Genomic DNA, 72,089 nt, shown 5'->3' on the forward strand with positions numbered 1-72,089 from the left:
GGGCTCCCTATTGGGCGCCACGGCCTCCGTGCATCTCCGGCAGCCAGATTTCCGGCGCCGTCAGCTCCGTGTCGAATAAATTATGTTAATGATCATTTGATTGTTATCAGTGGGTCTGGAATTTAAGTCTTCAGGCCCGCTAGTGTCTCCACTCCCCCCCGCCCACAACCCCCCGCCAGGAGTGGTTCACTCCAGCGGGGGTTTAATATAGCTCCTGACTTGCAGGGGCCCGGTGGCCCGACCCTGCTGGAGTGAAGGGGGGGCTATCGAGGCCCCCCAATGGGTTGGGCACCAGGAGGGGATTGCCAGTGCCAGCCTGGCTGAACTTTGTGCCCAAGGGGAAAAGTGCAAATGCCCAGGGGGCATCTTGGCACTGCCTACCAAGCATAGGACAATGCCAAGGGGGTGGGGCCTAATGGGCGCAGGGCCTGATCGGGGGGTGGGGCCTCTGGGGGTAATCGGTGGGGGTGGGGTCATAGAAACATAGAAACAAGAAGCAGGAGTAGGCTATTCTGCCCTTCAAGCCTGCTCCACCATTCATTTTGATCATGGCTGATCATCAAATTCAATATCCTGATCCCCCCTTCCTCCCATTCCCCTGATCGCTTTGGCTCCAAGAGCTATATCTAACTTCTTCTTGAAATCAGACAACTTTCGGGCTTCAACTACATTCTGTGGTAGTGAATTCCACACATTCACCACCCTCTGGGTGAAGAAACTTCTCCTCATCTCAATTCTAAAGGGTTTACCCATTATCCTCAAACTATGACCCTTAGTTCTGGATTCCCCCACCATTGGGAATATTCTTGCGGAATCTACCCTGACTAACCCTGTTACAATTTTATAAGTTTCTATGAGATCCCCTCTCACTCTTCTAAACTCCAGTGAATATAATCCTAACCGATTTAGTCTCTCCTCATATGACAAACCTGCCATTCCAGGAATCAGCCTGATAAACCTTTGCTGTACTCCCTCTATAGCAAGGACATTCTTCCTCAGATAAGGACACCAAAACCACACACAATACTCCAGCTGTGGCCTCACCAACACCCTATACAATTGCAGCAAAACATCCCTATTCATATACTCAAATCCTCTCGCTATGAAGGCCAACATACCGTTTGCCTTCTTTACTGCCTGCTGTACCTGCACGCTTACTTTCAGCGACGGAAGCAAGAGGACTCCAAGATCTCGTTGAGTATCCACCTCTCTCAATGTACACCCATTCAAGTAATAATCTGTCTTCCTATTATTGCTACCAAAGTGGATAACCTCACATTTATCCACATTATAGTGCATCTGCCATGCACATGCCCACACACTCAGCTGAGTATCTCTGCATCCTCCTCACAGCTCACCCTCCCACCCAACTTTGTATCATCTTCAATTATTAATGAATCTATTTAATTAACCTATTATTAACTAACTAACCTATTATCATTAATTGTTTTATTTAATTATCAAAGGTTTATTTATTTAAAAATCAGCTTCTATTGCATCCAGGGTCGAATTGAGGTAATTTTTAAAATTAATTATTTCAAGTAAGATATAAAATACAAAAGATGACAGAAAGGACAGAGTAAAACAACATATTGACCATTAGAGTAGGGCTTTTACATTATCAGGGTACAAAGTTTAACAGTCATCAGTGTTTGTTCATTGTGTGGATGAGTTATGGACTATTCTTGTCGTTTTATATCTTATTTCAGTTAATTGTTTTGAATTCCTTAATTATTAGCCACTGTGGGTAACAAGAAGTCAGGTTTGTGGTTCAGCAACAATCTCATGAAAGGAGGACAGAGTTGATTCCATCTGTTCTCAAGTGTCTCCAGACTGCAATCATGTAACATGTCTGAGTAACTGTGGTAATTAGGGCCAACAATGACTTTGAAAGCCCTTTTCTGAACACAATCAACGGCTTTACATTGCTGCCTTGTGATTGTGCTCAACCACACAAGTATCCCATATTCCAGTTGGGCCTTGGTAGGGCTGGGGGTGTGAGTGAGTGAGGCAGGGATAAAGAGAAGGGCCTGGTGGAGGGAGTGGAGGAATGTGTCTCCAAGGGGATGGGGGTGGGTCTCAGGGGGGTTAGTTGGAGTACCCTGGGGTCAAAGGTGTGGGGGAGTTCTGTGGGGGAGCGTAGTTAGGTTCTGGGGGTGTCCCCTGGTTGATTGGGGAGTGTGGAGGGGATCCTGTCGGGGGTTGGTGTGGGTCTATACAATACATAACCAGAAGTAAGAAGTGGTTTTAATTCTTCTAACTTTCTCTGGGTAACTATTGATGCAAGATTGTAAGAATCATCTGAAGTTGCCTCGTCACTCTCCTCCTTAAAAAAAAACACCCTTTAAAAAAAACACCCTGTCTTTGAAAACTACTTCCCAATCTCCAATGACTCTATTATTTCCAAAATCCATAAAATTCCTCTTCACTTCCAAACCCATGCCCATCTTTCCTGCATCTCCATATTTGAACCCTTCTGATCATATTTCTGTACCTGTGGCAGCATCAAATTGATCCTTATTTAAGTCACAAATGGCATACTGGAAAATTCCAATGTGGAGGAAGAGGGGGCTAACCCAAAGTTGCACTGGGGAACCGCCACCCACCACCCCTCCCCCATTTCTCCCCCTGCCTCCCCCCCTCCGCTCCCCACACCGCCACGATCCCCCTTCCTCCACGCTAGAATTTTCCAGGTGAGGTTTACAAGGCAAGTGCCCAGAAGTCCGAACTTCCCCTGACCATTTACCCTACACTGGCACCATCAGAAAAATGTGATTTTAATCGCAAACTTCAGATGGATAATGGGATATTATATGAGAAAAAGGAACAATTACTCTATATGAGCCAGGAAGGGAAGTTGTATCATCAGCAGTTTGGTGGGAGTAAGGTTGAGGGAGCAGGAGTTGAGTCTTCTGCACAATATGGGTGGAAGTTTACCACCGCATTATGCCCATTTTCGGGCGTGAAAAAGTGGTAAAGTCGGGCATGAGGTGATTAGTGCGATCTGCGCCCCTTTTCGTGCCAGTTCCCTCTTTATGAAGGGAAAAAAATCGGCATGATCAGGAGCCCGCCCAAAACAAGCGCAACGTCAATTTAAATATTTTTGCATTCATTTTAATGTAATTAGCGAACTGCACGCCCCAGTTTATGAGCCCACCTGCCTTTACTTCGCCTGATCCGGATCTGTCTGGGAAACACTTCCTCTTTAAAAGTTGGTTTCTGGCACTCTTACAGTGAGGGTTAGTGAGGAGATAAGTGCCTACTGTCGGACGGTTCCGTGCTGCTCATAGGAGGTTGTTTCGTGGCGGCCATGTTGCGTTTGGGGGCAGGGGGGAGAGAGGAAAATGTCAGACAGCCATCAGAGCCGGGGGAGAAGGGGTCCATGTGCAGTTGGGTCCGGGGTGGGGAGGGTGGGGGGGGAGGGGCGCTGCCATTCTGTCTGCAATTGGCGGGGGGGGGCGGGAGTGCAATCGGTCTGGGCAACGGGGCCGCGATCGGTCTGGATGGTGGGGGGGGGGGGGGGGGGGGGGGGTGGTTTGGGGGGATAAAGGGGTAATTAATGTTGGGGTGAGGCATTATCCAGCCTGGGAGGGATTTGGCAGGGGAGCTGCTTTAATTTAATTTTTTGCTGTGCAGACACAGTTGGAGGCACCGATCGGAGCTGCAGGAATTTGGGCGTGTTTAGCCCCGTCCACAGACTCTTGCAGCGAGTGACGGACTCGCTCAAAACTTTGCAGCCAGAGTGCGGGTGCGGAGGCCTGAAAACGCACCCACAAAACGGATCTGGAACTCTCCCAGTTTCCACGCCCGCCCGGCACTTAGACAAAATGTGGTAAAATACTTCCCTATGTGTTCAATGAGGGGAGATAGGCGAGGAACCAGAGAATGTTGTGGGTTCAGGGCTTGGGGTGGAGGGAACCTTACAAGACTACTGACAGTACACAGTAATTGCTTCAAAAATTGTAGGTGAAAGATGTCAATGAATGATATAATGGTGGTAGCTATTTTGCTGTCAAAAAATAAGTAATTTTAGTAGCATAAGCATGTAAAAGACAAGAAAAATCTCTAATGTTAACAATATATTTTTTGTTCTTGATTTGCCTATGAGTGGAAATGGTCTCTGCATCTATCCCATCAAATCCCTTTATCATTTTAAGCACTTCAATGATATCACCCCCTCAGCTTTCTAAACTAGGCAATACAATCTAGTTTACAAAAGATACGAAGAACAGTGACATCCTAGGACAAGAAGGACCTAATCTGCATATCGTTCACTTCAAGGTTATTGGCATTTGCCTCTTCTGATGATCATTTACATGAAAATGTGTGAGGGATTTTCTTAAAGTCCACATTAGGCAACTCTGCCAACAACAAACGTGATTTCTCCTGCCAGTACAGAATTTAAAATACTCGAGAAACTTAACCTGATAAACATTGAGCTTCCAAATGTGACAACAGACATAGCTGCAATTCAGGTCTGGGCTGGGGATGGTCTCAAACCTCTCATCATCCAAACTTGACATCTCAGCTGATAATATCTTTGGGAGAGTGACAGGAATTGTAATTCTGCAAAATGCCTGGAGTAAAGCAAGGTACAAGTTGCGTGATGCTTTTCTTTTTCCACTGTCATGTAGATAAAACAAGTTTTCACCATCTGGGTTTTCGAATACTGAGCGATTCCTTATGCATATGAAAATATAATAAATTCTTATTCAGCATTTTGTGCTCTAATTGGTGTAATTGCTCTTGGCTCCCTGCACTTGATAGAAGAGTTAATAATGCGTTTGGCTTTTGCAAATTAAAGTAATTATGTAACTCAGAATTGGAAAAAAAGTGAAGTAATTTCCTCAAAGAAGCAACACCCATCATTAGACCACCCTGCACAGAGTGCGTTTTCACTTTTCTTGTTTTATATGATCCATTTGTCGTTTTAGCCACTCAGACATATTTACTAATGCCAGTATGTCTGTGGTGGTATTTCTGCAAGAGAGTATATTACCTGAAGAGGAGTGCAAAGGCAAACAATGAGAATGACTTTGTATAAATTCAGGACTCCAAATGTTGCTTTATACATGGGAGAACACTAATGTCAATCAAATGGAGTTGCAGTTGACTGAAATGTTTGTTTAAATATCTTAATATTCACTAGAACTGAAATACAAAGAGATGCAATAGAGATTGTTAAGTAGTGCAACCCAACAACAGTTTTAAAAAAAAATTGATTTGATTTATTATTGTCACATGTATTAGTATACAATGGAAAAGTATTGTTTCTTGTGTGCTAGATAGCCAAAGCATACCATTCATAGAGAAGGAAAGGAGAAGATGCAGAATGTAGTGCTACAGGGGTGGCACGGTGGCATAGCGGTTAGCATTGTTGCCTTACAGTGCCAGGGATCCGGGTTCAGTTCCCAGTTCGGGTCACTGTCTGTATGGAGTTTGCATGTTCTTCCCTTGTCAGCGTGGGCTTCCTCCGGGCACTCTGGTTTCCTCCCACAATCCAAAGATGTGCAGGTTAGGTGAATTGGCCATGCTAAATTCTCCGTCAGTGGACCCGAACAGGTGCCGGAGTGTAGCAACTAGGGGATTTTCACAGTAACTTCATCGCAGTGTTAATGTAAGCCTACTTGTGATTAATAAATAAACTTTAAACTTTATAGTCATAGCTAGGGTGTAGAGAAAGATCAACCGAATGTGAGGTAGGTCCTTTCAAATGTCTGATGGCAGCAGGAAAGAAGCTGTTCTTGAGTCGGTTGGTGCTTGTCCTCAGACTTCTGTAGCTTTTTCCCGATGGGAGAAGGTGGAAGTAACTCCTGACTTCTGTGGATTTTTCCTGCGCCATCTCTGACAGAGTAAGACCCACTGATGCACTCATGCTGGTGTACAGCCTGAAACAAATGACTCCTCCAAAACAAATTGACATTCTCTGTGTTGAACCTCAGCTGACTCTCTCTGCTGTATCATCGGCACCTCTTATGTAGATCCTGTTAGCATGAAATTTTACAATTTGGCACCCCAGGTGCAAACTTGTTTGATCTTCATTAGTTGCAAGTTAAAAAAAACAAAAGAAGCTTCAATGCTTTTTTACAGTTGTTACAGTTGATTACTTTAATTACTGCACATTGACATACAATTAATGTGTGTCCCTCAACAACATGAGGAACATCATCTCCATGGTGAGCAGTCAGTACTTTGTACTGGAATGGATGGGTATGTGCAGTGTTGCGGTTGTAGGAGTTCATCGAGTCTCCTGAAATGTCTCATCTGTCAGTGAAAGTTTTTCTCACACGTACTCTCTGCTTTTGTTCAGATTCATTTCCAAAACATAAGGTTTGTCTGAGCCGGTTTAGAGTGTTTTGGTATTGAGACAAAAAAATCCAGAAAATTGTCGTGTTTCAGCCTGTTGGTAAATGCACTGAATATCATTGTTCCGAACAACAGGAAAGATCCCAGATTTTATCCCTGGACTGCGCTGAGTTAGCTGGAATGTAACATCGGCTTAGTGCCCCTACATTAAGGCAAGGAAAAGCTTTTTAAGATCAGGTTCATTGACAGGCTTAAATCTCCAGCCAATTATCCTTTGGTGCTACAACAATAATAGCAGTGTGTATTTATAAAACAGCTTTAACTTAGTAAAATTTCCCAAGGCAGCTCAGGGGAACACTTTCAATCAAAATTTGCCACCAAGTTAAGGAGATGACTAAATGCTTGATCAAAGGGATAGACTGGATAGGTTTTAAGGAGCATCTTCAATGAGGATTGGGACAGCATGGTGGCAGAGTGGTTAGCACTGCAGCCTCACAGCCCCAGGGACTCAGGTTCAATTCTGGTCTTGGGTGACTATCTGTTTGGAGTTTGCATGTTCTCCTTGTGTCTGCGTGGGTTTCTTCCAGGTGTTCTGCTTTCCTCCCACAGTCCAAAGATGTGCAGGTTGGTTGGATTGACCATGCTAGATTATCCCTTAATGCTTCAAGATGTATAGGTTAGATGGATTAGCCATGGTAAATGTGTGGGATTACAGGGATGGGGGGGGGGGGGGAAGAGCCTGGGTAAGATCCTCTGTCAGAGAGTTGGTGCAGACTTGATGGGCCAAATGGTCTCTTCTGCACTGTAGGGATTCTATTCTATTCTAGAGGGTCGAGAGATGCAGAGGTTTATGGCAGGAATTCCAGAGTAATTTGGTATCTGAAGGCATAGAACATAGAACATAGAACATAGAACATTACAGCGCAGAACAGGCCCTTCGGCCCACGATGTTGCACCGACCAGTTAAAAAAAAAACTGTGACCCTCCAACCTAAACCAATTTCTTTTCGTCCATGAACCTATCTACGGATCTCTTAAACGCCCCCAAACTAGGCGCATTTACTACTGATGCTGGCAGGGCATTCCAATCCCTCACCACCCTCTGGGTAAAGAACCTACCCCTGACATCGGTTCTATAACTACCCCCCCTCAATTTAAAGCCATGCCCCCTCGTGCTGGATTTCTCCATCAGAGGAAAAAGGCTATCACTATCCACCCTATCTAAACCTCTAATCATCTTATATGTTTCAATAAGATCCCCTCTTAGCCGCCGCCTTTCCAGCGAAAACAATCCCAAATCCCTCAGCCTCTCCTCATAGGATCTCCCCTCCATACCAGGCAACATCCTGGTAAACCTCCTCTGCACCCTCTCCAAAGCCTCCACATCCTTCCTGTAATGTGGGGACCAGAACTGCACACAGTACTCCAAGTGCGGCCGCACCAGAGTTGTGTACAGTTGCAACATAACGCTACGACTCCTAAATTCAATCCCCCTACCAATAAACGCCAAGACACCATATGCCTTCTTAACAACCTTATCTACCTGATTCCCAACTTTCAGGGATCTATGCACACATACACCTAGATCCCTCTGCTCCTCCACACTATTCAAAGTCCTCCCGTTAGCCCTATACTCAACACATCTGTTATTCCTACCAAAGTGAATTACCTCACACTTCTCCGCATTAAACTCCATCCGCCACCTCTCGGCCCAACTTTGCAACCTGTCTAAGTCTTCCTGCAAACTACGACACCCTTCCTCACTGTCTACCACACCACCGACTTTGGTGTCATCAGCAAATTTGCTAATCCACCCAACTATACCCTCATCCAGATCATTAATAAATATTACAAACAGCAGTGGCCCCAAAACAGATCCTTGAGGTACACCACTTGTAACCGCACTCCATGATGAATATTTACTATCAACCACCACCCTCTGTTTCCTATCCGCTAGCCAATTCCTGATCCAATTTCCTAGATCACCCCCAATCCCATACATCTGCATTTTCTGCAGAAGCCTACCATGGTGAACCTTATCAAACGCCTTACTAAAATCCATATATACCACGTCCACTGCCTTGCCCCCATCCACCTCCTTGGTCACTTTCTCAAAAACTCAATAAGGTTAGTAAGGCACGACCTACCTGCCACAAAACCATGCTGACTATCACCTATCAATTCATTACTCTCCAAATAACTATAAATCCTATCCCTTATAATTTTTTCCAACATCTTGCCGACAACAGAAGTGAGACTCACCGGTCTATAATTCCCGGGGAAGTCTCTGTTCCCCTTCTTAAACAATGGGACAACATTCGCTAACCTCCAATCTTCTGGTACTATACCAGAGGCCAACGACGACCTGAAGATCAGAGCCAGAGGCTCTGCAATCACTTCTCTTGCCTCCCAGAGAATCCTTGGATAAATCCCATCCGGACCAGGGGATTTATCTATTTTCAGACCCTCCAGAATATCCTGCACATCCTCCTTATCAACTGTAATACTGTCTATTCTACTCCCTTGCAACCCAGTGTCCTCCTCAGCTATATTCATGTCCCCTTGCGTGAACACCGAAGAGAAATATTGGTTCAATGCTTCACCAATCTCCTCCGGTTCCACACATAACTTCCCTCTGCCATCTATAACTGGCCCTAAACTTGCCCTAACCAACCTTCTGTTCTTGACATACCTATAGAACGCCTTAGGATTCTCTTTAACCCTATCCGCCAAAGTCTTCTCATGTCCCCTTTTAGCCCTTCTAAGCTCGCTCTTCAACTCCCTCTTAGCCAATCTAAAGCTTTCTAGTGCACTACCCGAGTGCTCACGTCTCATCCGAACATAAGCCTCCTTTTTCTTTTTAACCAACAAAGAAACTTTTTTGGTGCACCACGGTTCCCTAGCCCTACCAATTCCTCCTTGCCTGACAGGGACATACCTATCACAGACTCGCAGTAGCTGCTCCTTGAAAAAACTCCACATGTCGGACGTTCCCAGTCCCTGTAATCTCCTAGTCCAACCTATGTTTCCTAATTCTCTCCTAATAGCCTCATAATTACCCTTCCCCCAGCTAAAACCACTGGCCCGAGGTTCATGCCTATCCCTTTCCATCACTAAGGTGAACGTAACCGAATTGTGGTCACTATCACCAAAATGCACACCAACTTCCAAGTCTAGCACCTGGTCTGGCTCATTTCCCAGCACCAGATCCAATATAGCCTCACCTCTAGTTGGCCTGTCTACATACTGAGTCAAAAAACCTTCCTGCACGCTTTGAACAAAAACTGACCCCTCTAACGAGCTAGAGCTATAACAATTCCAGTCAATATTAGTCAAGTTAAAATCCCCCATAACAATTGCCCTATTACTTTCACTCCTAAGCAGGATTGACTCCGCAATCCTTTCCTCAACCTCTCTAGAACTTTTAGGAGGTCTATAAAAGACTCCCAACAGGGTGACCTCTCCTCTCCTATTTCTAATCTCCGCCCATACTACCTCAACAGATAAGTCCTCATCAAACCTCCTCTCTGACACTGTGATACAATCTCTGACCAATAATGCTACCCCTCCCCCTCTTCTACCTCCTTCCCTACTTCGACTAAAACATTTGAACCCCGGGACCTGCAGCATCCATTCCTGCCCCTGCTCTATCCATGTCTCTGAAATAGCCACAACATCGAAGTCCCAGGTACTGATCCACGCTGCAAGTTCACCCACTTTATTGCGAATACTCCTGGCATTGAAGTATACACATTTCAAACCCTGCTCCACCCCACCTCTGCAATGCCGTGCATTGCAGTCCCCATCCATGCATCCCTCACTTTCAGCCCCACTACTCAGGATCCCTCCCCCCCCCCGAATCAGTTTAAACCTCCCTGCATGGCCTTAGCAAATTTACCCCCCAGGATATTGGTCCCCTTCTGATTAAGGTGTAGACCATCCTTCTCATAGAGGTCACACCTTCCCCAGTACGAGCCCCAATTGCTTAAGTACCTGAACCCCTCCCTCCTGCACCATCCCCTCAGCCATGAATTCAAACCTTCCCTCTCCCTATTCCTCTCTAAACTATCCCGTGGTACAGGCAAGAGTCCAGAGATAACCACTCTGTCAGTCTTGGCCTTTAGTTTCCACCCCAACTCCATAAATCCCTGCCTAATATCCCCTTCCCCTATCCTCCCTATGTCGTGTGTCCCCACATGTACAATAACTTGTGGTTTATCTCCCTCCCCCCTAAGAGTCCTGAATACCCTGTCAGACACATCCCGGACCCCAGCCCCTGGTAGGCAACACACCAACCCTGAGTCCCTACCTTTAGTTCCGACCCTCCTATCTGTCCCCTTAATTGTGGAGTCCCCAATCACAAGGCCCAGTCTTTTACAGCCCCTAACCACCTGCGCTTTCTCACTCGGCTCACCCCCAGAGATCTGCTCTCTATGCTCAGTTGATTCCTCCTCAACTGTAGCCTCCAGCACCGAAAACCTATTATGGAGGGGAACCGCCCCAGGGGATTGTCTTCCCGATTGCTTCTTACCCCTCCTCCTGGCATTGACCCAAGCCTCATTTCTAGGAGTTACTATTTCTCTATAACTCCTATCAACTTCCACCTCCGCCTCCCGAATTATGCGGAGTTCCTCTACCTCCCCCTCCAGCTCCTTTACACGCTCCTCCAGAAGCTGCAATCTAATGCACTTCTTACAACTAAAATCTCCTGAAACACTACTGGATTTCCTCACCACATACATCCCACAGGAGATGCAGCATACTGCCTGAACTGCCATCCCTGAAGCCATTACCAGCAAGAAAAAAAGAAAACAAAAAACTTCCCCACACTTATAATTAGGTTAGAGGAGGATGGAAGGGTGGGATCCTCTGCACCAATTTATAGGGCTAGGGGCCCGAGAGAAAAAAAAAACTACTACTGAGGGGGAACCTCCCAGGTAACTGACTTTTAAAGTTAAAATAAAAACCCTTCCCAGACTCCTTTGCTGCCCACTTCTAGTTTTCACTTTAAACTTGAAAAACTGCTGTTAAAGTAAAGGCCAAAAAAATACACACACTAGCTGACTAATTAAATAAATAAACAATTCAATTAATCCAATTAATCTCTTACCAGCACTGCTGCTTTTCAATCACCCCTCTCAGCTTGCTCCAGTGGATCAATGAGGGGGAACCTCCCAGGTAACTGACTTTTAAAGTTAAAATAAAAACCCTTCCCAGACTCCTTTGCTGCCCACTTCTAGTTTTCACTTTAAACTTGAAAAACTGCTGTTAAAGTAAAGGCCAAAAAAATACACACACTAGCTGACTAATTAAATAAATAAACAATTCAATTAATCCAATTAATCTCTTACCAGCACTGCTGCTTTTCAATCACCCCTCTCAGCTTGCTCCAGTGGATCAATGAGGGGGAACCTCCCAGGTAACTGACTTTTAAAGTTAAAATAAAAACCCTTCCCAGACTCCTTTGCTGCCCACTTCTAGTTTTCACTTTAAACTTGAAAAACTGCTGTTAAAGTAAAGGCCAAAAAAATACACACACTAGCTGACTAATTAAATAAATAAACAATTCAATTAATCCAATTAATCTCTTACCAGCACTGCTGCTTTTCAATCACCCCTCTCAGCTTGCTCCAGTGGATCATGGCTGCTGATAGTGGAACAATCAATCAGGAACGGTGACTGGTAATGTTACTGGACCAGTAATTCAGAACACTGAACTAATGCTCAGATCCTGAGTTTAAAATCCACCATAGAAGCTGGGAGAGAATTTAAATTCAATTAATTAAATAAATCTGGAATAATAAATTACTATCAGTAATAGTAACAATGTTTTGCTGGATTGTCATAAAAACACATCTGGTTCACGAATGACCGTTAGGGAAGGAAATCTGCCATCCTTTCCCAGTCTGGCTCAAATGTAACTCCAGATCCAATGAATGAATAAAAAAAAATTACTCAGCCCCATCCTCCCACCCTATCCCTGAAACCTCATGCATTTCCCATGGTTAATCCCCCTAACATACACATCTTTGCACACTAAAGGGCAACTTAGCATGGCCAATCCACCCAACCTGCACATTTCTGGACTGTAGGAGAAACTGGAGCACCCGGAGGAATCCCACGCAGACCTAGGGAGAATGTGCAGGCTCCACACACACAGTCACTCAAGGCTGGAATTGAACCCAGGTTCCTGGTGTGGTGAAACAGCAATGCTGACCACTCAACCCTGCAAAATCTTCATCTGGGGCTTATGTTAAAATTAGGACTGTTGTCTCACAGGCTAGACAAACAACAGCCTGATGCAGTAATATTCATTGAATCATATCTTACAGTCAATGTTCCACTGGCAGTCAGAACCAGCAGACAAGGTGGCATAATCAGGACGGAATGACCCCAGAAGTCCTCAACATTGACTCGGACTCGGTGAAGTCTTGTGGCATCAGGTCGAGCCTGGGTATGGAACCTTCCTGCAGTATAATCAATTGCACTCCATCAGCTGATGAATCAGTACTTCTTCTCCTTAAGCACCACTTGGAAGAAGTACTGAGGACATCAAGGGCACAGAATGTACTCTGGGTGTGAGAATTCAATGTCCACCACCAAGAGTGGCTCGGTAGCCCAATTCCTCTGCAAACTGGACAAACCCTGAAGAATATATCTGCCAGACTGGGCTTGCAGTAACTGATGGACAATCAATTCAACAGAAAAACCTCATCCTCACCAATCTACCTGTCATAGATGAAACTCTCCATCATAGCATTGGTAGCAGTGACCACTGCACTGTCCTCACAGAGATGAAGTCCTGTCTTCAGACTGAGGACATACCCAATCATGTTGTGTGGCACAACCAATGTGTTGAATGGAATAGATTCAGATCAGATCAAACAACTCTAAACTGGACATCAATGGGGCGCTGTGGGCATTATCAGCTGCAGAAATGTATTCCATCACAGTCTGTAATCTCATGGCTCAACAGAACCCTTACTCTCCCTTTACCAGTAAACCATGGGGTCAAGTTTGGTTCCATGAAGAGTGCAGGAGAGCATTCCAGGTGTAGCACCAGGCATTCCTAAAAACTAATTGTCAACCTGTTGAAGCTACAAGACCTGCATGCTAATCAGTGGAAGCCACAATCCCACAACCAACAGATCAGATCTAAACACTGCAGTCCTGTCATATTCAGTCATGAATGGTGGTAGAAAATTCAACAACTAGATGAAGTTGGAGGCTTCAGAAATATCCCCATCCTCAATGATGGTGCTCTGTATGTCAAGTCAAAAGATAAGGCTGAAGTATTTACTGCCATCTTCAGCCAGAAGTGCTGAATGATGATCCAACTTGGTCTCCTCCTGCAGTCTTAAACATCACAGCCTTCAGCCAATTCAATTCACATAATGTGACATCAAGAAACAACTGAACACATTAGATACTGCATAGGCAATAGGTCCCACTAATGCTGAAGACACGTGCTTTCGAAGGAACCATGCCCCTAATCAAGCAGTTCCAGTAAAGTTACCCGACTATGAAAAACTGCCCTGGTGTGTCCTACCCACAGGAAGCAGGACAGATCTGAACTGGCCAATTACCATCCCATCAATCGACTCTCAATCATCAGCAAACTGATGGACAGTGTCATTGGCAGTGCTATCAAGCCGCACTGACTCAGCAATAGCCTGCTCATTGATGTTCAGTTTGGGTTGCGCGAAGATACCTAGCTCCGGACCTCATTATAGCCTCGGTCCAAACATAGGCAAAAGAGCTGAACTCCAGAGGTGAGTAAGAGTGACTGCCCTGGACATCACGGCAGTGTTTGACTGAGTGTGACATCAAGGTGCCTTAATAAAATTGAAGTCCTTGAGAATTGGTGGAGAAACTCTCCACTGGTTAGAATCATGCCTAATACAAAGGAAAATGGCTGTGGTTGTTAAAGGCCAATTACTTCAACCCCAGGACATTGCTGTAGGAGTTCCTTAGGGTACTGGCCCAACTATCTTCAGCTGCTTCATTAATAACTTTCCTTCCAATATAAGCTCAGGAGTTGGGATGTTTGTAGAGGATTGCACAGCGTTAAGTTCTATTGGTAACTCCTCAGATACTGAAGCAGTCTGTGGCCATGTGCAGCAAAATTCAACAACATTTGGGCTTGAGCTGATGTGTGCAAGTAACAAGTGCCAGGCAATAACCATCTCCAACAAGGGAATCTAACCATTTCCCCGTGACATTCAAAAGCATTACCATCACTAAATTCCCCACCATCAAACTCTCGAAGGTTACCAGACCAGAAACTTAACAAAACCAGCCATAAAAAATACTGTGCAAGAGCAGGTAAAAGACTGGGAATTTTGTGGCAAGTAACTTACCTCCGGACTCCTCAAATCCTGTCTAACAAATATAAAGTACAAGGCAGAAGTGTGATAGGATACTCTTCACTTGCCTGGATGAGTGCAGCTCCAACAACCCTCAAGGAGCTTAACACTATCCAAGAGAAAGCAGCTTGATTGGCACCCCAACCACCACCACTTGAAACATTCACTCCATATCTGAGGCACAGTGATAGCAGTTTGTACCATCTACAAGATGCATTGCAGCAACTTGCCAAAGCTTCTTTGACTACACCTTCCAAAACCCACAATATCTACCACCTTGAAGGACAAGGGCAGCAGTCGCTGGGAGTATCAGTACCTGTAATTTTCCCTCCAATTCACAAACCACTCTGTCATCAAACTGTATGGCTATTCCTTCACTGTCATAGGATCAAAATCCTGGAATTTCCTCAACCACCAACACCCCCACCCACAGTACTGTGGGTGTGACTAAACTCATAGGCCTGCAGTTCAAGAGGGCTGCTGACCTCATTCTCCCAGGGCCTTGGGTGACCTAGGCAGCCATCCTCCAGATGCTTGAGGCAGATGAGGGGTTCATGCACAGGTTTTGGAGCTTCCTCCATCAATGTGGCTTTTGGAGGGAGTGGTGTCAGTAATAGAGGAGCTGAGGAGTCAGTGTCCACACTTGGAGCACCCTGAAGCAGGAGGCAGCCGCTCCTCTGACCTGTACTCCCTGCTGATCCAGAAGGATGAGGACCTGCTGGAGGTGCCTCAGCCCCATCTTGCCTTGTCGCAGTCACGTAGAACTCATGGACAAAGTGATGTTCATCTCATGCAGCATTTAGCTACTTCCTGTTTAAGCAAATGCGTATAATTTTTAGGGTGGTTGGAGTGGGGGTGAAGACGCTGCAGCATTTTGAACAAGACTAAAGACCATGTACAATTCTAAATTTGCAGCCTGTGGTTATGGCTTGTGTTTAATTGCCATAATTTGTGTTTAAAACAAAGTGATGCTTGTTTCCAAATGTGTGGCCATATCAGATGAGAATAGGATTGAGCTCAGCTGTGATGATACCTTGGGCTCTGTGTTCATATGAGAACAAGACTTCAAGCTGCTCACTTGTTCCAAATTTCAGCGGTCCAGTCTTCAAAAGAACAGTGTTAGAGCAGATTGATCTTATACTAAATGAGGAGGCACAACAAGTCATGCATAAGAAAGAAAAATTGGCATATATAAAGCACCTTTTATGCCCACTGGTTACTTAATCGAGTTTTCTTGCCACTGGAGCATTTTAGAAGTGTAATCACTGGGTAATGTAGGAGTGTAGGTGGGAACAAGTTACAAAGAGACACTGACAGATTAAATGTGTGGGCAAAACAGTGGCAGATAAAGTTCAAAGTCGGGAAATGTGAGCAATCCACTTTGGATCTGGAGACTGAGAATTCTGTAGCGAGTATCTCAAATTCTAGCAACTCAAAACCTCCCCACCATTTACAAGATGCAAGTCAGGAATGTGATGCTCACTATTTGCCTGGATGAGTGCAGCTCCAGCAAACTCAAGTAGTTTATATTCTGTATAAGACAAAGCAGCCCACTTGATTGGCATCCCAACCATCACCTTGAACATTGATTCCCTCCACTACCAATGTGCAGTGGCAGCAGTGTGTATCATCTACAGGATGGATTGCAGCAGCTCAGCAAGGCTCATTCGAAAGCACCTTCCAAACTAGCAACCTCCACCACCTAGAATGACAAGGGCAGCAGACCTATGGAAAAACCAGTTCCCATCTGATGCACTATCAATCAAGTCGAGACTAGTTGTGAGCAAGACAAATAGGCTTTTATTAGCAAGAACTTGGAGCCATCCCTGTCGGTGTTCTGGTCTGTACTGAAGGCTAGGGGGAGGAGCCACCGGCCTTTATACCCGGACCAGCGGGGAGGAGTCTTGGGCGGAACCGACAGGGATGTGCCACATATACAGATAACAGATAACAGATAACAGTGGTTTATCACGTCCACCCCCTGTTTTAAAAAAGAGTCCGTCGGGGGTGAGGCAGAGTGAACAATATTTACAATATTTACAGATTCAGTCTATCCGGGGGCTTGCTCTGCCGCTGCGATCGCCGTAGTGCCGGTTCCGATGTAGTTGCAGATCGCGGTGTCGTTGCAAGCGCCGGAACGTTGCTGTCCTCTGTAGTCTCGTCCGCTCGTCGAGTGCATGGTGATGACTCCTGGGCCCAGGCGAGCTGCATACGGGGGTGAGAGGAGTGAATAGTAGTTCTGGTGAGGTAGGGACAAAGCCGGGGGTTGGGGGTGAGGGGTTGGGGGCTATAGTGGTCCCTGAGTCACCCGCGGGCGCTAGGTCACGGATCGATACCGTGTCCTCCCACCCATCGGATTACGCCACATAGGCGTACTGGGGGTTGGCGTGGAGGAGTTGAACCCTTTCGACCAGGGGTCAGACTTACGGGTCCTGGCATGCTTCCGAAGCAGGACAGGGCCCGGGTATGCCAGCCACGATGGTAGTGAAGTCCCTGAGGAAGACTTCCTGGGGAACACGAACATCCGTTCGTGGGGGTTGGCATTGGTTGCTGTGCAAAGAAGGGACCTAATGGAGTGTAGTGCCTCCGGTAGGACCTCTTGCCAGCGGGTGACTGGAAGGCCTTTAGACCATAGTGCTAGCAACACGGTCTTCCAGACAGTGGCGTTCTCTCTCTCCACCTGTCCGTTACCCCGGGGGTTGTAGCTAGTAGTCCTACTTGAGGCTATGCCTTTGGAGAGCAGGTACTGTTGCAGTTCATCACCCATGAAGGAGGATCCCCGGTCGCTATGGATGTAGCTGGGGTAACCAAACAGGGTGAAGAGGCTGCGCAGGGCTCTGATGACTGTGGCCGAGGACATATCTGGGCAGGGAATTGCAAAGGGGAAACGTGAGTACTTGTCAATGACATTGAGGAAATATATGTTACGGTCAGATGAGGGGAGGGGGCCTCTGAAGTCGATGCTTAGGCGTTCAAAGGGGCGGGTGGCTTTTATGAGGTGTGCCCTGTCTGGTCGGTAGAAGTGTGGCTTGCATTCCGCGCAGACCTGGCAGCTCCGAGTTATGGATCTGACATCCTCAATGGAGTAGGGCAGGTTACAGGCTCTAATGAAGTGGAAAAACCTGGTGACCTTCGAGTGGCAGAGGTCGTTGTGGAGAGCCTGTAACCGGTTCACCTGTGCACTGGTGCATGTTCTACGGGACAGGGCATCAGGTGGCTCATTGAGCTTCCCGGGCCGATACAAGATATCGTAATTATAGGTGGAGAGTTTGATCCTCCACCGTAATATCTTGTCGTTCTTGATCTTGCCCCGCTGTGTATTGTTGAACATGAAGGCAACGGATCGTTGGTCCGTGAGTAAGACCATAAGACCATAAGACATAGGAGAGGAAGTAAGGCCATTCGGCCCATCGAGTCCACTCCACCATTCAATCATGGTTGATTTCAACTCCATTTACCCGCTCTCTCCCCATAGCCCTTAATTCCTCGAGAAATCAAGAATTTATCAATTTCTGTCTTGAAGACGCTTAACGTCTCGGCCTCCACAGCCCTCTGTGGCAATGAATTCCACAGACCTACCACTCTCTGGCTGAAGAAATTTCTCCTCATCTCTGTTCTAAAGTGACTCCCTTTTATTCTAAGGCTGTGCCCCCGCGTCCTAGTCTCCCCTGCTAATGGAAACAACTTCCCTACGTCCATCCTATCTAAGCCGTTCATTATCTTGTAAGTTTCTATTAGATCTCCCCTCAACCTCCTAAACTCCAATGAATATAATCCCACGATCCTCAGACGTTCATCGTATGTCAGGCCTACCATTCCCGGGATCATCCGTGTGAATCTCCGCTGGACCCGCTCCAGTGCCAGTATGTCCTTCCTGAGGTGTGGGGCCCAAACTTGCTCACAGTACTCCAAATGGGGCCTAACCAGTGCTTTATAAAGCCTCAGAAGTACATCCCTGCTTTTGTATTCCAAGCCTCTTGAGATAAATGACAACATTACATTTGCTTTCTTAATTACGGACTCAACCTGCAAGTTTACCTTTAGAGAATCCTGGACTAGGACTCCCAAGTCCCTTTGCACTTTAGCATTATGAATTTATGAAGTAAGGTGAACCGTTTACCAGCTAAATAGTGGCGCCAGTGCCGCACAGCTTCCACTATGGCTTGGGCTTCCTTTTCGACAGAGGAGTGTCGAGTTTCGGGGCCTTGGAGGGTTCGTAAAAAGAAGGCCACAGGCCTGCCTGGTTAAGGATGGCGGCTAGGGCAAAGTCGGATGCATCGCTCTCCACCTGGAACGGGATGGATTCGTCTATAGCGTGCATTGTGGCCTTCGCGATGTCAGCTTTGATGCGGTCGAAGGCCAGACGGGCCTCCGCCGTCAGGGGAAAAAGGGTGGATTTTATAAGCGGACGGGCTTTATCCACATAGTTGGGGACCCACTGTGCATAGTACGAGAAGAAACCCAGGCATCTTCTCAGTGCTTTGAGGCTAGTGGGGAGAGGAAGTCCCAGGAGGGGATGCATCCGGTCGGGATCGGGGCCGATGACCCTATTCTCCACTACGTACCCGAGGATGGCGAGGCGGTGTGTACTGAACACACACTTCTCCTTATTGTAGGTCAGGTTAAGGAGACCAGCCGTGTGCAGGAATCTGTGGAGGTTGGCATCGTGGTCCTGCTGGTCATGGCCGCAGATGGTGACATTATCCAGGTACGGGAAGGTGGCCCGCAGCCCGTTCTGGTCCACCATTCGGTCCATTTCACGCTGGAAAACCGAGACCCCGTTGGTGACGCCAAAAGGGACCCTAAGGAAGTGGTAAAGGCGACCATCCGCCTCGAACGCCGTATATTGGCGGTCCTCCGGGCGGATAGGGAGCTGGTGGTACGCCAACTTCAAGTCGATGGTGGAGAACACTCGATATTGTGCAATCTGATTGACCATATCAAATATGCGGGGAAGGGGATATGCGTCCAGCTGCGTGTATCGATTAATGGTCTGACTGTAGTCAATGACCATTCTGTGTTTCTCCCCGGACTTAACGACAACCACTTGTGCTCTCCAGGGGCTGGCACTGGCCTTGATGATCCCTTCCCTGAGGAGCCGCTGGACTTCGGACCTGATAGAGGCCCTGTCTCCAGCACTATACAGCCTGCTCTTGGTGGCGATGGGCTTGCAGTCAGGAGTGAGATTCGCAAACAAGGAAGGAGGGGCGATTTTAAGGGTCGAGAGACTGCAGGTGGTGCACGGTGGGCAATTTAGACACCGCTGATTGCAGATGGAGAGCGGGGGAAAAGGCCCGTTATACTGCATAGTGACACTCTTCAGATGGGTCATGAAATCTAGCCCCAGGAGTACAGAAGCGCAGAGGTGTGGCAGCACGAGGAGCCTGAGGTTATCATATACTGTGCCCTGCATCTTCAGGGTCACCACGCAGCAGCCGAGGACATTTACAGAGCGGGACTGCGATGCCATGGAGATCGTATGCTTGACGGGCTGCACGGAAAAGGCATATCGGCGCACTGTATCAGGGAGAATGAAGCTCTCCATACTCCCGCTGTCAAACAAACAATGCTCCCAGTGCCCGTTTACCTCAATGTCCATCATGGACTCGGCGAGTCGATGAGGCTTGGTCTGGTCCAGGGTAACTGACGCCACCGTTGAATCCTGCAGATAGCTGTAGGGGGCTGATGAGGTAGGAGATGGTGGCCCCTGCTGGTCACTCGCGGCCGAAGTCATCCAAGATGGCAGCCCCCGCGGGTCGCCAGCGGCCGATGACGTCATCCAAGATGGCGGCCCCCGCGGGTCGCACGCGGCCGGAGTCGTCCAAGATGGCGGCCCCTGCTGGTCGCACGCGGCCGGGGTCGTCCAAGATGGCAGCCCCCGCGGGTCGCACACGGCCAGGGTCGTCCAAGATGGCAGCCCCCGCAGCTCACACGCGGCACTCGTGGATTTAGAGGTAGACTTATGGCAGACTTTGGCGTAGTGCCCCTTCTTCCCGCACGCGGAGCAGAACGACTCCCTTGCCGGGCAGCATTGTCGGGGGTGCTTACCCAGGCCGCAGAAGTAGCATTTCGGGCCTCCAGAGGCTGCTGCAGTGGCCAGGTGAGTAGGCTTCGAGGTATTGGGAGGTCACCTCTAAGGACTCTGCCAGTTCCACCATTTTCTTTAAGTCCAGCGCACCCTGTTCTAGCAGCCGTTGTCGGATATAAGTAGTTCCGATGTCCGTGACAAAGGCATCCCTGATTAAGTCCTCTGTATGTTGGGTGGCAGTTAGTCTTACAGTTGCAGTTCTGGGCAAGCAGTCGCAACGCGCGCAGGAACTGGTCAACTGATTCACCTGGCTGCCATCTGCACGTAGCGAGGAGGTGTCTCACGTAGACTTCATTAGGCCGTTTATTATACTGGCCCTTTAAAAGTTCGATAGCGGCCGTGTAATTCTCCGCGCCTCGGATCGTAGAATATACTACGTCGCTTACCCGGCCGTGGAGCACCCGTAGTTTGTCAGCATCTGTACTGATGGCAGTGGAGGCTTCGATGTAATCCTCGAAGCATTGCAGCCAGTGGTCAAACGTGTTGGACGCTCCAGCAGCTTGCGGATCCAGATTCAGTCTGTTGGGTTTTAGTAACTGCTCCATTTTTAAAAAACTTGCTAATAAAATTGATGCAGTATCAATCAAGTCAAGACTAGTTGTGAGCAAGACAAATAGGCTTTTATTGGTAAGAATTGGAGCCATCCCTGTCAGAGATCTGGTCTGTACTGAAGGCTAGGGGGAGGAGCCACCGCCTTTATACCCGGACCAGAAGGGAGGAGTCTTGGGCGGAACCGACAGGGATGTGCCACATATACAGGTAACAGATAACAGTGGTTTACCACACCATCCAAGTAAGTTCCCCTCCAAGCCACACACTATCCTGACTTGGAGATATGTAGCTGTTCCTTCACTGTCACTTGATTAAAAACCTGAAACTCCCTCCTTAACAGCACTGTGGTTGTACCTACACCAATGGATTGCAGCACTTCAAGAAGGTGGCTCACCACCACCTTCTAAGATGCAATTATGGATGGACAATTAATGGTGGATCTGGCGGTCTTATGGCTCAGTCTGTCCCTGTTTATGAGTCAGAAGCTCTGGGTTCAAGTTTCACTCCATGATTTGATGGCCTAAGAAGGTGTGTTTATAACATGGCTAAACAGATTGAGAATCAACTTGCAAATACTTCCAAGATACAGTCATGGTAAGAGTAGGAAAGATTCCTGGTCAGCCATTTGATTTAATTTGATTTGATTTGATTTATTATTGTCGTATGCATTGGTATACAGTGAAAAGTATTGTTTCTTGTGCGCTATACAGACAAAGAATAGCGTTCATAGAGAAGGAAAGGAGAGGATTCAGAATGGAAAGAAATTGGAGTCTCTAACGTCACTTTTCACAGCTCCAGGCTACACCATGCATGTAAAACTGTGTGTAGCCTCAGACTCCGTGTGGTGGGAGCAGGGAGGCGGGGGTCGGTTGTCTCAGTTGGCTGGTGTGGATCAGATTGGTGCCAACACCTCAGCGTTCAATCCCAGTTCTGGCTGGGCTGAATTTTATGACTTGCCTCCTTGCCTTACATGTGGTGCCAGAGAACTCAAGAAGAAGAAACGCTGATGTTGCCAGTGATGCCAACATCCCAAAAGCAAATAAATGCAATCAGAAAACGTGTGTTCATGTACATAACTCACTAAAAGCTAGTGCACAGATGCAAAGAGGATACAAAAAAGTGAATTAAGTATTTGCCTTTATCTCAAGGGAACAGGAATACAAAGATGTATAAGTGATACTTCAACAATACAGAGCCTTGGCCACCCCCTATCTGGAGGACTGATTGCAGTTCTAGGTACTGGAGGAGGTATAACACCGAGTTCTCACAATGCTATCAGGGTTTCAAGGGGTTACGTTATGAGGGCAGGTTGCATTAACACGGCATTGGGTCTGCTTGACACTAGGAGGTAGAGGAGCGATCTAACTGACATGTTCGAAATGATAAAACGGTCAATAGGATGGATACCAAGAAGATGGGTGGGATTCTCCCAAAAAAATTCTAGGTGTCGAATTCACGTAAAAACTGGAGTAAATCCCACTGTTTTTTTCAGTGGGATTTTCAAAATGAATCTCCCACACTCTGTACACTGCTGAGTGCATTAGTCTGAATCTCGATAAAAACCAGTGGGCACGGAACGTATTCCCACCCGAGAGGGAAACACTCCTGGCGGTGAGGGGGTGAGAGACTAACGGGCCAGAGATTTCAGTCCCAGGCCCACTAATGACAGTTCACTCCTCATCTATATAATTTATACAGCTCCACGCCAATTTCTGGCGCAGAGCTGATGGTGCCGGAAATCCGGCGGCCGGAGACTCGCGGAGGCCGTGGTGCCCGGTGGGAAGCCTGCTACACGGCCTCCACCTGAGTGTCCCGTCCCGCTGCACTGGGAGAATCACCCCCGATATTCCCTCTGATGAAGGAAATCAGTGCAAACAGGACAATCTTAAAAATTAGAGCTCGGCCCTTTAGGAGTGAAGTCAGAAAGCACTTGGCCACACACAAAGATTCCCCCAAAGGCTGTGGGTGCTGAGTCGTTTGAAACTTCCAAGACTGCGATTGAGATAGATTTATATTAGGAAAAGGGTGTCGAGGGATATGGATCAGAGATGGAGTTGCGGTACAGATCAGCCATGACTCATGCACAGAATCAGGAGACTGAACGGCCCACTCCTGTTCCTGTGTTCCTGAGCTCTCTTCTGGTTCATGGCCTGATATCTATAGTTCACCAGATAAGACTGTACCACAAGTCATAATGGGGGTTGTGGTGAACCATCGTTGGTTCCCACTGGATAGTGCTGAGCCAGGGGCTGGCCAGGACTACAAGGATGTACATATGTTACTGTTGGGTTGTGCTATTGTTGCTGTTGGGTTAGGGTGGGGTTGTTACACCTTTGTACTGTAGTGTTGTGGCACATCCCAGTCGGGCTCCGCCTCCTGGGAGAGGTATAAGCGTCCCTGCTCTGGCCGGGACCCCTTCAGTCTGGGATAGTGTATATAAGTTCTGGTAGCTTCGTTAACAGTAAATAAAAGCCTTTCATTTACTGAGCTTCAAGCCTCGTGTCTGAATAGCGCATCAATTTTATTTACTGTCGTTAAACTCTCGTCGAGGAAGAAAAAAGAGAGAGAGTATGGAGCAAATTCTGAAGCCAGAACGCCTTACGCTAGATCCACGTGCGGTGGGTGCTTCTAACACTTTCGACCACTGGCTGAAGTGTTTCGAAGACTACCTGGCAGCCTCCGCAGCGGTCACCACAGATGATGACAGACTCCGGGTCCTCCATGCGAGGGTAAGCGACACTGTCTACCTCGCGATCCGTGCGGCCACTAGTTACCCTAAGGCCCTCGAGCTTCTAAAGAAGCGCTATACAAAACCACCTAATGAGATACACGCTCGTTACCTCCTAGCCACACGACGACGGCAGTCTGGCGAAACGATGGAGGACTATGCCAATGAGCTCCTACAGCTAGCCAGGGGCTGTGACTGCAAAGCTGTGTCGGCTGAGCAGAGCATGTACGACCTCGCGCGAGATGCGTTTGTGGCCGGGGTCGGATCGTTGTACATTCGACTTAAACTGTTGGAGAAGGGTAACCTTAATCTTACCCAGGCCATCGAGTTAGCAGAAATGCTCGAGTCGGCTTCCAAGAGCTTAGTTTTATATCCGGTGGAAAAGGAGGCCCAGGCCATTGTGGAGGCCGTCAGGCACTGGCGCCATTACTTGGCGGGAAAACGGTTCACCCTGATCACGGACCAGCGGTCCGTGGTGTTCATGTTTAACAACACGCAGAGGGGCAAGATCAAGAATGACAAGATCTTGCGGTGGAGAATTGAACTCTCCACCTATAACTACGATATCATGTAGCGTCCAGGGAAACTCAATGAGCCCTCGGATGCCCTCTCGCGTGGAACATGCGCTAGTATTCAGGAGGACCGTTTGCACGCCCTCCATAATGACCTGTGCCATCCTGGGGTCACTCGGCTCTACCACTTTGTAAAAGCCCGCAACCTGCCTTACTCGGTGGAGGACGTCAGGTCGGTAACAAGGAGCTGTCGGGTTTGCGCGGAATGCAAACCGCACTTTTACCGACCTGACCGGGCACATTTAGTCAAGGCCACTCGTCCCTTCGAGAGACTGAGTGTTGATTTTAAGGGCCCCCTTCCCTCAACAGATCGGAATGTGTACTTTCTCAATATCATTTATGAGTACTCTCGGTTCTCTTTTGTTGTTCCCTGCTCTGATACATCCGCTGCCACGATGATCAAGGCATTCCGTGATCTTTTTACCCTGTTCGGGTACCCCAGCTACATCCATAGCGACAGGGGCTCGTCGTTCATGAGCGATGACTTGAGGCAATTCCTGCTCTCATACGGGATTGCCTCTAGTAGGACCACGAGTTACAACCCTAGGGGTAATGGACAGGTGGAACGTGAGAATGCTACAGCCTGGAAGGCTGTCTTACTGGCGTTGAAGTCCAAAGGTCTTCCAGTCTCCCGTTGGCAAGAGGTGCTCCCTGATGCGCTCCATTCTATTCGCTCACTCCTGTGTACGGCAACCAATGCTACTCCCCACGAGAGGATGTTCTCATTCCCTCGGAAGTCTTCCTCGGGGACCTCATTACCGTCTTGGTTGACGTATTCAGGACCCGTCCTCCTGCGGCGACATGTAAGGGCCCGCAAGTCCGACCCGTTGGTCGAACAGGTCCATCTCCTCCACGCCAACCCTCAGTATGCCTATGTGGCATACCCTGACGGGCGAGAGGACACGGTCTCGATCCGAGACCTGGCACCAGCAGGGGACGTAGCAACCCCTGTGCTCCCATACCCCCAGTAACAAACCCATTATCTCTTATTTCTTCCCCGGACACGGCGCGGGCAGCATCGGGACCATTGCTTAACCCTTTTACTCCCATGTACAGCTTGCCTGAGCCCAGAAGATGGTCGCCACCGCAGGGCGTGTCAGGATTCCCTGGACTACCGTCACCTCAGGGTCAACCGGCCTGTGAGTCCGTGGAAGAACAGCTGGACGTCGTTTTGGGGAGAACGCCACCGCAAGTGCCTACTCCGATGTCACCGCCGGTATTGAGGAGGTCACAACGACGGTGCGATCCCCCTGACCGTCTGAATTTATAGACTGCTGACACTTTAATCTGTCTTTTTGTACCCCGCCGGCCTTTGTTTTCAAAGGAGGGGTGAATGTGGTGAACCATCGTTGGTTCCCACTGGATAGTGCTGAGCCAGGGGCTGGCCAGGACTACAAGGATGTACATATGTTACTGTTGGGTTGTGCTATTGTTGCTGTTGGGTTAGGGTGTGGTTGTTACACCTTTGTACTGTAGTGTTGTGGCACATCCCAGTCGGGCTCTGCCTCCTGGGAGAGGTATAAGAGTCCCTGCTCTGGCCGGGACCCCTTCAGTCTGGGATAGTGTATATAAGTTCTGGTAGCTTCGTTAACAGTAAATAAAAGCCTTTCATTTACTGAGTTTCAAGCCTCGTGTCTGAATAGCGCATCAGGGGTTAAAAAGATCAATCCAAGTTACTGCTCAGATAGACAGCACTCCAATGACATCAGAAAAATCAAAAGTGCAATTTATGATTTCTACAGTCCTGGCAAATGGATATTTTATTCGATGGGGACCACAATTTGAAAGTTAAGTTTTCTGAGAGGATGGCTGGCAGGAAACTCACTACCACCCACTGAGTGAAGAGCCCACAGTGTGTGGCATAGGTTAGTTGAAATTTATATCTCTACTTGTGCTCTGCATGAATCTCCAAAGCATTAAAGCAATTTATCTGAGATAATAGAAAAAAATGATCTTGTTATTTTTGATCTTTGGTGCAGCAACTTATCAGAGAGGCAATGAGCTTATCACACTTTCCTAAATTATGAAGACTTGCACTAATCCAGTCCAGTATGAAAGGATGACAATCTCCATTTTAAGGACATGGCAAGGAATGATTTCAGTCCATCTTAATGAACTGGCATAGGTGATTTTAACCCTATCTGCCCAACAAGAACAAGACGATGGGCAGTTAAAAATGCTCCCAGCTGTGTGCCCACTCTGGAAGCCCCAGTATCTTGCCCTCTGCTCTCCTGGTCAGACCTTAAGAACAGCTACCCAAATTTGCCTGGGTCCTTTTACAATTGCAGCATGGCCCCGGTACTGTGATTAGCAACTGACTGTAATTTTAACTTGGGCTGTTGTAGGTACACCAAACCAAGACAGAATGGGGTTGGTCCCAGCACAGGCCAAAAAATAAAGTATTGTTCTTTCCTTTGCAGGACCAGAGAGCCCCACAGGTACAGGTAAGGCTTGGCATGTCTCCAACTGCCCTTTTCTTGAACATAAATTGCCTGTGAGGGGTTTGCTACCTACCTTATGCTGAACTTGCAGCTCCTTCTGGGGTTTGTTGGGGAAGTGGGGAATGGGCCTTAAAATGCTGGTGCTTCAGCCTGCTGCCTGATTAAGGTCAATTAAATTGGTTAAGGCGTTCACTCAGAGCTTGTTAATGGGGATGTGAGATTTTCATGAGGGTGCATAGGTTGTCTGGGGCAAATCAGATAAAAGGAGGCAGCTATATGACAGGGAGCCAGTTATGGCCACCCCAGGAAATTACCTTGGACATAATAAAAATACTCAGCCATTGGAAAACAGGTATCCTTGGCACAGCAGATGTGGCAGGAAGAGTGGGCACTGAGCGTTTGGACAGTGTAGGGATTGTCACCCTCCTGGCATCATGGAGGCAAAAGAGCAAGCAGCAAGGCTGCCAAAGATAGTTGCAGGGCCATCTAAGGAAGGAAAGCTGCAACAGTCAATGGGGGCACACACTCAGAGTTTGGGGACAGTGGGTGATGAGATGCAGGAACAGCAGAGCCCAGGGTATTGGGGGACAGGAGAGAGGAGCCAGGGGCAGGAAAGACACAGAGGCCTTTCAACTCTAACAAACCTATTGCTGAAAATAAGAACAAAGAAACGTACAGTACAGGAACCGGGGCCCCTTCAGCCCTCCAAATCTGTGCTGATCATGATGCCCTAACTAAACTAAAAGAAACCTTCTGCCCTTACTCGGACCGTATTCCCCTATTCCCTCCCTATTCATGTACCATCCAGATGCCTCTTCAATGTTGCTAATGTGCCTGCTTCCACCACATCCTCTGGCAGCACGTTCCAGGCACCCACCACTCTCTGCGTGAAAATCTTCCCTCGCACATCTCCCTTAAACTTTTCCCCTCTCACCTTGAACCTGTGCCCTCTTGTAACTGACACTTCCACCCTGGGAAAAAGCCTCTGACTATCCGCCCTGTCCATGCCTCTCATAATTTTGTAGACCTCTATCAGGTCACCCCTCAGCCTCTGTCTTTCCAGTGAAAACAATCCTAGTTTATTCAACCTCTGCTCATAGTCAACACCCTCAAGACTAGGCAACATCCTAATGAACCTTCTTTGCATTCTCTCCAAATCTTCCATGTCCTTCTGGTAGTGTGATGACCAGAGCTGCGTGCAATACTCCAAATGGGGCCTAACCAAGGTTTTATATAACTGCAACATGATTCCCCAACTCTTGTGCTCAATGCCCTGGCTGATGAAGGCAAGCATGCCATATGCTTTCTTAATCACCTTGGCCACCTGTGTTGCCACTTTTAGGGAACTGTGGACCTGTACGCCCAGATCCTTCCATATGTTAATGTTCCTAAGGGTTCTGCCATTTACAATATAATTCACACCTAAATCATCTTGCATTTGTCCAGATTAAACTCCATCAGCCATTTCTGTGCCCTAGTCTCCAGTCTATCTATATCCTGTTGTATCCTCTGACAATCTCCGGCACTATCACCAACTCCACCAATCTTCACGTCATCCACAAACTTATTAATCCGACCACCCACATTTTCCTCCAGATCATTTGTATATATTACAAACAACAGAGGTTCCAGCACTGATCGCTGCGGAACCCCATAGCTACAGATCTCCATTCTGAAAAACACCCTCCTACTGCTACTCTCTGTCTTTTATGATCAAGCCAGTTCTGTATCGATCTAGCCAGCCCACTGCGAATCCCACGCGATTTCAGTTTTTGTACCAGTCTGCCATGTGCGACCTTGTCAAATGCCTTACTAAAGTCCATATAAACTACATTCACAGCCCATCCTTCATCAATTAACTTTGTCACCTCTTCAAAAAAACTCAATCAAGTTGGTGAGACATGACCTTCCCCGTATAAAACCATGCTGTCATGGAATTACCTGGAGATGACCAAGAATCAATGGCACAGGAGGCTGCACATATCCAGACAACTGGCCACAGAGATCTGTGCTCTCATTGCCAAAGACCTTGCTCCTCACTCCAGTCTTTGCCATGCTTTGCCAGTAGCTATTAAAATCTTGTGACCTTGAACCTCTTCACATCTGGCTCCTTCTAAGGATCAGCTGTGAACCTTGGTGGCATCTCACAAACAGCTGCGCACTCTGCATTTCATAGGTCACTGACGTCCTCTTACCATACACACCAGGTGCTGCTAGATATGGCTCTGTATGAGGTTGGCCACTCTGTGAAGGAGCTCAGGCATCCATAGTCTCGAGCCATAGTGAATCATGTGAGCTGGATGGGGTTCTCTATTCTCTGCCCATGACTCTACATTGCTCAAGAAACTCTGATAAATGGACGTTTGTCATTTGGGACATTTCCTGCTGCAGGTCCAGATAGAAACTCCTTTCCCGTGACTCCTGAGGCGTTGCCTGCCCTCACTCCCTGGCTCTGTCTCTGTTGTCTCCTCCTGCTGTTCTCCTCATCCAGTGCCACCCTATGTAACCATACAGGAGGAGTCGCTGAGGTGAAGGTATCTGCATTGCTGGACAGTGTGCTTGAATGGTGCTCCTTGGCTATCAGCTGAAAACACGGCAGGAGAGCAGGAAAACGTTGAGGAGAGGACTCAGGCACTTTGGATACACTAGAAGCAACCATGAGAACTAGCTGTAGAGAGCTTAAAGCATCTGCAGTGAGGCTTCCTCTTAATGCAACTCAGTGTTTGGCATGCTGCCAAGATGGAGTGGAATGAAATACACTCTGTTAATGAGCATTTTGCTCTCTGTATTCACAAACTTCACCATAAATACCAATTTTGCTCGGACTGAATTCCTTCTGGTGGTAATCCTGGCAAGTTCCTTCAATGATGGCATGATTTGGAAGTATCCACAAGAACAGTAAAGTCAAGCTATAATCATCCCCTGATCTGAAGGATCAGGAACTGGATCCCTGGCTGATTTTCCTCTCCCCAGCTTGCAGCACAATACTTATCCAACCTGCAACATCCTTCTCTGGCCTGAGATCTTGGTGCAAGTCAGATGCAAGTTGATCACTGAGGGCAATGCGAATGGCAGCTCCTAACAAGTCCCATCATGTTAAAAAGATGCAACAACGACCAAAGTGGAGAAGAGCAGGTAACTGTTACTTATCCTTTGGGATAAACAGAAGTAGAAAAATAAGTTTGGGATGCTTTATTCTATTAATGTGTGTCTTAAGAAGAAAATTGGCAGGTTGGGAGTAGCCCATTTTTATTCTTCGAGATGGATCAGAGTATCACTGGAGAAGATGCTGCTTACAACACAGCCAGCAGAAAATATCAACTGCTTTGTAACTGTGGTAACGGTCAGCTGTTTTCTGTAGGCCGGACGCCAGACCACCCACATCTACTATAATCTTCTAATCTTGATCTGTAAGTCTCATTTTACGCCGCTGTACTCAACACTCAGAAATTGCCCATTCCACAGCTGCATTGCCTCACATCATGCGCTAGTCACACCAATGAAATGGTTGTTGAGTTCGTTTAGCTAGACTCCTGCAGGTGCTTATTGATTGGCCACTGAGTCACGCATTAGTTTTAGTGCAGCCTAATAAACCTGAACTTCCATGGAACTTACGGGATAAAGTTTCATAGAATGCAGACACGAAAGAAAAACTTTACTCTTTTTAAACACACTGTCCATGGATTAAATGAATCACAGAATCATAGAATTGTTATGGAGCAGAAGGAGGCCATTTGGCCCACTGGTGTTTGCACCAGTTCTCCAAATGAACAATGGTATTTCCTCATCCCACAAGAAGAACAATGATGCACAGGAATGTTATTTATCTGGATTTCAGAAAGGCCTTCAATAGGATGCAACATATTAGTCTAATGAATAGAGCATGCGGGGGCGGCACGGTAGCGCAGTGGTTAGCACTGCTGCTTCACAGCTCCAGGGTTCCGGGTTCGATTCCCGGATTGGGTCACTGTCTGTGTGGAGTTTGCACATTCTCCTCGTGTCTGCGTGGGTTTCCTCCGGGTGCTCCGGTTTCCTCCCACAGTCCAAAGATGTGCGGGTTAGGTTGATTGGCCAGGTTAAAAAAAAATTGCCCCTTAGAATCCTAAGATGCGTAGGTTAGAGGGATTAGCGGATAAATATGTGGGGGTAGGGCCTGGGTGGGACTGTGGTCGGTGCAGACTCGATGGGCCGAATGGCCTCCTTCTGCACTGTAGGGTTTCTATGATTCTATGATTCTATGAGCATGTGGAGCTTGCAGAGTCGGTGGACAGGTAACATAATGGATTACAGAGAAGGAGGTGCTGGAAGTCTTAAAGCGCATCAAGGTAGATGAATCTGCGGGACCTGATGAGGTATATCCCAGGACGTTGTGGGAGGCTAGGGAGGAAATTGCGGTTCCCGTAGCCAAGATATTTGAATCATCGATAGTCACGGGTGAGGTGCCTGAAGATTGGAGAGTGGCAAGTGTTGTGCCTTTGTTTAAAAAGGGCTGCAGGGAAAAGCCTGGCAACTACAGGCCAGTTAGCCTCACATCTGTGGTATTTTGAGAGACAGGATCTACAGGCATTTAGAAATGCAAGGACTGATTAGGGACAGTCAGCATGGCTTTGTGAGTGGAAAATCATGTCTCACAAATTTGATTGAGTTTTTTGAAGGGGTAACCAAGAAGGTAGATGAGGGCAGTGCAGTTGATGTTGTCTACATGGACTTTAGCAAGGCCTTTGACAAGGTACCGCATGGTAGGTTGTTGCATAAAGTTAAATCTCACGGGATCCAGGGTGAGGTATCTAAATGGATACAAAGTTGGCTTCTTAACAGAAGCCAAAGGGTGGTTGTGGAGAGTTGTTTTTCAAACTGGAGGCCTGTTACCAACGGTGTGCCTCAGGGATCAATGCTGGGCCCACTGCTATTTGTCATTTATATTAATGATTTGGATGAGAATATAGGGGGCATGGTTAGTAAGTTTGCAGATGACACCAAGATTGGTAGCATGGTGGACAGTGAGGAAGGTTATCTCCAATTGCAGCAGGATCTTGATCAATTGGGCCAGTGGGCTGACGAATTGCAGATAGAGTTTAATTTAGACAAATGCGAGGTAATGCATTTTGGTAGATTGAACCAGGGCAGGACTTACTCAGTTAATGGTAGGGTGTTGGGGAGAGTTACAGAACAAAGAGATCTAGGGGTACATGTTCATAGCTCCTTGAAAGTGGAGTCACAGGTGGACAGAGTGGTGAAGAAGGCATTCGGCATGCTTGGTTTCATCGGTCAGAACATTGAATACAGGAGTTGGGACATTTTGTTGAAGTTGTACAAGACATTGGTAAGGCCACACTTGGAATACTGTGTGCAATTCTGGTCACCCTATTATAGAAAGGATATTATTAAACTAGAAAGAATGCAGAAAAGATTTACTAGGATGCTACCGGGACTTGTTGGATTGAGTTATAAGGAGAGGCTGAATAGACTGGGACTTTTTTCTCTTGAGCGTAGGAGGATGAGGGGTGACCTTATAGAGCTCTATAAAATAATGAGGGGCATAGACAAGGTAGATAGTCAATATCTTTTCCCAAAGGTAGCGAGTCTAAAACTAGAGGGCATAGGTTTAAGGTGAGAGGGGAGAGATACAAAAGTGTCCAGAGGGGCAATTTTTTTCACACAGAGGGTGGTGAGTGTCTGGGACAAGCTGCCAGAGGTAGGAGTAGAGGCGGGTACAATTTTATCTTTTAAAAAGCATTTAGATAGTTACATGGGTATGATGGGTATAGAGGGATATGGGCCAAATGTGGGCAATTGGGATTAGTTTAGGGGATTAAAAAAAAATAAGGGCGGCATGGACAAGTTGGGCTGAAGGGCCTGTTTCCATGCTGTAAACCTCTAACTGGTTAGCTGCACGGCAAAGAGCAGAGAGTTAAAGGGGAAGAGTTCAGAGCAAAAAAAGGTGGAAAGTACGATCCTGTGAGGATCAATATTAGGACCACTGTTGTTCACAATTTAAATTAGCAATTTAGACCTTGGAATCAAAACACAATTTCTAAATTTGAAACCAAATTTGGAGGAGGAATAATCAATACTGAGACTGCAGCAAATTTCAAGAAGGTATCATTAAGCTTGCAGAAAGGGTATACATTGAGCCAAATGAATTTTAACACACAGGTGTGAGTTATTACAATTTGTTAACAAAAATAAGAAAGTTGCATATTATTTGGAAAGTAAGAACTGAAAGGGGTTAGAGTAGCAAAGGGATCTGGGAGCACAAATACATACATTATTAAAAAATTAATAAGGTCATAAAAAAAGCCAAGCTCTGGAGTTTATTTCTAGGGAGTTAAAAAGTAATGAATTGATAAGCTGAGTCTTGGTTAGGCCACACCTGGAATATTGTGTGCTATTCTGGTCACTTTATTACGAAAAGGATATGGAGGCACAGCAGAAAGTGCAAAAAGATTGACAAAGGCCAGAACTGTATGGTTGTACCTAACCAGAAAGATGAACAGGCTGGGTCTCTTTTCTTTTGAAAAGAGAAGGCAGAGGGTTGAATTAATTGAGGTTGGCACAGTGGCACAATGGTTAGCATTGCTGCCTCCCAGTTTATGACCTCCTGGGTTCAACTCCCAGCTTTGGTCACTGTCTGTGCAGAGTCTGCACGTTCTCCCTGAGTCTGCGTGGGTTTCCTCCGGATGCTCTGTTTTCCTCCCACAGTCTGAAAGACGTGCTGGTCAGGTGGGTTGGCCATGCTAAATTCTCCCTCAGTGTATCCGAACAGGCGCCGGAGTGTGGTGATATGGGGATTTTCACAGTAACTTCATTGCAGTGTGAATGGCAGCCAACTTGGACAACTAAATAAAATAAACTTTAAATCTGCTCCCAATAATGGAGGATACAGCCCGCGTATCCAATTCCATTTTTAATTGGTGGCCATTTGCTAACAACCCCACCATTATGGGGGCAACATTTGTCATGGAGATGCAATTTCATTGCATTGTTTCTATTCCTGGAAATGGGCATACGTGCAGGGTATGGTCCGATACTGGCCTTGGCCTCTTTTTGAAGATGTTTTGACTGTCCCTATATTTTTTTGCCTCAGTTGTGGTCTTCTGCTGAACATTCAATTGCCAATGCCTGGCATCTACAACCTTCTGGAATATGCTCCCTAGAAGTCATAGAGTCACAGAGATTTACAGCATGGAAACAGGTTTTTCGGTCCAGCTCGCCCATGCTGACCAGGTTTCCTGAACTGAACTAGTCCCATTTGCATGCGTTTGGCCCATATCCCTCCAAACCTTTCCTATCCATGTACATGTCCAAACGTTAGATCCAGAAGGCTGTACCTGCCTTTCCTTGACTGCCTGGTGATGTGACTCGGGCTCCCCTGCTGTAAGGAATTCTGTGATATTTTGCTGATACCATCATTCTCAGTTGAGGGATGGACATTGCATGAGGCCCCTCCCCCAGTTAGAGGGCACTGCTGTCTGATGTCCACTATAGCTTGAGAGTTCCTTGCTCTGTATTCTTCAATGATAGAGCTATCTCAATGGCCTCCTTTAGATACAGATAGAGTTCTGCCAATAATTCTTTTTGGACAGCAGTATTTTAGAAGGTTTTGAGTCATAATAACCTTTAACCAAGTTCACAAATTCATTAAAGTTTTTGGAGTCAGGGGCATCGGGTAGGTCAGGCTTTTCATTACACTGAAGATCAGGACTCCATATGCCATCAACAGGATCACTTTCTGCTTCTCGTCCCCCCCAACACTGTTGGCCCGAAAAAGATGACGCATGCGCTCTGTGCACTGGGTCCAGTCTTCTATGCTTGCATTGTAGGCTTCAAGTTTACCAAAAAGAGACATTTTTCTTACTGGATGATTACCTGTCTCAAAGTCCAAAGATGTGTGGGTTAGGTTGATTGGCCATGCTAAAATTGCCCCTTAGTGTCCTGAGATGCGTAGGTTAGAGGGATTAGCGGTTAAATATGTCGGGATATGGGGGTAGGGCCTGGGTGGGATTGTGGTCGGTGCAGACTCGATGGGCCAAATGGCCTCTTTCTGCACTGTAGGGTTTCTTTCTTTCTTTCTAATGATAAAGGTTGTCCGGAGGGAAGACAAAGACTCCCTCATCACCAATGCAATAATCTTGCTGAGGCCAGTCTTCCGCCATCAACACCCTCTATTTACAATGTGCATAAAGTACAGCTTCTGCAGTTACAGTATGCAGGTCAAGCTCGGCATCCTTTGACTGTTGGCTCAAGTGGAGCCAGATGGCTTTAAATCCCTGGCTGCTCCTTCCCTATTGGATGAGCCTCCACTCACTTAATAGAGAAGCTCGTAATCTACAAGGTCCATGGGGAGATCTATTGATGATCCCCCATGGTCATCCTAACAGTGCCAGTCAAGTTGGTTACTTTGTCCTGGATGGTGTCAAGCTTCTTGAGTGTTGTTGGAGCTGCACTCCTCCAGACACTGGAGAGTATTCCATCACATTCCTGACTTGTGCCTTGTAGATGGTGGACAGGCTCTGGGGAGTCAGGAGGTGAGTTATTCCCTGCAGGATTCCTAGCCTCTGACCTGTTCTTGTAGCCACAATATTTATATGGCTAGTCCAGTTCAGTTTCTGGTCAATAGTAACTGCAGGATGCTGATAGTGGGGGATTCAGCGATGGCAATGCCATTGATTGTCGGGGCTGAAATTTTCCATCCTCGTTCACAGCTGGAATTTTCTGGTGTTGCTGAAAATCAAAGGAGTATTGGCCAGAACGCCAAACTTTCCATTCTCGCTCACAACGGGTCCCATCACAGACAAGATGGGAGAATCCTGCCCAAGGGATGATGGTTAGATCCTCTCTTGTCAGAGATGGTCATTGCCTGGCACTTGTGTGGCACAAATGTTACTTGCCACTTGTCAGCCCAAGCCTGGATATTGTCTAAGTCTTGCAGCATTTGGACACAGACTGCCTCAGCATCTGAGGAGTCGCGAATGGTGCTGAACATTTTGTAGTCATCAGGGAATATTCCCAATCTGACCCTATGATGGAAGGGAAGATTATTTATGAAGCAACTGAAGATGGTTGGGCCTAGGACACTCCCCTGAGGAACTCCTGCAGTGATGTCCTGGAGCGGAGATGATTGATTTCCAACAATCACGATCATCTTCCTTTGTGCTAAGTATGAAGTGGAAAGTTTTCCCCCTGATTCCCATTGACTCCAGTTTTGCTAGGGCTCTTTGATGCCACATCCAGTGAAATATGGCCTTGATGTCAAGGGCAGTCACACTCACCTCACCTCTGGAATTCAGCTCTTTTGGTCATGTTTGGCCCAAGACTGTATTGAGGTCAGGAGCTGAGTGACTCTGGCAGAACTCAAACTGAATGTCGGTGCTATTGTTAAGCAAATGCCTCTTGGGTAGCACTGTTGATTACCCCTTCTATCACTTTACTAATGATTGAGTAGACAGTTGGAGTGGCATTTGGCTGGGTTGGATTTGTCGTACTTTTTGTGTCCACAACATACCTGGGCAAATTTCCACATTGTCGGGTAGATGCCAGTGTTGTAGCTGTACCGGAACAGCTTGCCTCGGGGTGCAGCACGTTCTGGAATACAAGTCTTCAGTACTATTATCAGGATATTGTCAGGACTCATCACCTTTGCAGTGTCCAGTGTCTTCAGCCGTTTCTTGACATCATGCAAAGTGAGCCCATTTAGCTGTAGAACGGCATCTGTGATGCTGGAGACCTCCCGTGGAGGACAAGATGGACCATCCACTCAGCACTTCTGGCTGAAGATTATTGCAAATGCTTTAGTCCTTTCTTTTGCTGTGATGTGCTGGGCTCCTCCATCATTGAGGATGGAGATATTTGTGGAGCCTTCTCCTCCAGTGAGTTGTTTAATCGTCCATCATCATTCATGACTGGATGTGGTGGGACTGCAGAGCTTAGATCTGATCCGTTGGCTGTGGAATTGCTTATCTCTGTCTATTGCTTGCTGCTTTTGCTGTTTGGCACGCAAGTGATCCTGTATTGTAGCTTCACCAGCTTGACAATTCATTTTTAGGTATGCCTGGCACACTTCTGTGCTCTTCACTGAATCAGGATCGATCCCCTGGCTTGTGCTAAGGATAGAGTGAGAGATATGCTGCACCATGAGTTAACAGATTGCAGTTGAATACAATTCTGCAGCTGTTGATGGCCCATAGCAGTATAAACGGAAGAGGCAACTCAGAAATTATAGAATAAGTTGGTCAATATATATTTGTGGGCTGAATGGCACTGAGAGAGCAAACAATAAAACTAAAAAGAATCCAGGAGTTGCAATAGACACACTAAACATGTCTAACCAATGCAGAGTGGCAATCAACAAAGCCAAAGGAATGTTGAACTGTGTAATCAAAACCATAGGGTACAAGTCAGAGGAAGTCATGGTCATATGGTACAGTGCTCTGGTCAGACCACATCTCGAATACTGTCCATTTCTGGTGACTAAGACATAATCTATACTGGAGACAGTACAGTGAAGAGTTGTGAAGTTGATTCCGAATATCAAAGGCCTGATTACAATGGAAGCCTGCCAAAATTGTGCTATTCAATCCGGAAAGAAGTTGCCTGAGAGATGATCTTATAATTATAGGGTCATACGGAAAGAAGCCATTCAGTTCATCACGCCTGTGACAAATCTTTAAAAGAGCTATCCAATTAGCCCCACTCTCCTTCCCCGTATAATGCTGCAAATGTTACCATTTCAAGTATTTATCCAATTCCCTTTTCAAAGCTACTATTGTTATGGAGGCAAAAGTTAGTTACGGGAATGGGCAAACTAAGACTAATATTATGTTAAATTAAATTGTGAGAGTAGGTGACAGAGGCACAAGTTCACATTAGTAGAAGGTAGATTTGCAAATGATATCAAGAATTTCTTCACATAAGAGTCACCTACATGTAAAATAGACCTTCAGATAGCACTGGGGGTTAAAACACTGGATTCAATTGAGAAATAATTTGGTGTTGCAATGGGAAAGTTTTTGGATCTTGTGCTTAGTCATGTGTAACCATCTTATGATCTTGTGGCCTGCTGTCACCAGTTCAGCCTATCAAACCTAAAGTGGACTTCCAAAATTGTGTCATGCAAGTGCAAAATGGATAAAACAAAAAGTTCCTATGTTCACTGTTGACATTTTGACAAGGACCTTCTGAATTAAAATGGTGAGAGTGGATTTTTGAAAAAAAAATTGAACTCGAGTTAGGAAGTGAATCCAGCACTTATTATCCATTTTTCATTTCTAGTTTCACTTTTGCCTTTTATTTGGTGTGATCAATTTGATGAACGGTAATGGTTTTTTAAACTCAGAGTTACGCTAAGTGAATAATTAAAATTGGTCTTAATTTAAGTGAGGCACATTTAATCAGCTTCACATAGGAGTAAATCTTCCTGCCTGCCAGGGGAATTGTCCTGAGAGGGACTGACAATGTGATGGATAGTTGAAAAGTCTGTTGACCTTGGGTGGGCATTTCTGATCTTGGGGCGAGCACAACTGGAAAATCCCGTCCATAGTCTTAATTACCTTTTTACTTAATGCAAAAAGCATTTTTAAAAATTTCAGTCTGAAATTTCTATTGTTGTAGCAAGTTGGATAAAATAGAGTCATGGGGCCAGCAGAGACTTGCTGACTTGAATGTTAGTGAGTAACATATGATCATGTGAGTGTATCTCCTTGACAGCGTGCAGACAAAACCACTCTATGACTTGTACCACCGTCTCCATCCTCTGACCTCTCCCTTCTTTCTGAACAAAATATACTGAAAGAAGTATTTTGGTGGTGAGAGGAACCAACCATTGATATATTTCAGACTGAATCAAAAGTAGTGGTCGTAAACAATGGTGTACTCATGAAAATATGTTTGCGCTAAACATTGAATGTGATTGTTTTCACAATGGCTGTACTGTACATTTGTCGTCTCAATCTGCTGCTTACCATTTTAACAGAGCATCATTCAATATATTAGTTAGATATTGTGCGATAAGACACTTTTGAAGTGTACTGTACATGCAAACCACATTGATTTACACCAACCTGATGATATAGTTTAACTTTTAATTACTCAGCGTGATTCTGTAATCCCTTCCGGACAATACAGAGCTGTGCTGATAGATCACGCAGACTTCAGAATTGGAACTACAATGTTGTAAACCATGCGGCCAACAGTCTTTGTCCACTTTGAGCTGAAGGATTGTTTAATGGTCCAGGACATGGATACACCAGCTCCCAGCCTGCTCTGGGAATTTCTGCAGGGTGTTGTGAATGGCGGAACATCCGTGGGCACTTTATAAGACAGTGATGCAGAGGAGTATCAGGGGCTCCCTTTGCTGGCAGTTACTGTGACCCCCATCCCAAAAGGAGGTGGGCTGATTATTCCAGAAGAAAAAAAAGCTTTGACCTTCTCGATGGTGGTAGCAGGACTCGCTGTGGTATTTATTGGTCTAGATTCGTTAAAGGAGTAAAGTAATTCAATTTTTCTTTTGTTAATGTGAGCAACTTACAAAGGAGGGAACTGCTGGGGTTTAGTTCTGTGAGTTTATGAGGAATAGCTCTAATTGACACCTCACCCCCACAGCTTAGGCATCAAAGCTGCGGTTTGCAATATATTCAGCTAATGGATGAGCGGGACTTAATGGGGCCAGGATGTGAAGAGCAGTGTTTAGGATGAGCTGAAGTTGACAGGGTATTGAGCGTATGATGAAAAGGAGGATAACCAGCAGAGTGTTGGAATAGTTGAGTCTGAAGGTGACAAAGACATGGATATGGCTGCCCAATATCCTGAAGACCTTGAAGTTTGCTTCCTTTCTCCATATAGTTACCCCAAGGCCTGAAGACCTATAATCAATACCTTGACAAGTTTCTGTGCTGGGACACACTGCAGAAAGTGGAAAGGTCACCACGGATGCTGGTATAAAAGATGCTATTTGAGACCACCGTGACTTATTTCCTCTCAAATGTTCTTTGCCTAGAAAGGACACTTGTTCAGCATCCTTCAATTTGCAGCAGGGCCCTGATATCAGATTCCAGAGGCTCTTCAATCAGGGCTCCAATCCCCACTCACAGACTCCATTCTCATTCTATAAAGTATTTTCCCTCAGTGTCATAGAATCATAGAATCCCTACGGTGCAGAAGAAGCCATTCAGCCCATCAAGTCTGCACTGACTCTCTGACAGAATATCTTAGTAAGAAGTTTAACAACACCAGGTTAAAGTCCAACAGGTTTATTTGGTAGCAAAAGCCACACAAGCTTTCGGAGCTCCAAGCCCCTTCTTCAGGTGAGTGGGAATTCAGAATTCCCACTCACCTGAAGAAGGGGCTTGGAGCTCCGAAAGCTTGTGTGGCTTTTGCTACCAAATAAACCTGTTGGACTTTAACCTGGTGTTGTTAAACTTCTTACTGTGTTTACCCCAATCCAACGCCGGCATCTCCACATCAAGAATATCTTACACAGGCCCCTGACCACGCTATCCCTATATCCCATGTATTTACTATGGCTAATCCACCTAACCCACACATATTGGGACACTAAGGGGCAAATTAACATGGCCAGTCCCCCTAACCTGCATACCTTTGGACTGTGGGAGGAAACCGGAGCACCCGGAGGAAATCCACACAGACATGGGGAGAATGTGCAAACTCCACACAGTCATCCAAGGCCGGAATTGAACCTGGGTCTCTGTCGCTGTGAGGCAGCATTGCTAACAACTGTGCCACCGTGCCACCATATTCTCAATTTAGATATAACTGTGCAATAAATAAAAACACTCATCACCATGATGTTCATGTGCATCTTGGTATTGCAGTTGGTGCAAAGTTCTTTACAGGAAGTGATTGTATCCTCATTAGAAAGTAGAATGGAAATTTTAGACGGAAATGACTGAGCCAACACTACTAAAGATCAAATTAAGCTAGAAAACAGTTGAAATCAACACATACTGAAGCATACAGAATAAATAGTTATATCCATTGATGTAATTTAGCACTTTGCATTTTTGGAATCACTAAACTCCTTGCTGATATTTGCTTCAATGATGCTATTAACATACAGTGTAAAAAAACAAAATTTCTTTTAAAAAAGCAAACCTTTCAAAATGGGTAAGAGAAATGCTGAAATTAATTTTAAATGCTCAAAATTAATTTCTAATGGAGATAACTCATGAGTCCCTTTAATTTTAGTTAATTACATTAACCATCTGGATCTTGGTGTTCTTTAGAAATAAAAGAATCAGAACAAATGGTAATCATTAAAGACCTTTTAACCCGAGTACAAGTTTCTATGGCACTGCATATCAGTCCTGCCATAAAACATGTATAAACATTGAAGCCCTATAAAACTGTACCTAGTGATTAATGTATCCTAATAAATGGATAGAGAAAAGACTGAAGATTGTAAATTCACCAATCCCACGCTCTCAATCTGAAGTTATGTTCAATAGGGGTGTAAGTCAGAGAACCAGTGTTACTGTACTTTAGTCTTATAACTGACCCTAGATCCCTTTGAGTGCAATTCTTCATTTGAAGTATAGGATGAACAACTACATATATTTATGTAGCAACATTAACACAATAATGGGTCTCAAGGTGCTTTAAAAGAGTAAGATAAAACAAAATATAACACTGAGCCATGTAGAAATATTAGATCAGATCAGATGACCAAAAGCTTGATCAAATATCTAGATTTTAAGGAGCCAGTAAATTTATGTGAGGAATTGTGAGGGACAAAAACATACAGGCAGATGAAGGCTCCAACACCACGTGCAACTTCTCACCTTAGGCTGAAACCTCATGTATCCAGGTCACAGCCTTTTTCCAAGGCTTTTATTTCCAGGCCCCACAAGGAATACTAGAAACTCAGCTACTCTGAGCCTCCTCTCATCCTTACACCATTTCACTCATAGATCTGGATCACCTACGTAAGTTCATCCCCCAGATTTGAGTATAGGAGTGGGGACGTTTTACTGCAATTGTATAGGGCGTTGGTGAGGCCACACCTGGAGTATTGTGTGCAGTTTTGTTGTCCTTATCTGAGGAAGGATATCCTTGCTGGAGAGGAAGTACAGCGAAAGTTTACCAGGCTGATTCCTGGGATGGCAGATCTGTCATATGAGGAGAGACTAAGTCGGCTAGGATTATGTCCACTGGAGTTCAAGGAGTGAAAGGGGATCTCAAAGAAACTTATAAAATTCTAACAGGATTAGACAGGATAGATTCAGAAGAATGTCCCTGATGGTGGGGGAGTCCAGAACTAGGGGTCATAGTTTGAGGATAAGGGGTAAAACTTTTAGAACAGAGGTGAGAAGAAATTTCTTCACCCAGAGAGTGATGAATGTGTGGAATTCACTGCCACAGAAAGCAGTTGAGGCCAAAGCATTGTGTGATTTCAAGAAGAAATTAGATAAAGCTCAAGGGGCTAAAGGGATCAAGGGATATGGGGGGAAGGGGGGGATCAGGATATTGAATTTGATAATCAGCCATGATCAAAATGAAGGGCGGAGCAAGCTCAAAGAGTTAAATGGCCTACTCCTGCTTCTACTTTCTACATTTTTATGTAGCCTGTACCATTTACTTTGCCAGCGATTGATTCTGGAAGAGGATCAGTGGCACTTTTCAGCCATGCTTGACCAATCCCTTTTGTTCCATCTCATATGAATGAGTGCATCTTAACAGTGGCAATTCTGCTGCCTGAAACTGGTCCCTGACGTCAGCCAGACCTTTCCTCTCAGGATGATTAACTATATTTTCGACGCGTTTCCTCATCCTCTGCCAGGTTAGGGGTGGGATGGAGATAGGCGATGTTAGAACTCAGGATTCTGCAGCAGTGTAGTGTTGCCAGTAAATCTTGAAAAGAATTTTGAAATCATTAATTACATTATACTAGCAAAATTGATTACTCTACAGTGGATTGCATAGATCGATCTTCCAGCTTGTAGAGGTAAAGAAAATCACCCCGCATTGCCATGACAACAATGGATGGCAAGGACAACCGGGTGTCCTTTGTGTATATGAGCCAGGTGATGGAATGAGATACATCTGACATTGCATGGTTAGTGACGAGAGATCCATAGGGGTTGAAGAAGTGTTGAGACTTGGTGCAGTACATCGCTCTTTTATAATCGCTGCTCATTCAATCCAGAATTTGGCACTGAGAGGACAGAGAAGAGTTATTTTCCTCTCTCAAATAAGACTGCTCCCCTTAACATGTGATTCTATCAAGCAGGAGAAGTGAATGATTCATTGGGCGCATCACTTCCATTCAATGAGGGAGGAGACAAATTCTTGTGGTGAATGACTTGTTCCTTTTTCCAAAGACATCCCTGAAAACTGGTAAATCAAGTATTAACCTGCATTTACATTCACATTTGAACAATAGGTCAATCAGGGATAACTTAATCCTACAAACACCTATACAGAAAACATAAGTTGCTTTTTATTCTTTCATGGGATGTGGGCATCGTTGGCAAAAAAGGGATTTGTTGTCCATCCCTTTTTATTTACTAACATGAAAGTAAAATACTGCGGATGCTGTAAATCTGACATAAGAACAGGAAATGCAGGGAAAACTCAGCAGGTCAGGCAGCATCTGTGGAGAGAGAAAAAGAGTTAGCATTTTGAGTCCATATGAATCTCCTTCAGAGCCGAAGAGAGGTAGAAATGTAATAGATTTATGCTTTTGAAAAGGGGACTGCAGCAGGTAGAACAAAATAGAAGGTTAGGGACAGGTTGGAGATCGTGAGAATTAAATGACAAAGTTGTCATGAACACAAGACAAGGGAGTTGTAATTATAGTATTAAAGACTAAAGCAGATGTTAATAGTGGCATCAAGGTCAGCCCTGTCTCAAAGCAAGATAGCAGAATATGTTAATAGCAGAACAAGGTCAGTTCTTTCTGACAGAGAAATGCAAGAACAAGATATCGACTGACACTTTAGGGGGGGAGGGAGAGAGATGCTGGGGGGTGCAGGAGCGCAGGAAGAGAGATGGAAAAACACAAAACGAAATGGAGGACAGAGTTCATGGTCTGAAGGTGTTGAACTCAATGTTGGGTCCAGAATACTGTAAAGTGCCTAGTCAGAAGATGAGTTGCTATTCATCCCATTTGAGTTGAGTTTGACTGGAACATTGTAGCAGGCTGAGGATCAAAATGTGAACATGAGAGCGAGATGGTGAATTAAAATGACAAGCGACAGGAGGGACAGAGGCATGCTTATGGACTGAGAAAATATGTTCCGTAAAGCAGTCACCCAGTCTGCGTTTAGTCTCCCCATTGTACAGAAGACTGTATTGTGAGCAGCAAGTACAGTAGACCAAACTGTAAGAAGGGCAAGTGAATCACTGCTTCATCTGGAAGGAATATTTGGGGCCTTGGACAGTGAGGATGGAGGAGTAAAGGGGCGGGTGTTGCACCTCTTGCGACTGCATAAGAAGGTGCCATGAGAAGAGGATAAGGTGGGGGCAATAGAGGAATGTACCAGGGTGTCAGGGAGGTAGTGGTCCCTATTGACAGCATGCTAACAGGGGAGCGAGGGGAAGATGTGTTTGAGAGTGGCATCATGCTGGAGTTGGCAGAAATGGCAGAGGATGATCATTTGAATCCGGAGGTTGGTCGGGCGGAGAAAGGGAGCTTTAGATTTGTTCTGAGAGGGACTTGATTTGATCTGATTTATTATTGTCACATGTATTAGCATACAGTGAAAAGTATTGTTTTTTGTGCGTTATACAGACAAAGCAGACCATTCATAGAGAAGGAAACGAGAGAGTGCAGAATGTAGTGTTACAGTCGTAGCTAGGGTGCAGAGAAAGATCAACTTAATGCGAGTTAGGTCCATTCAAAAGTCTGACGGTAGCAGGGAAGAAGCTGTTCTTGAGTCAGTTGGTATGTGATTTCAGACTTTTGTGTCTCTTTCCCAACGAAAGAAGGTGGAACTGAGAATGTCCGGGGTGCCTGGTGTCCTTAATTATACTGGCTGCTTTGTCGAGGCAGCGGGAAGAGTAGACAGAGTCAATGGATGGGAGGCTGGTTTGCGTGATGGATTGGGCTACATTCACAACTTTTTGTAGTTTCTTGCAGTCTTGGGCAGAGCAGAAGCCATACCAAGCTGTGATACAACCAGAAAGAATGCTTTCTATGATGCATCTGTAAAAGTTGGTGAGAGTCGTTGGAGGAGCAGGAGTGAGCAGAGAAGTGAGGAAAATGTGTTAGATATGGCTGAAGGCCCTGTCAATCACAGTGGGAGAGGGGATCCTCACCCAGGAAAAAGGGAGACATGTCAGAAGGGCTGTTTTGGAAGGTGCATAATCAGAATAGATGCATCAGAGATGGAGAAACTGAGAGGATCGGAAGGAGTCCTTACAGGAAGTAGGGTGTGAGGTGATATCATCAGGATAGCTGTAAGAGTTGCTGGATTTGCAGTGAATGATGGTGGACAGTCTACCACCAGAAATGTAGAGGTCAAGGAAGGGAAAAGAAGTGTCTGCGATGCACCCATGTGAAGGTGACAGCGGGGTGGAAATTGGAAGCAAAATTGATGAATTTTTCCAGGTCCAGACTAGAGCCACAAGGCAGCACTAATGCAGTCATCACTGCAATGGAAAAAGAGCTGTGGGAGGGGCCCTAAGTAGGACTGGAACAACAAATGTTTCACTTACTCTACAAAAAGGCAGACATAACCGGGGCCTATGCGAGTATCTATAGCCACACCTTTTGTTTGGAGGAATTGAGACAAGTGAAAGAAGAAATTGTTTATTGAGGAAACAAGTTCAGTCAGGAGGAGGGCGACTGATGCACACGAGCTTCAAGGTCTTGTTGAGTATCCACCCCCCTCAATGTACACCCATTCAAGTAATAATCTGTCTTCCTATTATTGCTACCAAAGTGGATAATCTCACATTTATCCACATTATACTGCATCTGCCATGAACATACCCACACGCTCAGCCTGTCCAAATCACGCTGAAGAATCTCTGCATCCTCCTCACAGCTTACCTTCCTACCCAACTTTGTATCATCTGCAAATTTGGAGATAATACATTCAGTTCCCTCTTCCAAATCATTAATATATAATGTGAACATTTGGGGTTCCAGCACAAATCCCTGCGGAACCCCACTAGTCACTGACTGCCAATCAGAAAAAGACCCATTTATGCCAACTCTTTGCTTCCTCTCTGCTAACCAGCTTTCTATCCATCGCAAAACATTACCTGCAATCCCATGTGTTTTAACTTTACATAGTAGTCTGTTATGTGAGACCTTGTCGAAAGCCTTCTGAAAGTCTAAATAAACCACATCCACTGGTTCTCCTCATCAACTCTACCTGTTACATCCTCAAAAAATTCCAATAGATTCATCAAGCATGATTTCCCTTTTGTAAATCCATGCTGGCTTTGTCTGATTATACCACTGCTTTCCAAATGCCAAGTTATGAAATCCTTGATAATTAGAAAGGGTCGAGAGCTTCAGGTTTTTAGGTGTCCAGATCACCAACAACCTGTCCTGGTCCCCCCATGTCGACACTATAGATAAGAAAGCCCACCAACGCCTCTTCTTTCTCAGAAGACTAAGGAAATTTGGCATGTCAGCTACGACTCTCACCAACTTTTACAAATGCACCATAGAAAGCATGCTTTCTGGTCGTATCACAGCTTGGTATGGCTCCTCCTCTGCCCAAGATCACAAGGAACTACAAAAGGTCGTGAATGTAGCCCAATCCATCATGCAAACCAGCCTCCCATCGTTTGATTCTGTCTACACTTCCCGCTGACTCAGCAAAGCAGCCAGCATAATGAAGGACCCCACTCACCCTGAACATTCTCTTTTCCACCTTCTTCCGTCGGGAAAAAGAAAACCCAAAAGTCTGAGGACATGTACCAACAGACTCAAGAACAGCTTTTGAATGGACTTACCTTGCATTAAGTTGATCTTTCTCTAAACCCTAGCTATGACTGTAACACTACATTCTGCACTTTCTCCTTTCCTTCTCTATGAACTTCTCTATGTTTTGTCTGTATAGCGCGCAAGAAACAATACTTTTCACTGTATGTTAATATATGTGACAATAATAAATCAAATCAAATTAAATAATAGACTCAAGCAATGTTAGGCTCACTGGTCTATAGTTCCCTGTTTTCTCTCTACCTCCCTTTTTGAATAGCGGGCTTACATTAGCTGCCCTCCAATCTGTAGGAACTATTCCAGAGTCCAAAGAATTTTGGAAAATAACCACCAATGGACCTATTATTTCCAGGGCCACTTCCTTAAGTACTCTGGGATGAAGATTATCAGGACCTGGGGATTTATCCACCTTCAATCCCATCAATTTCCCCCAAACCATTTCACTACTAATGCTAATGTCGTTATTACCTCCCACTCCCCTGACTACTCACCTCAACCCCAACTATCCACCAGCCCCTGACTGCCCCACAAACCTCCATGGGACTCCCCCAACCTCCTCAGGGGACATCCCCCAACTGTGTCCCCACCATCTCTGGTTGCCCTCCCCATTCCACTGATTGCCGTCCCCTAGCTGCGTTTCATAACTTCCGACTGCCCTTCCTGCCCCCGACTACTCTCATACCCCCAACGACCCTCCTTACCACCCCCTTGGGCAGGATTTTCCAGTTTTGGGGCAAGTGCAGCCAGAAACTATCACCCCATATCTCAGGAAGCCGCTGCACTGCACTTCTCTCACCCAGCCCCAGTTGGAACGCCGGATGAGAAAGAAGTGGCTGCATTTCAGGGTAAGTAACTGGAGCAGAGCGGCAATCCAACTGCCATTCCACGGAAGAGTTACAGCATTGCAAGGATGATTAATCTTTCCTATGAATGCAAGAGAAACTTCAGACCATTGTTTCTATTCCCATTTGCTTCACTTAGAAGTAATTGAAATGCCTCAAGCCATTTTTGGACTATATTTTATTGTTGGACTTATACAAATGTCTGGCTTAAATGTTCTAACAAAAGAATATGAGTAAAAATAATTGTATGGGTCTCTCAGAGAATCTTTGATTTACTTGCTCTGTCTCAACCTGCCCATCACTAACAACCCCTTAGGACTTCTCTATCTTCATAGAATTAATGCCATTGATATCAGACCTTGTTTTTTAATGGGATCTGACACTAATGGGATTGTAAATGAGGAAGCATACCGATTTGTACCAGCATCATATAGAATATAGTTAGTCTGCACATTTGCACAAAGGTTGTAGCCTCTGGTCATATAGCAATACATATAATGTTTCAATTCCCATAAAGCAAAAATACAAAGCTGCACTCTTTGTTTATAAAGAGGCGCAGACAATGTAATCAGTTTCATTTTGCAGAATTGAACTATTTCTTTTTGCAACTTATTTTCTTAGTTAACGTTCTCAAAGCCACATGGGGATATTAACAGGAGCATTTACATCAGCGTGAAGAATGAATCCAGTGCCAAATATATACACCCCATATTTTAAGTTGGGGCATGATTCAGGTGAGTGGAATGGGGACAAATATCCATAATGTTGTCAGCATGAGGCCCAGGTATTTTGAACAACCTGGGCCTCATTTTAATACATTTGACAAGTTTCCTCCTAAGTGTTTGCAAATCAGGAAGAATCAGCAACACCGCCCCATCATCTCCCCACTCCCCACTTGATTGGCAACCCTTCCACAAATGTTCAATCCCTCCAACATTGACAAAGAATGGCAGCCATGTGTACCATCTACAAGATGGCAGGAACTCACCAGGGTTCCTTAGACAGCACCTTCCAAACCCATGACCACTACCATCTAGAAGGAGAAGGACTGCAGCTACCTGGAAAACCCATCACCTGGAGGTTCTCCTCCAAGTCATCATCCTGACTTGGAAATATATTGCTGTTCCTTCACTGTCGCTGAATCAAAATCCTGGAGCTCCCTCCCTAACAGCACCGTGGATATATCTACATCTCAGGGATTGCAGTGGTTCAAGAACCGCTGCAGTCCCTGAGATGTAGATACATTCACGGTGCTGTTAGGCAATGATCCACAGTACTGTTAGACATCCCTTTGGGGTGGCATGCTGGCACAATGGTTAGCACAGCTGCCTTACATCACCAGGGACCCGGGGTCAATTCCACTGCCTATGTGGAGTTTGCACATTCTCTCTGTTTCTGCGTGGGTTTCCTCCGGGTGCTCTGGTTTCTTCCCACAGTCCAAAGATGTGTGGGTTAGGTTGATTGGCCATGCTAAATTTAGGGGGATTAGCAGGGTAAATATGTGGGGTTGTGGGAATAGGGCCTGAGTGGGATTGTGATCAGTGCCGACTCGATGGGCCGAATGGCCTCCTTCTGCACTGTAGGGATTCTATGATTCTATGATTCTATGAAGAAGGCATTTCGCCACCAACTTCTCAAGGGCTACTTGGGGTGGGCAATGAATGTTGGCCAGCCAGTGATGCCCACGGCCCATTAATTAATTAAAATAAAGACAAAGAGAGGAACAAGGAGGGAATTCCAGAGCTTCGGGCCTGGGAATCTGAAGGCAGCAATGGTGAAGTGATGAATATCAGGAAATGCAAGAGGCCAGAATTGGAGGCCAGTGCAGATTTTGGGGGTTGTAGGTTGAGAATAGGTTACCTAGATAGGAAACAACAAGGCCATGGAGGGCAGGATAAAGGCAAAATACCGCGGATGCTGGAATCTGAAACAAAAACAGAAAATGCTGGAGAAATGCAGCAGGTCTGACAGCATCTGTGGAGGGAGAATAGAGCCACTTTTTTGAGTCTGGATGATCCTTCATCAGAGCTGGATGCAATAGAGCAGATTGAAGGAGGTGCATGCGAAGCGCTGCTGATAAAGGGTTCTGACAAAGGGTCATCCAGACTCGAGACGTTGGCTCTATTCTCTCTCCACAGGTGCTGTCAGACCGGCTGGGATTTTGCAGCATTTTCTGTTTGTGCTGTTGAAGGTCATGGAGGGATTTGAAAACAGTGATGAGAATTTAAGAATTGAAGCATTGCTTAACCAGGAGTCAATATAGGTCAGGGAGAACAGGGGTGAAGGGTGAGCGCGACTTGCTGTGAGTTAGGACATGAACAGGAGAGCTTTGAATGAGTTTAGTTTTATTGAGGTTGGACGATGGGAGGTCTGCCAGGAGTATATTGGCATCCCCTCCTCATGCCCAGCTTCTATTCAATCAAACAAAACAAAGAACAAAGAACAGTACAGCACAGGAACAGGCCCTTCGGCCCTCCAAGCCCGTGCCGCTCCCTGGTCCAAACTAGACCATTCTTTGGTATCCCTCCATTCCCAGTCCATTCATGTGGCTATCTAGATAAGTCTTAAATGTTCCCAGTGTGTCCGCCTCCACCACCTTGCCTGGCAGCGCATTCCAAGCCCCCACCATCCTCTGTGTAAAATATGTCCTTCTGATATCTGTGTTAAACCTCCCCCCCTTCACCTTGAACCTATGACCCCTCGTGAACGTCACCACCGACCTGGGGAAAAGCTTCCCACCGTTCACCCTATCTATACCTTTCATAATTTTATACACCTCTATTAAGTCTCTCCTCATCCTCCGTCTTTCCAGGGAGAACAACCCCAGTTTACCCAATCTCTCCTCATAACTAAGCCCCTCCATACCAGGCAACATCCTGGTAAACCTCATCTGTACTCTCTCCAAAGCCTCCACGTCCTTCTGGTAGTGTGGCGACCAGAACTGGACGCAGTATTCCAAATGTGGCCGAACCAACGTTCTATACATCTGCAACATCAGACCCCAACTTTTATACTCTATACCCCGTCCTATAAAGGCAAGCATGCCATATGCCTTCTTCACCACCTTCTTCACCTGTGACGTCACCTTCAAGGATCTGTGGACTTGCACACCCAGGTCCCTCTGCGTATCTACACCCTTTATGATTCTGCTATTTATCATATAGCTCCTCCCTACATTATTTCTACCAAAATGCATCACTTCGCATTTATCAGGATTGAACTCCATCTGCCATTTCTTTGCCCAAATTTCCAGCCTATCTACATCCTTCTGTAGCCTCTGACAATGCTCCTCACTATCTGCAAGTCCTGCCAATTTTGTGTCGTCCGCAAACTTACTGATCACCCCAGTTATACCTTCTTCCAGATCGTTTATATAAATCACAAACAGCAGAGGTCCCAATACAGAGCCCTGCGGAACAGCACTAGTCACAGGCCTCCAGCCGGAAAAAGACCCTTCCACTACCACCCTCTGTCTTCTGTGACCAAGCCAGTTCTCCACCCATCTAGCCACCTCCCCCTTTATCCCATGAGATCCAACCTTTTTCACCAACCTACCATGAGGGACTTTGTCAAACGCTTTACTAAAGTCCATATAGACGACATCCACGGCCCTTCCCTCGTCAACCATTCTAATCCTTGTTCCTTTGTTCTTTTCTCCAGATCCTTCTTGACATGCATATGAAGACAAATTTGGGGATTACAATCTGCATTCTGCACAAGAAGCCGCTCAGACATTGACTCAGATAATGGGTTAAGTCCAGAGGTAACAAAGGCATGAATGAGGGTTTCAACATCAGCGCTGAAGCAGGGGCAGAGAGTGGTGATGTTACAGAATTAGAAATATGTGGTCTTAGTAATGCCATGGATATGTAATCAGGAGTTCAACTCAGGGTCAAGTACGGCATCAAAATTATGAACAGCTGAGTTGAGCCTTAGACTGTTCTCAGGCAGATCAGTGGTTCAAATAGAGCCAGTGGTATTGAGACCAGTGACATCCCCTCCTCATGTTCAGCTTCTATTCAATGCTTGCTCCTTTGTTCTTTGCTGCAGGTCCTTCTTGACATGTATATGAAGACAACTTGGGGGGACTACAATCCACCTGAAGATGCACTCTCTCCATTCTGCACAGGAAACCCCCTCAGATATTGACTCAGATAATGGGTTAGAGGGGTCTACATGTAATGAAGTGATCAGCAGCAGGTAATGTTGGCATTGACAGGACAAAAGACAGTTTGCCACAGCCAGTGCCATGTAGGGATGTTTATTATTGGCCCCTGTAAATTCTCAGGCTATGAGACAGAAAGTTTGGTGAACTTTTTGTGAAGGAGATAAGCTGGGTACAGTTTTGATCAAGTAGATTGTAGAGTTTGTTGAAGGTTCCATGTGTAATCGTGCAGCAAAATGTTAAACAACATTGAAGTTCAGGAAACGCTGCACAGACAGAATTTAGGAAACATGACTTCATTGTTTGAATTTGAGAATACGTTAGTAAGTTTGCTGATTTTGGTCCTAGATTTCACAGCCTTGTCGATGATGTAAGTCACTATCTTAAGTAGTTGCTCTGGCCATCCAAATCAAACCATTATCCATATTCTGAACTTATACCCTGAGAGGTCCATTCCTGGTGTCATCACAACCATTCGCACTGCTGAAGCTGGTGAATGGACTGTTAACCTCAACATCAAATTATAACTGCTTCTCCAAGTCAAATGAATAAAATAAAGCTCTTTTTCCCAAGATAGGTGCTTTTGTAGGTGATTAGATCATAGGAAGTTCTGGTCTTGTGATTGTTCTTGTATTGTTCTTTTCTTTTATGACTCTGAATGTCAGTAAAATGAAGGAGATGGTCATTGACTTCAGGAAGCGTAGTGAAGGACATGCCCCTGTCGACATCGTAAGAAGTTTAACAACACCAGGTTAAAGTCCAACAGGTTTATTTGGTAGCAAAAGCCACGCAAGCTTTCGGAGCTCCAAGCCCCTTCTTCAGGTGAGTGGGAATTCTGTTCACAAACAGGGCATATAAAGACACAAACTCAATTTACATGAATAATGGTTGGAATGCGAGTCTTTACAGTTAATCAATTCTTTAAGAAACAAAACAACGTGAGTGGAGAGAGCATCAAGACAGGCTAAAAAAATGTGTATTGAATCCAGACAAGACAGCCAGTGAAACTCTGCAGGTCCAGGCAGGCTGTGGGGATTACAAATAGTGTGACATGAACCCAATATCCCGGTTGAGGCCGTCCTCATGTGTGTGGAACTTGGCTATCAGTTTCTGCTCAGTGACTCTGCGCCGTCGTGTGTCGTGAAGGCTGCCTTGGAGAACGCTTACCCGAATATCAGAGGCCGAATGCCCGTGACCGCTGAAGTGCTCCCCAACAGGAAGAGAACAGTCTTGCCTGGTGATTGTCGAGCGGTGTTCATTCATCCGTTGTCGTAGTGTCTGCATGGTTTCCCCAATGTACCATGCCTCGGGACATCCTTTCCTGCAGCGTATCAGCGTATCAGGTCTTGATGCTCTCCCCACTCACGTTGTTTGTATCTTAAAGACTTGATTAGCTGTAAGTATTCGCATTCCAACCATTATTCATGTAAATTGAGTCTGTGTCTTTACAAAGAACATAGAACAGTACAGCACAGAACAGGCCCTTCGGCCCACGATGTTGTGCCGAGCTTTATCTGAAACCAAGATCAAGCTATCCCACTCCCTATCATCCTGGTGTGCTCCAAATGCCTATCCAATAACCGCTTAAATGTTCCTAAAGTGTCTGACTCCACTATCACTGCAGGCAGTCCATTCCACACCCCAACCACTCTCTGCGTAAAGAACCTACCTCTGATATCCTTCCTGTATCTCCCACCACGAACCCTATAGTTATGCCCCCTTGTAATAGCTCCATCCACCCGAGGAAATAGTCTTTGAACGTTCACTCTATCTATCCCCTTCATCATTTTATAAACCTCTATTAAGTCTCCCCTCAGCCTCCTCCGCTCCAGAGAGAACAGCCCTAGCTCCCTCAACCTTTCCTCATAAGACCTACCCTCCAAACCAGGCAGCATCCTGGTAAATCTCCTCTGCACTCTTTCCAGCGCTTCCACATCCTTCTTATAGTGAGGTGACCAGAACTGCACACAATATTCCAAGTGTGGTCTCACCAAGGTCCTGTACAGTTGCAGCATAACCCCACGGCTCTTAAACTCCAACCCCCTGTTAATAAAAGCTAACACACTATAGGCCTTCTTCACAGCTCTATCCACTTGAGTGGCAACCTTTAGAAATCTGTGGATATGGACCCCAAGATCTCTCTGTTCCTCCACAGTCTTCAGAACCCTACCTTTGACCCTGTAATCCACATTTAAATTAGTCCTACCAAAACGAATCACCTCACATTTATCAGGGTTAAACTCCATTTGCCATTTTTCAGCCCAGCTTTGCATCCTATCTATGTCTCTTTGCAGCCTACAACAGCCCTCCACCTCATCCACTACTCCACCAATCTTGGTGTCATCAGCAAATTTACTGATCCACCCTTCAGCCCCCTCCTCTAAGTCATTAATAAAAATCACAAAGAGCAGAGGACCAAGCACTGATCCCTGTGGCACTCCGCTAGCAACCTGCCTCCAGTCCGAAAATTTTCCATCCACCACCACCCTCTGTCTTCGATCAGACAGCCAGTTACCTATCCAATCGGCCAACTTTCCCTCTATCCCACACCTCCTCACTTTCATCATAAGCCGACCATGGGGGACCTTATCAAACGCCTTACTAAAATCCATGTATATGACATCAACTGCCCTACCTTCATCAACACACTTAGTTACCTCCTCAAAAAATTCTATCAAATTTGTGAGGCACGACTTGCCCTGTTTGTGAACAGAATTCCCACTCACCTGAAGAAGGGGCTTGGAGCTCCGAAAGCTTGTGTGGCTTTTGCTACCAAATAAACCTGTTGGACTTTAACCTGGTGTTGTTAAACTTCTTACTGTGTTTACCCCAGTCCAACGCCGGCATCTTCACATCCTGTCTACATCAGCAGCAATGAAGTGGAAATGGCCGAGAGCTTCAAGTTTCTAGGTGTCCAGATCATCAATAGCCTGTTCTGTCCCTCCACGGTGACGCTATAGTTAAGAAAGTCCACCAATGTCTCTGCTTTCTCAGGAGGTTATGGAAATTTGGCATGTCTGCTACGACTCTCATCAATCTTTACTGATGCACCATAGAAAACATCCTGGATCTTTCACAGCTTGGTATGGCTTCTCCTCTGAAAAAGACCCCAAGAAACTACAATAGATTGTGAAAGTAGCCCGGTCCATCATGCAAACCAGCCTCCCATCTATTGACTCTATTTACACTTCCCGCTGCCTCAGAAAAGCAGCCAGAATAATCAAGAATCCTACTCATCCTGGACATACTCTCTTCCACCTTCTTCAGTTGGGAAAAAGATGCAAAAGTCTGAGATCACGTATCAACCAATTCAAGAACAGCTTCTTCCCTGCTGCTGTCAGACTTTTGAATGGACTTACCTTGCATTAAGTTGATCTTTCTCTACACCCTAGCTATGACTGTAACACTACATTCTGCACTCTCTCATTTCCCTCTCTATGAATGGTATGTTTTGTCTGTATAGCATGCAAGAAACAATACTTTTCACTGTATGTTAATACACATGACAATAATAAATCAAATCAAATCAAATCAACAAATGCTGACCTAGTCAATGATTCCCACATCCTATGAATAAATTAAAAAAACTATTGTATTTTAATTGAGGAAGTTCACTCTGTATAAAATAGGAAGACTACCTGATCACTTCATCCAAAGATCTTCAGACTGTGTAACTGAAGACCCTCCAACCTCTTTGACAAAGACTATTCATTTTAGCAAAAGCATATTTTCAACAACATCTATTTTCTTCATATTATCAACTCACGGAATAACATAAGATAGATCATTCTGCTTTCCATTGTACAAAATATTGGGTGGAATTTTGTTAATGTGTGGGAATCTCACCTGCCAGCGAGGGAACTGGTGAGAAGCCAATGCTGCCTCTTTTCAGGAAGACCCACCGAACAAGCCAATTAGTAAATGGCGAAATCTTCCCCTCAAATCAGGACCCTAGAAGTGGATCAGTCTCGACTACCGAGTACGGCTGGCCAATCAGCTCTTGTGCTCAGTAGGGGCTGGTGGCTGCTGCAGTAAAAACACCTCCCAGAGTTCCAGGAACATCCCAAGCACAGCTAAATGTGAAGGGGAGTGGTTTGCAGGAGAGGGGTTTAGGTGAGATAACAACATGGCCAAAGGGGTTGGTTTCAGTGGGCCCTCACTTTCCAGTCTCAGCTACCCTCTGTGAAAGAAATCTTTCCTCAGATCCCCTCGAAACCACTTACTCCTCATCTTAAACCAAAGCCATCTGATCTTAGGCACCTTTGCCATGGGGAAAAGATTCTCACAATGTACCCTATCTGTGCCCCTCATAATTTTGTACATCTCTATTGGATTCCCCCTCAGCCTCTTCTGCCCCAGGGGAAAGAAACCCAGCCTATCCAGTTTCTCCTCATAACTGAAACTTTTAATCCCAAACAACATCCTGATGAATCTCTTCTGCACCCTCTTCAGTGCAACCACATCCTTTCGATAGTGCAGCAACTAAAAGTTTAACATTTATTTATTAGTGTCGCAAGTAGGCTTACAAATCCCCCAGTCGCCTCACTCAGGCGCCTATTCGGGTACACTGAGGGAGAATTTAGCATGGTCAATGCACCTAACATCTTTTGGACTGTGGGAGGAAACCGGAGCTCCCGGAGGAAACCCACACAGACACGGGGAGAACGTGCAGACTCCGCACAGACAGTGACCCAAGCTGGGAATTGAACCAAGGTCCCTGGTGTTGTGAGACAGCTGTGCTAACTGTGCCACCCACACAGTATGCCATTTGTGGCCTTAACAATGATTTATAAAGTTGTACCAAGCCTACCCTATTTCCAGTGAGTTGCGTGCCGGTACTAGGGTAGGAGGCCGGTGGGGGGGGGCAGCTAAACATGCCGGTGAGCCCAGCCGCAGAGCGCTTGGTGCTGTTTTGCAATGGTGCCCCAATCACATAGTGCACTGGGAGAGCCCTCCCTCCGCTCACGGACATCGGGCTTGTGCACAATCTGTGGGAGAGACTCACCCGGAGCGAGATTCAACCAGAGTGAGGGTGAGGCGATTGGGAATTTGGAGCTGAGTGAGAATTTGATGCCGAGGGGGAAAAGAGGCGCTTTCTGCTTTTTCTCCTTGTTTTCTAACTTTTAAATCCTAGGAGTGGTCTTGCCTTGCTGCAGAGGAGGCAAGGGAAAGAGCTGATAGGTAAGTATCTGAAAATTTACCGGTTAACCCTTTCTTATCCTAATGGATTCAGAGTGGATTTAGATTTTTGCTAGTGGGATGCTACTTGTGAAGTTTAGTGAGAAATTAGCTCAAAGTAGAAATTAGCAACAAAGTACAAAAATAACAAGTTATAACTGAGTAAATAATGTAGCGATGCAGGGCCGGGTGATGTGTTGTACTGCATGATGTGGGAGCTGATGGACCCCATTGTGATTCCGAGTGAAAACATTTGTAGCAAGTGTTAGTTACTCGAGGAACTACGGCTCAAAGTTGATGAGCTGGATTCTGAGCTTCGAACACTGTGACGCATCAGGGAGGGGGAGAGTTACCTGGACTCTGTGGGCCCTATTTTATCATTTTGATTCTAAGTGCTGGGCGGACTTGAAACTGGGAGTGTTTCAGATCCGACTTTTAGACCCGTTCTTAGGTGCCCCCATACGCACTCCGCCTAACAAAATATCAGCGATTCTGAATCGTGCTGTAGAAGCCTGTGGGCGGGGCTTAATGCGCCCAAAATCCTGCAGTTCCGATTGGCGTCTCCAACTGTGCATGCGCGGAATAAAAATGATAGAATGCGGCTCCCCTGTCACATCCCCCCTGGGTCAGATAATGCCTCCCCCTGGCCCGCACAGACATTGCCCCATCCCCACAATGTTACCAACCCCCTTATCCCCCAACACCCTCCACCACCCAGACCATTTGTGGGCCCTTCCCCCCCATTCCCCCCCACTGGTCTCAGGCAGAGTGGCAGCAGATCCCTCCTTCCCCCTCCTGATCTCAGGTAGAGTGGCAGCGGACCCCCCCCCTTTCCCCTCACTGATCTCAGCTAGAGTGGCAACGGATTGTGCTACTCGCCTCACGCCCGACTTTACCTAGGTTTTGTGCCTGAAAACAGGCGCAACTTGATGGTAAAATTGGGCCCTGTATTTCAGTCTCACCCCTTAGAATAACTACATCAAATTTGGTCAGTGGTTAGGGACAGGAGGGTGTGTCTGTGAGCAAGGCAAGTAGAGGGATCTAGGAGGTAGCGTTGAAGGAGCCTCAGCCTTTGAGCTTATCTAACAGGTTTGAGATTCTTGCTCCCTGTGTGGATGAAGCGGGGGTTGTAGGGAGGATGAGCAACCTAACCACAGCATCGAGGTTCAGGGAGCCATTCAAGAGGCGAGGGGAGAAAAGAGAAATGTCGTTGTAATTGGGGACAGTGGAATAGACACTATTCTCTGTGGCCAGCATTGAGAGTCTCTAAAGCTGTGTTGCCTGCCTGGTGCCCGGGTTCAGGACATCTCATCTGGACTGCAAAGGATTTTGGAGTGGGAGGGGAAAAATCCAGTTGTCGTGGTCCACGTGGGTACCAACAATGTTGGTATAAAAAGGAAAGAGGTTCTTTTGAGGGAATATGAATAGCTAGGGCCTAAATTAAAAAGCAGAACCACAAAGGTAATAATCTCTGGATTACTACCTGAGCCACAAACCAATTGGCACAGGATCAACAAGATTAAAGAGGTAAATGCGTGGCTCAAAGGTTGGTGTGGGAGAGGTGGGTTCAAATTCATGGGACATTGGTTGGGGAAGGAGGGAGCTGTTCCAATGGGATGGGCTCCACCTGAATCATGCTAGGACCAGAGTCCAGGTGAATCGAATAACTGCAGCTGTAGATAGGGCTTTATGCTGAATAGTCGGGGGTGGGGGATTCAACTGCATGGAAAATTATTTTTAAAACTTAAAGGGAACAAGAACTCAGGGGAGATTATTAAAATCTCCTGAATAAATAGTAGGAGAAAGATTGGAAAGGGTTAGGAATGTAACTTCAGGCACAGCATTTAAGGGGACGACTATGAGAAGGGGGGCAGTCAATGCAGGACTGAGGTTGTTGTATTTGAAGGCGCACAATATATGAAATAAGGTAAGTGAGCTTGTAGCGCAGATTGAAATTGGAGGGTATGATGCTGTGGGCATCACAGAGACATAGCTGGAAGGGGATCAGGGCTGGGAACTAAGTATCCAAGGAAGGCACAACATCGTGGGCCGAAGGGCCTGTTCTGCGCTGCACTGTTCTATGTTCTATGATACACATCCTATTGAAAAGACAGGCAGATGGGCAGTAAGAAATGTGAGTAAGAAATGAAATTAAATCGATAGCAAGAAGGGATATAAGGTCGGAAGATGTAGAATCTGTGGGTAGAGTTGAGGAACCGCAAAGGTAAAAAGATCCTGTGGGAGTTACATGCAGGCCTCCGAGCAGTAGTCAGGATGTGGAGCACAAAATGCACCAGGAGATGGAAAAGGCGTGTAAGAAAGGCAAGGTTACAGTGATCATGGGGGACTTCAATCTACAGGTGGACTGGGAAAATCAGGTTGGTAGTGGATCCCAAGAAAAGGAATTCGTGGAATGTCTATTTTTTGGAGCAGTTTGTGGCAGTGCCCACTAGGGATTTGTTGATGTGTAAAGAGGCAGACTTGATAAGGGAGCTTAAGGTGAAGGAACCCTTAGGAGGCAGTGACCATAATATGATAAGAATTCACCCTGCAGTTTGAGAGGGAGAAACTAGACTCAGATGTAATGCAGTTGAGTAAAGGCAACTACAGAGGCATGAGGGAGGAGCTGGTTAGCGTTGATTGGAAGAGGAGCCTAGCAGGAAAGGTGGTGGCAATGGCTGGAGTTTAATTTGGGATCAATTTGAGAGACACAACAGAATTTCATCCCAAGGAAGAAGAAGCATACCAAAGAGAGGATGAGGAACTATGGCTGACAACTGATGTCAGGGACAGCATTAAAGCAAAAGATAAAGCATCACATGTGGTGAAGATTAGTGGGAAGCCAGGGGATTGGGAAGCCTTTAAAAACCAAAGAGGACAGCTAAAAAAGCAATAATGGGGGAGAAGATGAAATATGAGGGTAAGCTAGCTAATAGCTGACAGCACCCCCCATCATAGCCTCCACTCAGGCCTCATCCCACTCAGGCCCCACCACCTTGACACTGCCCTGGCATACTGGCAGTGCCCAATTGGCACTGCCAGGGTGTCCAATGGGCATTGCCTGGGTGTTCTGTGGGCACTACCAGTGTGCCTGGTGGGCACTGCCAGGTGGACACAGTCTGGTGGGCATTGCCTGGCCATACCTCCGACCACCTGGGGGGCATCAATGGTCTCCGAGTCCCCCCCACATGGCCATTGTGCCTGGTCTCCACTAGTGGAGGCCAGTACTGGGCCCGATTCTCCCATCGGCCCCCGCAGCTTTTCTGGCGGGTCCGGTTGGGAGAATCACGTCGTTGGCCTTTTTCCAGGATTTGCGCATGCGCCGGGAACGCATGCGCACTTCCCAGAGCTGGAGAACAGTCGCAGTCGAGACCGTGCTGGAAACCAGCGGGAAGAGAGGTAAGTAATTTGAATCTTTTTTTAATGTAGTTTAAATATGCATTGCATGTCATTATCAGACCTGGCACGGAACTTGCCGGGCCAAATAGCATCCCACCAGGAGTACTTCATTCGGGTGGGGTTTAGTGTAGCTCCCCATGTTCGGGGAACTAGTGGGAGACCCCGCAGAATGAAGGGGGGGCAATCGGGGCTCCCCAGGGGGTTGGGCGGTGGGGGGATGGTGGCCCCGGGCATGGGCACCCTGGCAGTGCCAGCCTGTGCCCCTTGGCACTGCCCAGTGAGCAGCAGGCAGTGCCAAGGCAGCAGGGCCCATTGTGGGCAGGGCCTAGGGATGATTGGTGGGGGTAGGGGGGTCCTGCTGCCACTCTGCATGGAGATTGGTCTGGGATAGAGGGAAGCCAGCAATAGGATGGGCTGGGGGGATTGTGATCTCCTGGCGGGGGTGGGGGTTCTGCCTCCTGGGGGGGGGGGGGGGTCTGACCCGGGGGGGGTCTGACTGGGTAAGGGGGTTGGGGGGAATCACCACTGCTGGGCGGGGAGGGGGGGCTGGTAAGCTGGACATCGGGGTGCTCCGGAGTGGGAGGGGGTCTGTGGGGGGGGGGGGGGGTCTGCTGGGATGAGGGGGGTGGTGGGGGGATCATCACTGCGGGGGGGTGCGTGGCTGGACATCAGGGCAATCCAGGGCGGGGGGGGGGGTGGTCAGGGCTGGCCCGGGAATTGTTGTGGGAGCTGTGATTGGGCTGTGAAATCATAGAAATCATAGAAACCCTACAGTGCAGAAGGAGGCCATTCGGCCCATCGAGTCTGCACCGACCACAATCCCACCCAGGCCCTACCCCCACATATTTTACCCGCTAATCCCTCTAACCTACGCATCCCAGGACTCTAAGGGGCAATTTTTTTTTTTTTAACCTGGCCAATCAACCTAACCCGCACAACTTTGGACTGTGGGAGGAAACCGGAGCACCCAGAGAAAACCCACGCAGATACGAGGAGAATGTGCAAACTCCACACAGACAGTGACCCGAGCCGGGAATCGAACCCGGGACCCTGGAGCTGTGAAGCAGCAGTGCTAACCACTGTGCCACCGTGCCGCCCATTTACCGTGCCATCCTATTACTTTAAAAAACTGTGGGGGGAAGGGGCTGGAGGGACAGTACTGCGGGGTCCTGGGCCGGCCAACAATCGAACGGGCCAGCAAACGGGGATACTGACAGATCGGGATGTGCAGAGTTCCAGAGCTGTCAAACTCCGGGAGCGCGAATAGGCTCCGACCCTCCGGGTTTTAATGGGATTCAGGATTGTGACCACTGCATTGCACAGAGCGGGGAGATTCGGGTCTGAATCTGCACCGAAAAATCAATCGTGATCTGGAACAGTTTTCCCACCAATTCAGCACTTTTGGGAGAATCGCTCCCACTGATTCACACCTGTGTGAGTCCCGCAGGAGAAGTGGGAACATTCCGGAAGGGGGGGTGACGATTACGTGTCAAACTCGTTAATGAGATTGAAATCAAGTCAATCTCATGCTAATTCACTTTGTGCCCTTTTTGGGTGCGATCTGGTTTGCGCCAATAGAAAGGGGCCGGGATGATTGTAAACCATTTGGCGCCAGGCCTGGAACTGATTTTTAGACCTGCACGCTATTTCTGGGATTGGCGCGATCTGCGCCAGGTACGGCGAGCTCGGGAAATCACCCCCTTGATTCCTGAACCATTTTCATCCATTTATGGTCAGAGTTATGGTCACTATCCAAAATTTACTTCCTATTACTTTAAAAAACTGAACATTATGCAATTTAATTATCAAAATATTTAGATCTATTTAAGATCATTCGTGTTTAAGAGTTTGTGACCTTGGATTGCAGAAAAGTTTCTGAAGTGTTAAACAAGTCAGGGTTAAGCTAAACAAGGAAAGTAATTTCTGTTTGGCATGTTGGGAATACGCTTTGAAGAACAGTCAAGAGTTTTTCAGGATATTCTGAAGCATTTGTCTTCTTCTTGGGAAAGGCCTCAGGCATTTTACACTGTAACAGATAAGATATGATCCAATGATAATCAGTGAAATGGAACTAGGGCAGGAAATATAAATAGGGCACAATGAACTAACAACACAGGAGGGGCAGCTGAATTATCGTTCTGTTTTGGTTGGCCTGCTATCTGGAGACTGCTTACAATTTAAGTCCTGGCAAACAAGGGGCTCAGCAAATGACACATACAACACTTTCCATTTTGCTGTTTGTCTCGTCATTCAGTTACCCGTGCAGACATATCATTGAATCTTCTCAACAGCAAGGATTTTTTCAAATTCTTTGCACAGCTCAGGAATTTACCCTGCTCAGTGTTGTTAAGGAACACTGAAAGTTAGTACACCGTGCTATCTGCTCTTGAACAACACGCTTGTAAGGAGGAAACACAACATAGTGCAGTTGAAGGCCAAAGCAAACTATGAGATATTTCACTGGGAACAGACTTACACTGGGTGGTTCAAGCCATTAACGAATAATTAATGGTTCATGGCGCATAACTGGAGAGTACAAGGTCACCTTAGATCTTCTAGGCACGTTGCAACAAAAAAATCAAATGCCATTTATGAAAAAAATAATTCAGATCAAACAGGAACTTGATGCCATAGAAGCGAATGGAAAATATGTGCAATCTGGCCTTTAACTCAGGCTGGCCAACAATTGCTCAGGCTACTCCACTCAAGTACAAGGTTTTACTTTACAAACATCAGTATTATTTATAAAAAAGCATTTTTAAATGTTAGAATTATACCAGTGTTCCAGGCATGTAAAGTAAATGTATCACAGACTTATTTTCATGAACAAATTCAGAGACTGATAGCAACTCTTAAAAATATAATCAAATCATTTGTGGGTTACCAAGCTGCCATCACCTTTTATAGAGCTGTTTCTGAGGAACATGAAAACTATGTGATTTAATTGAGGTTTGGAATCTGCTTGGTAAATTAATTTCTTCTTATAATCACATTTTTCTCAGATTATTTGAACTCTTTCCCCTCCTTTTCCTGAAGGCACTGGGGGGGGGGATAAATTCGATAGCCCCTGAAAATGGTTAGCACTGCTGCCTTGCAACGCCAGGGACCCGGGTTCGATTCCCAGCTTGGGTCACTGGCTGCGTGGAGTTTGCACGTTCTCCCCGTGTCTGCGTGGGTTTCCTCCCACTGTCTGAAAGACATGCTGGTTAGGTGTGTTGGGCATGCTAAAGTCTCCCTCAGTCTACTCGAACAGGCGCCAGAGGGAGGCGACCAGGGGATTTTCACAGTAACCTCATTGCAGTGTTAATGTAAGCCTATTTGTGACACTAATAAATAAACTTTTTAAAAAACGGGCACGGGGATTGCAATGCACAATTAATCTGCACTTGGCCCCTGTTCATAACACCAAGATGCTGAGCTGTCTGCTCATTTGAATGATTGCTGGTCCAGGCAGTGCAAAAGACATTGTAATGACTTTAGCGAGGTCCGTGAGTTGAACCTACTGACATATGAGCTCCCTTATTGAAAAATGTTAAGGCTGCCCAATCAGGGCGCTCTACAGCGACATTTGATGTGAAGTGTCCATGTCACCGGCACTTGGGGTGAATACTTTGTACTGGGAAGTACCTGCTTGAGTATTGCAAACCATTGTAAATAAATCAGTTTTGTTGAAGGGACACTGGCCTCTCAAAAGTTATTTCAGGTACTGTTTATTGCCACATGCATCTGTAGGAGCCCTAAAATCATGACCGCTTAAAACTACTTGGAGCTACTTAAAACTAACCTGCTCCTCTCCAGGTGCTGCTGCACTGTGGATGGAACAGGGGCAGACAGTCGTGAAGGACTGGGAAACATTGAAGGATGGTGCAGCATTGGAGGAAGCAGTCTTCAAGGTTTCTGGGCCTTGGTGGAGGAGGTTAAAATGGGAAGACAAGTACTCTGAAGGGGCAAGGAGGCCCTCCAGACACATGCTCAGAAAGCAGTGGGAGCAGATATGTGTGGAGGTCAATGCTAGAAGTGAAGCCATGAGACTTGGATGCAGTGCTCCAAGTGGTTCAATGATCTCACATGAGTGGTCAAGATCAGTGAATCCATTTGCAAATGTCACATCCTATTAACTGCATCACTAATCTTAGACTCAATTCAAGATATTACCTTGACTCATCTACAACAATCTCAATCAATCAGGACACATACCTGACATTCATATGCTACACCACCCCCTCACACACACTTACCATTGCTGCAAGTTTCACATCCACATTTAAAAGGGTGCACACAATGTCAGCTATCTAACTATGACGGCCACATCATGCAGACAGATTTCACGACTCGCCCTGACAAATTTTCATCTCTCTTACCAGACAAGGTGATGTCTAACCTGAGTCAGCAGGAAATAACTGGAGTGGGACAGGCATGGACACATGCCCTAACTCTCATGGACGACATGGTGCTCACCAATACTTGGATGTGCAGGGCTGAGGTTATGGTCAGTGGCAGGGCTAAAACCATTGAAGATGACAGAATCATCATATTTAATCCACCTCACGTTCCATCATCCCAAACTCACTTTGAATTTGAGGTGGATTGTGGTTGGCGGAATGTAAATGTGTCATCAGGCACTAAAGTGAAGAGCTACACATTTAATATCCAAGCACTGATTAGAAGCGAATTTCTTAGAGTTGTATATGTAGCCTCTTCTCGACCACTTGCACAGAAGGCATTGGATGCACTGGTTGGCAAATGCAAAAATGTTGAAGGACAACTAAAGATCTGAGGAAGGATATGTAGGTTCTCAGGTGGAGCACTGCTGGTCCTGGTGGTGGAGGAATGCCCTTTACTCACAGTGGGGAAGGAGAGCACAGAAGCAGCTATAATGTGGGAGAAGATGGCCTGGAAGATGGTGGTTGCTGCAGGATAACAAAATGCTGCAATGAAAGCCCAAACAGCTTCTGTTGCATTATTTGCATCTTCAATGGAATGGCAAAGTGCTGCGATAGCGACTCAGACAGATACCATTTTGGTTCTAGGCAGCTTGGTTGAGAGGAGCATGTGGAGTGTCTCTGATGCCTCGAGATCTGATCTCCATCAGATTATTGGACTGACACAGGAGGCTCCAAGTTCATTGGAATTATGGAGAAGGAACCTATTGTCCTGTATCTGGATACCAGCATTATTCTGTCCCGCCACCCCACTTGTGCTCTTGCAGTTTCCTATCAGCCACACATCTCAGAATGCTAAAGCCCTGAAATTCTGCTCTCACCTTGTTACTGGAAATGACGAAACATTCATTCAGCCACTTCCTTATGGGCTCTGTAGTTGGCCTGCTGCAGTTATGGCGCGAACGCTGCAGCACTTCCACAGAATTACAATTTCAAAATTTACTTTGAGTATTGTTTTGGGACATCACTTTCTGGATGCAAACAGTGAGCATTTATAAGTGAGTAAGCATTTATGTACTTCCTTGCCTTTGTGTGATCAGAGCTTTCAATGGTGCAACGTAGTTGATCTGATGGAAATTGAATCCTACATTTACAGGAGTGCCCTGTATTCAGTTGGCCAGAGGCCTCTAAGAGAGGTAGAGGAAGTTAATCCTAGGGAACAGGGAGAGACAAGTTTCAAACATAAATAAATAATGATATAATATACTGAGGCCTGTGAGGCTGCCAAAGTGATTATGTTGATAAACTGATGAAGGGATGCTATTCTATTCGCTGCTGGTCTGCTTAAGATGTCCCCAAGGTTCTCTTTTTGCTTTTGCTCTCTGACAATAACATAATGCAAGAATTCCATTGTTAGTCTGATGATGAATTTGGCTTTGATTATTCTGGAAAGGAGAAAAAAGCTCTCTCAGCTAATATGTTCCAAGTTCACTGATTATTTCTGTCCTTACGTCACATCCATTAGATAGTAAAGTGATTGGTTTTGAAAGGGATAGATAAGAGAAAAAATACTTTTTTCCAAATATTTTTTAGTTATTTTGTCTTCTACGTAATGGATCTACCCACGCATATACCTGCCACCTATTATGGGATAGTTACTTTACTGAAATAATTTATAAAATATATTACAATCACCAGGCATGCTGGTTTACATAGAAACATAGAAACATAGAAAACTACAGCACAAAACAGGCCCTTCGAACCCACAAGTTGTGCCGAACATATCCCTATCTTTTAGGCCTACCTATAACCCTCCATCCTATTAAGTCCCATGTACTCATCCAGGAGTCTCTTAAAAGACCCTATTGAGTTTGCCTCCACCACCACTGACGGCAGCCGATTTCACTCGCCCACCACCCACTGTGTGAAAAACTTGCCCCTAACATTTCCCCTGTACCTACCCTCCAGCACCTTAAACCTGTGTCCTCTCGTAGCAGCCATTTCCACCCTGGGAAAAAGCCTCTGAGAGTCCACCCGATCTATGCCTCTCAACATCTTATATACCTCTATTAGGTCTCCTCCCATCCTACATCACTCCAAGGAGAAAAGACCGAGCTCCCTCAGCCTATCCTCATAAGGCATGCCACTCAATTCAGGCAACATCCCTGTAAATCGCCTCTGCATCTTTTCAATCTTTTCCACATCCTTCCTGTAATGAGGCGACCGGAACTGAGCACAGTACTCCAAGTGGGGTCTGACGAGGGTCTTATATAGCTGCATCATTTTCCCCGGACTCCTAAACTCAATCCCTCGATTGATGAAGGCCAGCACACCATACGCCTTCTTAACCACCTCCTCCACCTGCGGGGCCAATTTTAGAGTCCTATGGTCCCGGACCCCAATGTCCTTCTGATCCTCCACAGTACTCAGAGTCTTTCCCTTTATATTGTACTCCTTCATCCCATTTGACCTGCCAAAATGGACCACTACGCATTTATCTAGGTTGAAGTCCATCTGCCACTTCTCCGCCCAGTCTTGCATCCTATCTATGTCCCTCTGTAACTTATGACATCCCTCCAGACTATCCACAACCCACCAACCTTCGTGTCGTCGGCAAACTTACCAACCCATCCCTCCACTTCCTCATCCAGGTCATTTATGAAAATGACAAACAGCAAGGGTCCCAGAACAGATCCCTGGGGCACACCACTGGTGACCGACCTCCATTTAGAAAAAGACCCATCTATACACACTCTCTGCCTCCTTTGGGCAAGCCAGTTCTGGATCCACAGGGCAACAGCCCCTTGGATCCCATGCCCTCTCACTTTTTCTAGAAGCCTTGCATGGGGGACCTTATCGAACGTCTTGCTAAAATCCATATAAACCACATCTACCGCCTTCCCTTCGTCAATGTGTTTAGTCACATTTTCGAAGGACTCCACCAGGCTCGTAAGGCATGATCTGCCTTTGACAAAGCCATGCTGAGTATTCTTGAGCATACTAAACCTCTCTAAATGCTCATAAATCTTGTCCCTCAGGATCTTCTCCATCAGCTTACCAACCACTGAGGTTAGACTCACCGGTCAGTAATTTCCTGGGCTATCCCTAAACCCCTTCTTGAAAATAGGAACCACACCCGCAATCCTCAGTAAATTATTCTGAGAGTATTTTTCACTATTCTACATGACTAATCTTTGCCACATGTGATGGTCATACTATATAATATAATTTGGCTTGAAATACAGACTTGCTTAACATGGTTCAGTTATGATATAAATGGGGTGTGTGGTGGGACTGTAAAGATGAACAAACCTCTTTTAAGCACTTTGCCTGCTCCTATTTTTAGAGAAATTATTGCATCATCAGGAGAAAAGAAGGGACCCAAAGAAGTACAAACCTTAGTGAAGTAACAAAATTAGCATGTCCAACACTACCACCACCAAGTGCCCTGAAATTTCAAAGGAATTTATTAATCTTCCAACATTACTGGGTTTCCTCCGGGTGCTCCAGTTTCCTTCCATAGTCCAAAGATGTGCAGGTTAGGTAGATTGACCATATTAAATTGTCCCTTAGTGTCCAAAGGGGGATTATTTGGATCCGGCCCGGGCAAAGTGTTCTGTTGGAGAGTAGGTGCACACTCAATGGGCTGAGTGGCCTCCTTCTGCGCTGTAGGGATTCTATGATTCTATGATTCCATAACTCTATGACAGGAGATCCTTGAGACCTCCAAGCAAAAAATTTTAAAGGGCATATTTAGCTATTTTACATTGTTTTCTAGGGAGTTTCACCAGTCTCTCATTAAATATATGGTAGACCTGGGCAAACAACTTAAAATAATGAATGAAACAAAATAAAGGCTACAATTCTGCACTAAATTTCCTTATCCTTCCTAATGTATGACTTCAACATATAGGGTGAAATTTTCTCTTCTGCCCGCCACGGAATCATAGCAGGTGAGGGCGGACCATGCAAAGGTCCGTTGATCTCGGGCAAGAGTAAGTACCTCAAATCCGACTATTTGAAAACCAGCAGTGTCCGAAAACCATAAATTTTTTAAAGTGGGCCGTGCAAGGATTTTATGTCCTATTATAGGAGTGAAAATGCTAACTGGCTACTTCAAGGGGTGGTGTGTTATTTGTTGGCTGCCTCACACGCATAACATTTCCCGCATTCTCGGTGGTTGGAGCGACCCTTGACTCCACCTGACCTAGTTGGCCTGATTCGCCTGAACCAACCCAGCCCAGCGAGTTCCCAACCTGACCCAAAAGGCAAATAAAATGGATAACGGTGCGCAAGTTAAAGAAAATATGATACAGACAGTCTTGATACAGGTAACAATAGTGATATACTATGCAGGGCAATAACGTTAAAGCAATCATGTCGAAAATGTCAGCAGATATCTCCAATATAATCATAGAAACCCTACAGTACAGAAAGAGGCCATTTGGCCCATCGAGTCTGCACCGACCACAATCCCACCCAGGCCCTACCCCCATATCCCTACATATTTTACCCACTAATCCCTCTAATCTACGCATCCCAGGACACTAAGGGGCAATCTTTAGCATGGCCAATCAACCTAACCTACACATCTTTGGACTATGGGAGGAAACCGGAGCACCCGGAGGAAACCCACGCAGACACGAGGAGAATGTGCAAACTCCACACAGACAGTGACCCAAGCCGGGAATCGAACCCAGGTCCCTGGAGCTGTGAAGCAGCAGTGCTAACCACTGTGCTACCGTGCCGCCCCCTGTGCTACCGTGCCTGGGTATGTCAGACCCAGCTTTGTTACATCAATGGAAAAGACAGGTGAAGCTCCAGAAAGGCTAGAAACTCAGAAAGCTCTTCAATATGTATTCCAAATAAACATATTCTATTGATTTCATGTGTCCCTTATTAATTGAATTAAGATTCCAATATTTTTTCTGAAAAGCAGCAGGATCTCAAATCTAACACGGCTTTACTCTTGATGTTGTTGCTTTTGAGACACTCTACCTGTAATGAATTGGTTTAACTAAAGACTCACTTCTCAAAAGTAACAGTGAGCTTGTGGTACAAATTCAAAAAATAAATCAAAATTGGTTGAACTAATGCAAAACATTATTATCAAATGCGTTAGAATATTAGTACAAAATTCCTCTGATGGCAATTTTAGTAAGGCTGTAAATGTATTTATTTTGAATGACTGCTTTTTATCAGTGCCTGTCTCTTGGCATAATAGCAGGCCACTATCTTTGTGATAATAAACTGGATATTGAGGTGCCTAGCTTTATACGTTGTCCAGTATATCTGGGCTGGAATTCTCCAGCCGTTCACGTCCCGCCACCGCTGCCAGCGAGAGCGGAAAATTTGGCGCTCAACCAAATTTCCATTCACTGCAGCGGGACCAGAGAATCCCAGCTGCCAGTCAGGTTGGAGAATCCGGCTGCTGTAATCTTTTAAAATTCAAAGTGGCACTCTGAGTATCTTGCAGTGGACCTTAAGGGAACACATCATATTAGAAATTCTGATGGGGCTCAACAACAAGATGAAGGACAGATGGACTATGTACCATTTATTCCAGGTCAGTCTTAGTTCCTGGAAATGTTTTGGCAGCTGTTATCTAGCAAGAACCAAAGCATTCAAAAGCCTGCGGCCAACCCCATAACCACAGGCCTCTTCATCTCCTGGTTCTTCCTTCTTTTTTCTGGCATAAAGTCTTCAACATATCTTAGTATACTCTCCACACACCAGCTGTATTAAGTATAGTTAGCCACTAGAGCAGTGGTTCCCAACCTTTTATATGTCACGGCACACCTCTATACCATAAAAACATTTTGAGTCTCTCCTATTTTCTCTGAACTGCCCCCTAGCAAAATACATTTTTGAAGCAATTTTATCCTGCATTCGTTGTCAGAAAGAAGAGCAATGTAGGCAGAAAATCCAGAAACGTGGGTTTCCATGTTTTACGGTGTATGTGCGGATGTCAAAAATCTGATGTTCACCATAATAATGCTGAGCATTGATAGCTTTAGCTCCAGTCATCACAAAACTTGGGTCATTAACTTGGAAAAATGTAAACAATACAATATAAATGTAAACTGTGTAATGGGATCCTTGATTTCCTTAAAAATACAGTTCACAAATAATTGATCCAGTTTATACCAGATTTAATATTTTGAAACGGTCATCACCATGAATGTTGACTGTTTCTCTCCGTAGATGCTGCCTGAATTTCTGAGATTTTCTAGCAGTTTTTCTTCTAATGTCAGATTTCCAGCATCTGCAGTATTTTGCTATTAATTAATGGTTTAATTAATATTTTAAGTACTATTACCTCAAGTAGAAAAGTGAAGTATGAGATAAAGAGGTAACATATTTAACAATGTAAGAGGAGAAAGCTGAAATGCAGGACAGAAAGCTCAGCACAATGATAATCTCACAGGCATTAGCCAAACACAACTACAGAAACAAGTTAATTTCAATCTTGTGATTCTCAGAGAAGCATATGCCATTTTGTTATCTCTCCCTATCCCCTTCACTTCTCCCAGGGATTTGGTGCCCATTTTGAGTTTTCCTTTTTTGTGTGGGTGCATGGGGCCTTTGTCTTCAGCTCCAAGTCCCGTTAGTCATGTGTATGGGTCTGACCAATGTAAAAACTTGAAACAGCGCATGTGCAGCTCTTTCCCAAACAGCGCGTGTGCCTGAGGTTAATCAGGTTTTGAAGATGCCAATCACAGAGCTAAAGATAAAGGTTAGTTTAGTTTAATTACATGAATTTTTAATCATTTTGAATAATTTTTCGCGGCACACTTGAGGGGTCATCACGGCACACTGTTTGGGATCCACTCTTAAGGTCATTTTGAATGCATTAAGCCCATAAGTAAAAGCAACAATAAATCAGTATAGATTGTGAAGTCATTTCCAAGCTCATTAAAATAAACCAGATTTAAGAATCTTCAATTGAAATTACATGGTGACAGGGCGGCACGGTGGCACAGTGGTTAGCACTGCTGCCTCACAGCGCCAGGGACCCGGGTTCGATTCCCAGCTTGGGTCACTGTCTGTGTGGAGTCTGCACATTCTCCCCGTGCCTATGTGGGTTTCCTCCAGATGCTCCAGTTTCCTCCACAGTCCAAAGGGTTAGGTGGATTGGTCATGCTAAATTGCCCCT

This window comes from Mustelus asterias, chromosome 1, assembly GCF_964213995.1.
Source record: "Mustelus asterias chromosome 1, sMusAst1.hap1.1, whole genome shotgun sequence".
In the NCBI taxonomy this organism is placed as follows: Eukaryota; Metazoa; Chordata; class Chondrichthyes; order Carcharhiniformes; family Triakidae; genus Mustelus; species Mustelus asterias.